General features: G+C 46.9%; 5 non-coding genes across 5 annotated transcripts; all 5 read left to right on the forward strand.

Annotated features, from left to right (window-relative positions):
- Positions 1-18,360: 18,360 nt before the first annotated feature.
- Positions 18,361-18,431, forward strand: TRNAG-GCC (transfer RNA glycine (anticodon GCC)). The gene has a single exon. It is a non-coding gene; the product is annotated as a tRNA-Gly (tRNA).
- Positions 18,432-18,693: 262 nt separating this feature from the next.
- TRNAG-GCC (transfer RNA glycine (anticodon GCC)) lies at positions 18,694-18,764 on the forward strand. The gene has a single exon. It is a non-coding gene; the product is annotated as a tRNA-Gly (tRNA).
- Positions 18,765-39,399: 20,635 nt separating this feature from the next.
- TRNAG-GCC (transfer RNA glycine (anticodon GCC)) lies at positions 39,400-39,470 on the forward strand. Its single transcript has one exon. It is a non-coding gene; the product is annotated as a tRNA-Gly (tRNA).
- Positions 39,471-39,734: 264 nt separating this feature from the next.
- Positions 39,735-39,805, forward strand: TRNAG-GCC (transfer RNA glycine (anticodon GCC)). The gene has a single exon. It is a non-coding gene; the product is annotated as a tRNA-Gly (tRNA).
- Positions 39,806-40,069: 264 nt separating this feature from the next.
- On the forward strand, positions 40,070-40,140 carry TRNAG-GCC (transfer RNA glycine (anticodon GCC)). Its single transcript has one exon. It is a non-coding gene; the product is annotated as a tRNA-Gly (tRNA).
- The last annotated feature ends 31,949 nt before the right edge of the window (positions 40,141-72,089 follow it).

Consider the following 72,089-nt stretch of genomic DNA (forward strand, 5'->3'; position numbering starts at 1 on the left):
CGACGAAATCGAGTCGTGTGTGTTGTCCATTTTGGCCTTGAAGTCGAACCAACTTGCCCAACAGCACAAGTCTCAATCGAACAGTATGAAGCATGAGCGCTCAAATCTCAAAGCAGTAGTACAAGTATAAGAGTAGAAACTTCAATTGATGACGCACATTTCGTGGCACCACCAAAGAACTATATGGATCTAGCGCCAGTGCAGTCAAACCAGACAGGCAGACGCTTTAAAACTCGGATCAACATTATGCTACTAGCCAGAGCCAAGTACTTGCGGGCAACACATGCGGCAACAGCCGTAGACACCCTATGGTAACAGCGGACCGCGTCCGTGAAAACCGCATACATTCAGAACATAAATATCTGTAGTGCATTTCCGTAAGCACAAGACAATTCACGAAAGCCAATAGTTTAAAATCCGGCTTAATGTGGAAGCAGACGGTGCCTGAAGTGGTCATCAGAAAACCAACATCTTCAGCACTATTGCTGGGAAAAAATGTGAACTTGCAGCGCAACTGTTTCCACACTCGTTTAAGGTTAATTTCAAAAGAAATGCTTTGCAAACCGGGAGGAGCAAAACAAACCTCTGAGATATATTGTATTTTGTGTTATGACGAGTAAACAAAATAATTTGTAATGTGTCTAAAGGCACATGATTGTATGTGAACAGTAGCAGTAGTCAGGCAGTCAATAGGTAGCAGCGTAGCAACACAACGCAATGCAACCACAGCGACATTAGCAGCATGGCGCATTGTGGCGCAGCATCATGCGCAGCACGGGAAGAAACTTGCACACGGTGGTTTTGAATTCAGACATCATCAAAGTGGAGCCATAGAGCTTTCATCATCAGGAACGTTGTAAACTTCGGCAGTGGATCATGGTTCGGACCAGCGGACGGAGACCCGAGGACGACGAGCAGCGTAGGCGCGGTGTGTTCCATGCAGTGAGAACTAAAAGATGACCCTTCGTTTAGGACTAGAACGCAGCTCAGGCCTTATTCCAAAGCACACGTCTCTGGCAAGGCTGTAAACAACCTAATATTTGAGACGGGGCCTGCTGTCCTAAAAAGACTAGCGTACTGCAGCTTTTTTCAGATGCCTGGGGCTGTTTCGTTGGTGATACTCTGACGATGCGCGAGTACTGCCATGGCTTTGTGAAAACTTTCAAAAGCTGCATTTCAAAATGCGCAAAATAAGAGAGCTAGATAATGCAACCATAGTACATGCTCTCTAGGTAAGTATGAACTTCATGCTGCAAACTGAATTATAACTCAATTATTCAGCAATCTTGATTCAAAGGTAATTGCGTGAAATGTAGGGACAAGGAAGAAATAATTAAGCCACCATCTTCCACAACTGCACAAATGTAACGAGCGCTCATATTTTGCACAGTTTTGCATAAAGTTCTCACAAGCAAGCTTCTTTCACCTCCCAGTTATAAGCATGCACTGTGTGCCCGTTATTGCTTCCAAAGCATTTTATAACACCAGTACAGTTAGTCATACCTTGCTAACAGGTACACATTGATTCTAGACTCAAACTGCCTCATAAAAAGTTTCCTGTTATCAGAAATCTTGATGAAACAAAGATTAAATGCAGTGTCAAGCCAAGTTTGTAGCAGTCAATTGTTCAGTTCTTTCATGTGCAATATCGTGGTTGACATTTCATGCAAATGATTTAACACCTTGACGTGCCTAGTGAGTTATGACAAAACATGGTATAGGCTACATTCTTATATCTTTACAGTGGAACTGTGTTTGTTAAATAAGTGTCTCGTCTCGCACATAATTGCTGTAGAATTGTTACTGAAAGGGCCCACGAAAAGCCATTTATTAAAACTAGAAAACGCGTGCAAGCAATCAGTACCTCTGCAATGCAAACATTTTCAAGGTACCTGCATTAGCACTGATCGTATCGGTGCAAAAAATTACTCTTGTCCCCATCAACTCAGCGCATGCCACCATGCCCTGTCCCGCCTGCCTGCCTGCATCACCTGGGAGTGTCCAGTTATTTTGTGCACCCAGCAGACCCCAATAACATCATTGGAAGAGTGAGCGCACGAGAGGCGTCACCTTATTTGATTGCGAGCAGTTGCCAGGAGCACTTTTTAAACATTATCTGCAAAGCTTTGAAATTTGACTTGAGTGCTCAGAAAGACCACCTCCGTGAACTTCTTGCATTAGAATATTACCATTGAAGCACTCATCAGCTCAGCATGTTTATCAGCTTCAAGCAGGTAGGACAACTTTATAGACTGTGACTGTACTAGCTTAATCAAGCAATTCTTGAAGCTTTGTGAGGGGTGCGACGATACCTCTGAGCATGTCCATCTGCTTCATTCTTTTGCTTGCCTGTGCCCGCAATGAACATGAATTCTTTCCTGCTGAATGATAGTCATAAAGGACCTATGAAAATGCCTTTCTGGGCTGTGTTAAATGCTTCACAAATTTTCCTGATTGTCGTTGCGTTTGCCACATGTCAAAACCTACTTTCTCAAGCACTGACGCACATTTACCCCCATTTTTCAATGATATGCTAGGTCTCCTAGGGCACCACTCACATCACACTTGTGTTCAACAGCACCACTTCCACACAGTATTAACATTACAGCGGGCCTGATATAACGGAGACAATGTTTAGTTCGGGGTCATTTCCTTCTTGCATTAACTGGAATAGTCCTTTCCGCTTGCAAAGGTAACAATTTCTTTTTCCAACGGATGCCAAGCGTTGCCCTTAAGTGGACTGATGAAGCTAAGACATTTGCAGGGGTCAAGTGGATTCAACTAGTGCAGGATCTGGTTAATTCGAGAAATATGGGAGAGACCTTTGTCCTACCTGGGCCTAGAAGCAGTGTGTCCTACTCAAGATCCAAGGGTCTTGGAGGGCTGGATTCCGATCTCACCCTCTTATCTCAAAGGCAAAGTCTGAGTTTGCAGCACTTGCCAAAGTGGCCATGCCGTATAGTCTTCTGCCATAAAGACAACCTGATACCCAGTAAGCGCCCGGCCATAACAGCTGCCAACTACTTTCTGACAAAGTTAAAGTGGAAAGACGGGCTAGTTGGTATTGGTATGATGACTGCGGGTACAAAAACACAGGATGAAGGAAGGAGACAGGCGCAGGATGAACGCTTCGTCCTGCATCCTTTGAAGCATTTGCCCTGCGTCTGTCTCCTTTCTTCTTCCTGTGTTTTTTGCACTGAGATGCATATTTTTTTCTGGCAATGGCATGTGATTTTTCACTCATGATGCTGACACATTCCATAACGCTGACAGCAAATTTTCTGCAAAACACTGCAAAAATTTTGTTATGTTAAAAGTTTTACAGGCTTCCCACGCAAATTCAGTTGAGTGGTACCTTCTCGTGAGCGCAGAATAAAGCTCGCTCGGTGGCCGATTGGCTGCTGTTGCCTTTTCGTCCTACCAAAATGTTTGCTCACCTATGCCAATGTCAAAATGACATTGCGGCAAAGCGAGCCAGTTCCAAATCAAACAGTTTCATGGTGTAGCGCCTTCCCCTGGCTGCGCAAAGACTGCGGCCAAAGCATGGCCGCTGGAAAAATGAAAAAGGACGCCGGCTGGCAGTGGCACTTGAAACCACAGTTGGCTGGTCTGTTCTAGTCTAGATCCTTATCAGCTGTCTTGTCCTTCGCTCCTGAGGTCTTCAGCCTACAATGTATTCGGCCCCTGTTCCTTTTTGCATAATGCCAGCCTTGCCTCGAGCCCAAGTAGCATTTAGCTTCTGCGGCATTGTTTTGATATGATAGCTTAAAGACTTCGTTTTCCAGAAAATCCAGCAACAGCAGCAATATTGATGTGAGCGAAAAATCATGGGCATGCCTCTGGCAGGTAGCAGTTGGCAGGTGAGAAGCCGTGCACTGACTGGTCAGCAGGTTGTCTGTCGCCACGAAGCCACAAGACATGGCCGACTTGGAACTCCTGACTCAAGCAGCTTCTTTGAGATGGAGGGGGAAATGAGAATCGGACCCACCGGAAGCCTTCTATACTGTAACAAGAATCTCCTATTGACAGCCATCGATCGGAGCAGCCAGCTGGGAGCCCCAACCGAGTGCCGTGCGCCGAGTGGAGTGGTTGGCAGCCATTGTCTCCCTCCTCACACAGAGCAGACAACTGACGTTACATGGCATCTCTTCTCTAGCTGCAACACAGCAGGCCCACACCTGTGTAGCCTAGACTAGTTGAACCTGTTATGCCCATTTAAAAACTGCTCGAGTAATTCATCCGTACTAAACAGTCATGAAACAGATAACGAGTCAAGCACATTACTCCTATGCCATGCAGGCACGTTCTTGGTTGAAGCAGGTCTTTTTAGCTATGGCTGTTGGTGTTTCACGTAATGTGGTAGCTCACGAGTATAAGCTAATGAGTAGATGTGGGATGATAGTGTAACAAATTCAGGAATTGGTGATTCAGCGAGTTGTAAAGTTATTAGGATCTGCAGGGGAAGCCATTAAAACTATCGCATTAGGGCTGATGTCTTCCAGATTTTTTCTCTTTTCTTGCGTTTTTTTTAAGGTTTTATTTTTTTTTATTTTTGAGGAAATATCCTAAAAGGAACCTATAAAGGTAATTATTGTCATTGTAATGCAGTACACTTCTAGGATTTTTTTTTGTTGGTATTCAAGTCAAATTTTAAATGTCTCTGCATAGCCCCTTTAATTTACAAATTTCTCAAAATTGCTTTTCGCAGTCTATTTGGACATCATCTCACGGCCTACTCTTAGCTGCCCCATACTGACATAAACCTGGCCATCTGGGACCAAATGATGCAGGCGAAGTGGGCCACAGTGGGGAATGGTTGTGACATTTTCTTTACTTTTCTCATCGGCATGTGTCGAGTTGAAGGGAAAGGAGGGGCATTATTTTTTACCTCCATCTGCGTTAGTAAAACCAGCTTAAAAATTTGTGTCGTGGAAATGAGTGATGAAATACTAATCGTTAGTGCACCTTTTCTAGCCACAGCAAATACCTTTTCATTGTTCCTTTAATCGAGCTGAACTAGTTCGTTCATTATCACAAAAATGTATGCAGCTTTGCTTTCATCTATTTGTTCCTTCTTTGTTGTGGTTTCCATGCAGCAGTTTTATAACAACTTCATTCCTTTCGTGCACAGACAAGGGTAGGAAAATGAATGGCTCGTGACGACATGCATATGAAAAAAGCCAAAAGTGATTGAAATCAAGTAAAGCATATGGAAATTTTTATTATTGTTGTTTCACAGGATATTCAATGGAAAATTATTACTTTAATCGTTTTTTACCTGAAATATTACGGTGGAAGTAGGAGAGACGGCAACTATATGAAAATAGAGAGATCCAAAGCTACAGCAGTGGCTGTTAAACCTTGTTCGTCCGAGTATACTAATTCGGTTGTGCATAGCCGAATATTGAGATTGCTCACAAGGGTCACCCCCAACCAATGCGGCAATAGGTCTAATACCACAAGTGCCACTTGGAATGCGATTGAGTGGTGAGAGTAGCAGCTGTACCAAAACCCTTTAGTCCTCCTCTAGGAGCACCAAAGGGTTCCAGCCAGAGCCACTGTTAAAGGTATACTGCAGGGAATTTGCAACTTTCTCTGAAATCGCTGAAATTGCATTCGGGAGATGCAGTTATCAAAAGCTGTTTTGTGCACTGCTTTGAGATTATTGTACTGGCAAGTTATATTTTGTAGAAGATGGCTGTAAAAGTGTGAACTTTCCTTAGAACTAGTGCTAGGTAGTTTTTAATGAGGAATTATATACAACTCTGAAAAGTTTTGTTAAGCAAAAGCTGTAAAGAACTGTATTAACACGATAAGTACAAACCATCTTCTCTTGGTCACGTGTCAGTATATGTTGTGCCTCCGAGGCTCCTGTATTGTGCTCTTTCTGTGATGGGTTCCTTGCGACATAGGCAAGTGGCTTTGCCTTATGAGTGACCTTAAAGCAACTCGCACTTCCTTTAGTTTTGCACTTGCACAATCAAGCACAAGAGACGAATTATAGGGTCATTCAGCACTACACATCTTGCATCTACAGTACACCTAATGTGGAAAGCCTGGGAGTGTTGCCAGCAATCTCTCTGTTATGCTTTTCTCACTCCGAATTTTTTTTTTATACTGTCCTCAACAGTTGAAAACGCAGCTGAGTTGATGCAGATAATTTTCTGATAATGATTGGGTTTGTCCGCACATTCACGAAGCATGCTTGGGTAGAAATACAGAAAAATACTGCGTTTTCACTATACACTAACTATCTTAAACGCAGTTGCGAACTGATTGTAATCTTCATTTATCGGAATTTGTTTTTGGCAGAATCACAAAGTGGCGGAAATATGTGTAGGTGGTTTCTTCACATTCACATTCAAGAGACTAACAGACCAAAATGTTTCACAAATTATGATGGAAATGGCAAGCTCTTGCCTTGTAATTGAGGACAGCAGTACAGGAAGCAAAAGGATTTATTTATCACTGAAAATCTTATCAAATGAGCTAGAGTCTTACATTGCTGTGAAACCTTGCCGTTACCGGTGCATCCCACCATATGGCCACATCTCGGTGAAGTATTAGAGTGCACATGATTTTTTCTTTTTCTTTCACGAGTGTTCATGTTCTATTTTAGTTTATGCACTCTCTGGCCATCACTCTGCTGATTTTTGAGAAGAACGCGAAATATATTGCTTAGTACGCGCATGCGCGCAACAGGCACATGTTTGCATGTTGCATTGGCACATGTGTTTTTTTATTTTTATAATATATATATATATTTTTTTTATCTCTCTCGTTATACCTGTTGCGCGCATGCGCGTACTAAGCAATATATTTCGCATTCTTCTCGGAAATAAACCAGTTATGAGTGCAGCGTTGGTCCTTGTGTACGTGTCTTCCTTCTGTGATTGTGTTTTTTTCGCTGCGGCTATGTCGAATGTAAGCTACCAACTCGCCCAAAAGCTTGTTTTACTGAACTCTGCTGATTATAAATGCTCCCTTCACTTCGCCAGTGAAGTGCGTCTAGCTTCTGTCACTCAGTGGAACCACAATGTTTTGCATTTCTTGGCTGCAATGGCGAACACGGTCATTTAATGCTTGCATAGACTTAGGCGTTTGTCAAAGTGCCATAACGGCTGGGTGCGGGAACTCATATATATAGTATTCTCTTCTGTAAAAAAAATGAATGTCTGGCAGCAGAGCTTTCTTTTTATATTAGCTTTCAATACATCCTTTTTGCCCGCCTGTGATTGACATTTTGCTCATTTATCATGGTTTCCAGCTTCTTCATACAAACAAAAGACATCAGTAACATCAACTGATGAAAATATTCTTGGTAAAAACTTTTCTACAGCATTTCTAACAAAAATTTCATGGAATGATTACCTTAGAAGTATGTTTTTTATTGTGCCGAAAAGATTAGGTGTTTAAACTTTTGTAAGGTGTGAGAAATGTACTCATTTTGCAAAGCCATTGTTGTTGCACGTTGCAGCCATAAAAAGTTTGCAATCTGCAGTTCTCGTAGGACGTAAATTCACCAAGGTGTAAACAAAAAAAATGAGAGATATAATTAGCTGAGGAGGAAAAACTCGAAAGCCCATCATATTCTCCACTGTAGCCATAGAAAAAAGTCTAGCTCTTCCGCACGATGACACAGCTAGGCAGCTCCGAATGGCTTTATTAACCACTGGCTGTTTGTGTCACAGGAACACTTTTGTTCCTAATACAGTGTGCATTAAAAAACGTTTTGCTTTTTGTCCTGTAACTCATTACATGATGGAACTGAAAGAATTTACATTTAAAATAACGCTTAGAAATGAGCTCAGTCCTATTTCACACGTTTTGATTCAGTTTTCACTGGTGGCAGCACGCTAACTGTGACTGGTGCATCTGTTGACTTAACTATCAGTGAACAGCAGTTGATTATTTAATTTATTCTAGGAAGCAGCTAGAAGTTCAATGGCACAAGGTTGGTACTGTGGGGGGCACGAGGTAAACCAGCAACTTTTGATGTACAGACTGATGTACAGACGTCAGCAAGTCTGCCCGGAGTGCTCAAACACCAACCTGTCGCACAAAGAAAATGAAATTTTTGAGCAGGGGCCCAATTCTAGGAACAATGATGGCGCTATACTGAAGGTGCATAGGCATACTACTTGCACTGACTACACTTTACCACTAATAGAGCAGCCCAGACAAAATTTCACTTTGTTCGCTCCGCAGCACACCTCTCCAGCATTGTAGACGTGCCGACGACTGCACTAGTGGTGAAAGTGTGTTGCTATTGCTAGGGGGAAGGACTATACAACCAAGGCACAGCAGAAGCCAAATATTATAGTGATTGTGTTCAGCCATTTCGATGCTAATATGTTATTATTATGCTATTATGAATCAAATCATATAAGAATACCCAAGTACAGATGCAGATCTGCTAAGCGAACTCCGAAGCAGATATCTCAATACCGGTAGCAACCCCAATGCTACCTATGAGTACAAAGGGGTTCCTAATGAAGACTTCGACAGAGAGATCGCGGAAGCGGAAATTTGGGCCGCAATTGGCCATTTACATACTACCTCTCAGCAATTAACGACTTAATGAATGAATATTGGAACAAAGGTGAACTTTCGCAGATGTGGAAACACGTGAAGGTTGTCTTTATTCCTAAACACACAAAGAAACTAAGCATAGAGAACTTAAGGCCCATCTCTCTTACGTCGTGCTTAGGTAAACTTATGGAACATGTTATTCTAAATAGGCTTTAGAACTACGCAGAAGAGAATGACCTTCTGCCCAGCTCAATGATTGGCTTCAAAACTCAACTCTCTACTCAAGACGTAATGCTTCAGTTGCATGCAGAAGTGATAGATCCCCCTAACAAAACCGGAACCAAAGCGATTTTTGCCTTGGATCTGGAAAAAGCCTTCGACAATGTCTCTCATGAAGCCATTCTCCAAACCCTCGCCAACATAAACGCAGGGAACAAAACCTTTAATTACATTCCTTCCTTTCTCTCGGGAAGGACTGCGGGCAGAGCTAAGTATTGCAGGACTTGCATCGGACAAAATAGCAATAGGAGACAGAGGAACCCCGCAAGGATCAGTCCTCTCTCCCTTCTTGTTCAACCTAGCAATGATAGGTCTGCCTCCCAAACTTGAAGAAATCCAAGATCTTCAACACTCCCTATATGCTGACGATGTCACCTTGTGGGTAGCAAAAGGTTCGGACGCTCACATAGAGGAAACGCTTCAAGAAGCAGTGAATGTAGTCCAGTCATACACTAACCAGATTGGGCTGAAATGCTCACAACATAAGTCTGAACTACTAGCAGTGAGAAGGAAAACGCAAGACAAAGTAGAGATAAAAGTCTGCCTGCACGGACTACCCATACCCACAGTCGATACTATTAGAGTGCTCGGGCTCTACATCCAGAGCAATAGGAAGAGCAATGTTACTATCAACAGGCTGCAAATGACTGTGCGATAAATCACTAGACTGATACACAGAGTAACGGCAAGAAAGAGGCTGACATTTGTCGTCTTATCCATGCCTTTGTACTAAGTCGATTCACATACTCTGTCCCTTATCTCCGCCTCATTCAATCTGACAAGGAGAAATTAGACACTCATTAGAAGCACCTACAAGGCTGGGCTAGGTCTACCCAGAAACACTGCAACCGAAAAACTTCTCTCACTTGGAATACACAACAATGTAGAGGAGCTGATTGTAGCTACAAAGAATAACAAACTCTAAAGCAGGCAGACAAATTCTCAACCGCATGAGAATTAATGCCGAACCACTAGCCAACCACCAGGACCACTACCAAGAGGAGCTGGCGACAAAATTATCTCCAAACCTGTGCCCAAAACCATGCATCCCTCCTTCCATGAAGGCAGGAGGAAAGCTAGAGCTAGGGCCCTAAACAGAAAATACCGAAATCACGATGGGGTGGTGTATACCGACACCTTGGATTACTATATGGCTGACGGTGCCGTTGCTATCTTTGTAATTAAGCAGTACAGTAAGTAAATGCGTATCAGCTGCTTCGGTCAAAGTCCGCTACTCAGACCAGGAGGAAGAAGCCGCAATCGCTTTAGCCATCGCTACAGCAGATGCGGACATAATTGTCACTGATTCAAAAACTGCCATACATAACTTCTCGCGTAGCAGAATATCAAATACTGCCAGAAACAACCTCGCGGATATCAAACTTGACAGAGAGATAGAACTCGTATGGACACCTGCCCACTCAGGGTACCGAGGCAATGAGGCTGCTCATCAGCACGCTCGAGGTTTTGTCGGCCGAGCGGTGAGACCTAATGCCGAGGAACTTGAAATGGAAGAATTGCTCACATACAGCGACCTACAGCGACATACCCCTGCCAGCATTTTAGTTCATCGGGACAGTTTGCCCATATGATAACAGTAGCAACTAGTGCAGCTCCCTCATGACTGCATGGACAGCAAGAGCGCAAGTATGCTGCAAGGGAATACACTCTCAAGGTTAAAACATGCCAAAGTTAATACTTTTCTTGCTTCGTGCACACTGACTACAAATGAATTACTTCTCCTCTATGTGAAAACAGTAATAGACTTTGTTTCATGCATTTTGCCTCGCTTAACTGATCAGTATTAGACACATACCTTCACCAGACATTGCACTTCGGGCTGGTAGCAGAAATAAATGGATTAATATATTGTACCAATAAATTATTATTAAACTTTTACCACTTTGTTCGCAAGAAAAAAAAAACATTCTTGCAAATGTGTGTAACATGCAAGGCTGATTTTGTTAATGCCCACATCACATTGACACAGATAAAGTAACATAGTGTGTACCAGTGAAAAAAGTGATTTCTAGTCTGTGTTTGTGCTAGGCTTTGTTTCTGCTGCTGTCTGCAATCAACAAACTACATTTCTAAGGATTGCATTTGCAAAAGAAAATAGTACTCATATTAAGACATGCTAGGCCGAGGACCTGGGTTCAGTTCCAGCCATAGTGGTCGTTCCATATCAATGAAGGTGAAATGCAAGACACACTTGCAATGTCAGTGCACACGAAGAACCTCAAATCAATGGCATTAATGCAGAGCTGTCCACTATGACGTCTCTTATAGGCAGTTTTTCTATATCACTTATGGAAGTTAAACACCATATACCACACCGAAGGAGGAACAACACTTTCTTTGCTGACCAAATAAGTGAAAAAGAAACGAAACTCGCGACTGCCCTGGCCTTTAACCCTGATGTTGAAGGAAAGAAAGTGTATTCAGAGGCAGCAGCTGGTGGTGGCAATTTCCACCTGAGCATGGATATTCAATGAATGCTTGTTTTAATCTGAAAGTAAATCTCTAGAAGGAAAATTGTTGATGAAGGGCGACATCTGCAGGTTTTGTTGATGCTATATTGCCATTTATGACACTGTGAGCACCCTTTCACTCTTATCTACTACCCTGCGAAACTAAGAAGCAAACAAGATAGCTTTGAACAGTGCCACATTGCTGCAATACCTAAGCAACAGCTGCACGAGCTGTTTAAAGCCACTTGCAAAATACACAAATCATTTTCACTACATGCACGGCGGAAGGTGTTTGCACGCAGTAGAGGCACTCAGAAAAGTAATGGATCAGCTTTTGGGGTTGAAGCACAGCTACGGACGGTCACCTTTTTTCTTTTTTTGATGCAGGCCTTTGCTTCACTGGACGGTTTAGGTGGGGTTCTCACCTCAATACAAGGCGTGCGATAGCATTTCGGAGCCGATTTGCATATATGTAACACAAACCTGCGTCTGAGCGCCACGACGGGTTTCATGACGCGGTCGTGCGCCAGCGATTGAATACATGGACAAATAAACCGCATTTAATTGATTCGTGGCAAGACTAGCCACTAGAATACTAGCTTCATGCAGTCTTTGGGGTAGTCTCGCGGCACATCACGCACGCACATCCAACGGCTAGCAGCAACGTTACTAGAACAAGCTCTAGCAATCAGCACAAGAGATCTTGCGGAAATACAAGGCTTGCGTTCCCTCATAAAATAGATCGCATTTCGGGGCCGATTTGCATGTAAGTGGTATGTAACAAACCTGCGTCTGAGCCACGAAGGGCTTCGTGGAGCGGCCGTGCGCCAGCGATTGAATCAATGCACAAATCACATTTAGTTCATCCGGGGCAAGACGAGACGACTAGCCTCATGCGGTCTTTGGAGAAGACTCGCGGCACAAGTATAGCACAAGAGCGCGCACACACATCCACGCAACAACGCGCATCGCACGCTGCCACAACAACACGAGCGCCGAGGCCCATGCTTTGAGTCGCTAGCGTGGAATGGGGGTGCCGGCCGCAGCTCGTAACAGCCAGCCGAAGGCCTCTTCTCCCTCTCCATCTTCGTTTTCCCCCTCGCGCCGCATCCGTTTGTTGGGATCGGATATACGCTTCCCGGCCGACGCATATTTATTTTGTAGAAAACACTGGTCCGAAGCAACGTGGTCATGCACTAAAATAAACTATGGAAATATATAATTATTGGTATCCCATTTTAAATGAGTTGGTGAGAAGTGTCACTTAGCTCCGCATGCATCGAGTGCTCAATATTTGTTTTACATAGATTATTTTCTCTACACAGTCAACATTACTCCCTTTGCTTTTTCCAGCAATCAACAAGTCTCCTCTTGCTTCCACTGTTAACCGGCTATTCCGCTGTGTATAAGCGCGTGGGTGGTTCAGTGGTAGAATACTCGCCTGCCACGCGGGTGGCCCGGGTTCGATTCCCGGCCGACGCATATTTATTTTGTAGAAAACACTGAGTCCGAAGCAACGTGGTCATGCAGTAAAATAAACTATGGAAATATATAATTATTAATAACCCATTTAAAATGATTTGATGAGAAGTTTCACTTAACTCCTCATGCATCGAGTGCTCAATGTTTGTTTTACATTGATTATTTTCTCTGCACAGTCAACACTACTCCTTTGGCCTTTGCCATCAATCCTCAAGTCTCCTCTTGCTTCCACTGTAAACCGGTTATTCCGCTGTGTATAAGCGCGTGGGTGGTTCAGTGGTGGATTCTGCTTCCGGCCACGCCAGTGAACGGACGCAGGATGCAGGGCTCCTCAGGAGCGGCTTCAGCGGCCATGTCAGGCCACGGTAACAGGACTGCTGAACAGGACAACACTTACCAGGTCGTTTTGCCTGCACTTCCAACAGGTCGGTTTGTTTTGAATACCGTTTTTTTGCACGCCGATATCAGGGCCCGCCCGTACCGGGTGGAAGATTTCCGGGATGCTTTAGCACAACACTCGCTAATCCCCGATGTTATCGCTATGGGGGCGTATCGGATGAGACACGTCTGGGCCGTCACTCTCAAGGATACTGAAGCCGTCAACAAGATTGTCAGTGTAGGTGAGCTCTCTGTGAAAAACGGTCGCTGCTTGGTGATTGACCCGGCGAACCAGGACGTGCGGCTCAAACTTCACTGGCTACTTCACAACGTGCCAGATGAAGATGTTCGTGCTGCATTTGCGCCGTACGGAAAGGTGTCAGACGTTTCCCGGGAGCGCTGGCGTGTTAAAGGTATGCTGGAAAAGGGCTCTACAACTAGACTCGTCACGCTGAAGCTGAAAGCTGGCATGAAGCTCGACGACCTGCCGCATCAGCTGAATGTTAGCGGTGAGCTCGCGCTCGTCATTGTGCCAGGCAGACCCCCGTTGTGCCTACGCTGCCGGAGTACGGGTCACATCCGCAAAGAGTGCCGGGTTCCTCGCTGCGGAACCTGCCGACGGTTCGGGCATGAAGACAACCAGTGTGCACGAACCTACGCTAGCATTGCCGGACCTGGGACCAGCGAAGACTCGTCCGAGTTAATTATGGACGAGGCGGATGCGGAGGAGGCTGCTGACATTAGAGGTCAGTCAACGGAACAGGACGCGCCTTCCATGACGGTTTTAACAAAGGATAAGGTGACGGCCTCAAATGAAAAGAATGAACCTCGGCATGTCTTGAACGCTCCATCCCAGGACCATGAAAGCGAGTCAAAGGAAGGGTCAGAAGACTTAACCAAATTTTCTGACGCTGAGGATCATCTCAGCACTGAGCCTTCCTGTACTGATGCCATGGAGGTTGGGCCGGAGACAGCAGCCTTAATTGCCGCGAAACGTCCGCATGAGGAAAGCGTCGAGGAGACTCAGCTGCCAGGCGGTGTTTGTGGTGAGCCGCCGCCGAGAACTTCTGGCATCCGAAGAGCCACGTTAAGACCGAAGCCGAACTTCTCGGCCGACACGCGGCAGGCGGCGAAGCCGCCTCCGTAGTTTTTGTGGTGACCTGAACGATTTGTGGGTCGGCTGCCTACCGACCAGCGTCACGAACCTTCTACAACCAAGTGGTGCGTGTGTTAGCAAAAATGAAACAATGGGCTTGGACTTCGTTTGAATGCTTCCCGACATTCTGCTGGAAGATCATTACATGCATGCATACGCCGCTCTTTGTCAAAAGCGGAGGCCACGCAACCATGAAGGTAGGCACCATGCCGGTACTGGCCTCTCTCTAGTACATGACTCTCAAGATTAATTCGCCGTTACACGTAGCTACTTTGAATGTTAGAGGACTGGGAGCGAGAAGGCGACAATGCCAGCTCAGTCGCCTCCTTGTGGATAATGATATAGATATAGCAGCTGCGCAAGAGTCAAAGATTGAGAGCCAAGAAAGCACTGACCGTATGGTGGCTTCTTTTCAAACAAATTTTTATGTGTGTGTATTTCATTCTGTTGGTGTATCGGGTGGATGCCTTTTATTTATACGTAACACGCTGGGAGTAAGCGTAGAGTCCGTTTTTGCCTGTCCAAGTGGTAGGCTTTTGGTTACCGATTTTACCTACTCTAATTTATGCTGGCGTGTTGTGTGTGTGTATGCTCCCAATTCAGGGCGTGAGCGTGAATTGTTTTTTCAGTCTATTGAGTTGTGGTTGAAGGTCGACAAAATCTTGCTTGTACTTGATGACTACAACTGTGTGTGCGCAGCTGTGGACCGAGCGGCCAAGTGTAAACCTCGAAGAGACAGAAGCTCCGTGCTGTTGAATGCACTTGTGCATGAGTATAGCCTTGAGGATGTTGGTAGTGTGTTCTCCACTGGAAACCAGCCAGAGTTCACGCACTTTCAGCGAGATAGCCATGCTAGATTGGACAGGGTGTATGCCTCGGTTGATCTTGTTTCCCTATGTACTGCATATGAGGTCAAACCTGTGTCTTTCAGTGATCATTGTCTCGTGAGTGCAGTGTTTGGTAGGAAAGGAAAGATATCGCGCTTTAACTAGCACCTATGGAAACTGAATGCCAAACTTCTTGCCGATGAAGAGTTCCTTACGGAAGTTAAGACCGAGTTTGAAAATCGTCTTGCTATGCGACCAGTAAGTTTTGCAGAGGAATGGGACAGCTTCAAAGAGTGGGTCAAATTGAAATCCATAGAAAACAGCAGTAAGGTGCGGCATAAAGAGAAATAAAAATAAAAAGAACTGAATGAACAACTCCACTTTCTTTTGAGCATGGAAAGTTCAGTGCCAGGGCATTTCGCCAGTAAAATACGAGAGATAAAAAGTGAGTTGGAAACAATCGACAGTGAAAGATACACAGCGGCTGTCATACGTGCAAGGGCTGAAAAACTTTGGGGTGGAGAAGTGCCGACAAAACGAGCCCTAGCAGACGAGAAAAAATACGCCTGCCAGAAAGAAATTAGGAGTATAAGGTATGGCGGCCATATCACAGAAGATGCTAAAGATATTCAGCATGCGTTAGCAGAGCACTTCGAAGAACTGCTTAGCGCTAAGCTTGAGACTGTAGGCGGCTTTCAAACAGACTTTCTAAGACTGATGCCTGCACTGGATGACGAAAGTAAAGCGCGCCTAGAAACACCGATAACGTTACAGGAGATAGAATCTGCAATAGATGACCTGTCACCTGGGAAAGCCCCTGGGCCCGATGGTCTGAGCGCTGTCTTCTATAAAACGTTTCAGCACTATGCGGCTCAGTTTATGCTCGATGTAATCACTGAAGCTTACGAACGTAATGCTGTTCCATTGTCTTTCTCTACATCGCACATTGTTCTAATAACCAAGACAGAGGATCCGGAGAAACGACAGTTGGTGGGGTCATATCGACCGATAAGCCTCACCAATGTTGACTACAAGGTGTACATGAAGGTTTTAGCAAAAAACTGCAAAGCGTAATAAAGGAATTGGTTGGGTCTCATCAAACGTGCGGCATCAAGGGTCGATCCATTGCCACGAATATACATGTCGCAAGAACCGTACTAGAATGTGTTGATGCACTCGGTGGTCAGATAGCCATGATGCAGTTAGATTTGGCGAAAGCCTTTGACCGTGTTTCCCACGAAATTCTTTTTTCCATTTTGGAGCATTCTAACCTTGGAAAAGTCATAGTGGAGGGTGTTAAAATGGCTTACGCGAACTGCACGACCCGTATTATAGTGAATGGTGAACTGACTGACAGCATCGCAGTACGTTCATCGGTAAGGCAGGGCTGCCCGCTCTCACCCCTGCTTTTTGCACTGTATTTAGAGCCACTTTGCTTGGCTATCATTGATAGCGATCGCATTTTAGGGTTCAAGCTGCAATCAGCACACGTGAAAATGCTAGCATATGCTGATGACATAGCAGTGTTTTGTGCAACTAGAAAGAGCATCTGTGAAGTTACGGGTGTCGTCCAAAGATTTTGTGATCAAACCGGATGCAAGATCAATTGGGAGAAAAGCTCTGGGTTTTGGCACGGTGATTGGGACGTGACACCTGATTTCTTCTGTAAGCTGCGATGGTCTGCTCTCCCAACGCGATATCTAGGCGTGCCTTTAGATTGTTATCGAGATCCCAACGTGCACTGGATGGAAGAAACATCCAGGGCGAAAGAAAAAGCGGATGCGTGGCAAGGAAGGCAACTCTCAATGTTTTCGCGCGCTTCTATTTGCAATGTTTTTCTTATTTCGAGGCTGTGGTACCTCATGAATGTGTTGTGTGTCTCACGAACCTCAATTCAGAAAATGCACCGCGTTTTTGCTGTTTTTATTTGGGCATCCACATGGGAAAAAACCGCCCGGACGAATTTGTTTATTTCTGTTAAAAGGGGCGGGCTTGGCCTTGTCCATTTGTTCTTGCGTCAAGTGGTTTCGCGATTTATATTCCTGCGTGAACAAAAAGATATATTTCTAAGAACTGTGATGCAAGTGCGATTGCAGAGGTTGCTCCCTGAATGGATAGTGTCATGTGAAAGCATGCCTGGTACTGTGACTGGCTACCTGCGCGAGGTTGTTTTTTCGTGCAGGTTGCTGGAAGTGCGGTTTTCTTTTGATTACCTTTTCAATGTTCCAAAAAAAAAAAAACTGTATAAAGATCTCATTGACGTGATGCTGCCGGTGACTTTTTACCGGGCATTACACTGTGGAGGCCCAGGGCAGGACGTTTTGAAAAGAGTCAAGAAGATGCCCTTGAGGCCATCTGCTAAAACGTTCCTTTTCAAACTTCACTCTAATACGCTCCCTGTTAAAACCTGGCTGAATGAAAAAAGGTATCTTCGTCCCATGGACAACGAATTTCCTGTTGTGCAAAAAACCGAAGACAATTGAACACGTCTTCTTACAGTGTTGGGATGCTGTCTTTCTATGGGACGTCCTTCAAAGGACAATTAAAAAGGAACTTCCCCTAACTCCGTACGGTATCAGATTCCTACCAGTGCAGAACCATGATGCACCTTATGATTTAATTATGCTTCTTGGCCTCCATAGTTTGTGGAAAACACGAATGCAGGTGCGTCACGCAGATATAAATACACGATCTGCGCGTGAAAACTTCATTGAAAGTGCGGTGTATATACGCGAATCTTTCAGGATGCAGCAGGATCCACCACAATGGCAATGTCTATTTGATGAGTTGGTGAACCTGAAAAGATTTTAGCCGCGTACGCGTTAGCTCAAGTGTAGTTGACGTGTTTTATCATGTGTATTTTGTTTTTGTGTTTCACGGCAATAAAGAAAAAAAAAAGAAAAAGTGGCTGGTTCAGTGGTAGAATACTCGCCTGCCACGCGGGTGGCCCGAGTTCGATTCCCGGCCGACGCATATTTATTTCGTAGAAAACACTGAGTCCGAAGCAACGTGGTCATGCACTAAAATAAACTATGGAAATATATAATTATTAGTATCCCATTTTAAATTAGTTGGTGAGAAGTGTCACTTCGCTCCTCATGCATCGAGTGCTCAATATTTGTTTTACATTGATTATTTTCTCTGCACAGTCAACACTACTCCCTTGGCCTTTGCCATCAATCCTCAAGTCTCCTCTTGTTTCCGCTGTTAACCGGCTATTCCGCTGTTTATAAGCGCGTCGGTGGTTCAGTGGTAGAATACTCGCCTGCCACGCGGGTGGCCCGGGTTCGATTCCCGGCCGACGCATATTTATTTTGTAGAAAGCACTGAGTCCGAAGCAACGTGGTTATGCTTGAAAATATACTATAGAAATATATAATTATTAGTATCCCATTTTAAATGAGTTGGTGAGAAGTGTCACTTGACTCCTCATGCATCGAGTGCTCAATATTTGTTTTACATTGATTATTTTCTCTGCACAGTCAACACTACTCCCTTGGCCTTTGCCATCAATCCTCAAGTCTCCTCTTGCTTCCGCTGTTAACCGGCTATTCCGCTGTTTATAAGCGCGTCGGTGGTTCAGTGGTAGAATACTCGCCTGCCACGCGGGTGGCCCGGGTTCGATTCCCGGCCGACGCATATTTATTTTGTAGAAAGCACTGAGTCCGAAGCAACGTGGTTATGCTTGAAAATATACTATAGAAATATATAATTATTAGTATCCCATTTTAAATGAGTTGGTGAGAAGTGTCACTTGACTCCTCATGCATCGAGTGCTCAATATTTGTTTTACATTGATTATTTTCTCTGCACAGTCAACACTACTCCCTTGGCCTTTGTCATCAATCCTCAAGTCTCCTCTTGCTTCCACTGTTAACCGGCTATTCCGCTGTGTATAAGCGCGTCGGTGGGGGATTCCACTTCCGGCCACCGAGCGTGACGGACGTGCTATTATGTGCGCCGCCGGAGCGGTGTTAGCGGCTCAGCCAAGCCGCGGAAACAGGATTGCCGTTCATGATAACGAGGAATACGAAGTGATGCTGCCCCACCTACCTACAGGTCGTATCGTGTTGAACACAGTATTTTTGCACGGCGACGTTCGGGCGCGGCCGTATAGGGTCGAGAACTACAGCGATGCCCTTGCCCGTTTGGATTTGCTCCCTGAGGTCGTAGCCCTGGGAGCATTCCAAATGAATCACGTATGGGCTGTTACGTTTAGGAGTTCAGAGGCCATGCAGAAAGTGCTCGCGGCGGAAAGCATTTCCGTCAAGGAACGTCGGTGCATCGTTATCGACCCCAACAAGCAGGAAATCCGAGTCAAGGTGCACTGGGTTCTCCACAATGTGACTGACGAAGATGTGCGGGTGGCCTTCCGGCCATATGGTGAAGTGACGGAGACGTCGAAAGAGAGGTGGCGTGTTCAGTGCGTCACCGAAAAGGGATCCACCACTAGAATGTTGAGCCTAAAACTGAAAACAGGCGTCTCCAGCTGAAGACATTACCCACCAAATTCGTATCGCAGGTGAGCCACCTCTTATAGTAGTCGCAGGGAGGCCCCCCTTTGTCTGCGATGTCAAGGGAAAGGCCACATTCGTAGCGAGTGTCGAGTGCCTAGGTGTTCGCGTTGTCGGCGATTTGGGCATGATGAGAGCCAGTGTGTTCCTACGTACGCCAGCATGACGGGCCGGCAAGGAACAGTGAGCTGGCTGAACATGTCATGGATGAGGTGGAGGCTGAGGAAGCGTCAAAGGAAGCAGGGGTTTTACCACCTGCTGCTGCAAAAGACCTGCAACCTTCAAGCGATGAGCACACAGTGGCGACGACGGCCTCGCAGGATGAACTGCCTCAACTCGAACAGGAGCAGAATAAAAATCAGGAGAAGACGCCTACTGTCGAAATGGAGGATACCTCAAGGAACGCACCTAGCACCCTACAAAATGTCAAAGATGCAACTATGGAAGACACCGCTGTTTCGGCCACAAAACGCTCTCATCTTCAAGCGGTACAAGGCGACCAGCTAAGTGACGGTGCAGCAGTGGAGGAGCCGCCCACCAAAGCGACACCGACGCGGCGAGCGCCTTTAAACCAAGGCCAGCTATTCCGCCTGATAGAAGAACAGCAGAAGCGACGCCGAAATAGCGCTGCTTCTGTGGTAACTTTGTCCTTTTCGGATGCCGGAGCAACGTGCGCGACACACTTGACTACGCATGGAGGACGACCCAGAAGAAGCGCGTCGAGCCTCTAGTAAAGGCTGGCACAGCGTGGACACAAGTGTTAATCCGCTGAGCACGGAAACCGCTGCCGCGACATGGTGCCCTGAGGTGAGCGCTGCACGATTTGTGTGTTCCTCCAGAGATAAGGGAATATTATTTCGTATGCCATTGCGCATAGCGATGTGGAATGTCAGGGAGCTGGCAGCGATCAAGCGTCAGCGTCAAGTCAGCCGAATTTTCCTAGAAAATGATTTGGACATTATCGCTTTGCAAGAAACCAAAATTGAGAGTGAGGAACATACAGATCGAATGGTTGCCAATTTTCGGTCGCGATACAATGTGTGTATATATCATGCTGTTGGAAGGTCGGGTGGTTGCGCCTTTTTTTTGAGAAACAGTCTGGGCATTGTGGAGGAAAATGTCGTAACATCCGAAGAAGGCCGGTTACTGGTTGTTGACTTTGTACTGTCTGGTAGTGCTTGGCGTGTTATATGTGTGTACGCACCTAACAATCAGACTGAGCGTGTTGCTTTTTTTGAGAAGGTTGAAGTGTTCCTAAATTGTGCGAAAAGTGTTATTCTTATAGGTGGCTTCAACTGTGTCTGCTTAACAGAAGATCGAGTACCCAAGTCCCCGATTCGCGATCAGAGCGCTCGATTGCTGAACTCACTAATTCAAGACTATAATATGGAAGATCTTGGCAGTGTACTGTCCCAAGGCTCACATCCCGGTTTTACGCATTTCCAACGCGGCAGTAATGCGAGACTAGACAGAGTGTACGCCATCTTGCATCTTGTCACAGCATGTGAGAAATACGATCTAAAGCATCTCTCGTTCAGCGATCATAGTCTTGTGATGGTTACGTTTGGTAACAAGCCCAAAAAGTCACGGTTTATTTGGGACCTCTGGAAGCTTAACGTAAAACTTCTAGAGGACGAAGAATTCATTGAGCGAATTAAAGAAGAGATAGCTAAAATGCCCTCGACTAGCTCATGGAGCTACGCAGCAAAGTGGGAGACATTTAAGAACGACGTCAAGGTGATCGCGATAGAACGAGGAACAATAGTTCATCAAAGATGTCGAAAAATGGAGAAAGAATTGAAGTGCAATTTGGATTTCATAATGTGTATGGAAACAGCAGCGCCTGGCATGTACATAAACAAAATCCTAGAATTAAAGAGCCAGTTAGAAGCTCTGGAGACAGAAAAGTACAGAGCGGCAGTGATAGGAGCGCGTGCAGAAAAGTTGTGGGCAGGTGAAGCACCGAACAAACGTGCGTTGTGCGATGAAAGGCGGTATGCAATGCAGAAAGAAATCCGGCAGATTCGGTACCGCAATGAGATTACCAGCGACAAGAAGGAAATTGAGCAGGCCTTTGTGGTATATTATACAGAACTGGTAGGGAGCAAAAGAACGAGGTGCGAACTGCATGATGAATTTTTATCGCTAGTGCCCAGATTAGATGAGCACACTGTTGCTCGCCTAGAACAACCTATCAGCATTGGTGAAGTTGAAAGCGCAATTGACGAGCTAGTCCTTGGGAAGACGCCAGGGCCCGACGGCCTCGGGGCCGCTTTTTATAAGACTTTTCGAGATGAAATTAGCCCAGCTTTACATGCGGTGATCACGGAAGCGTACAAAGAAAAACAAATGCCGTTGTCTTTTCGTACTGGTCACGTAGTGCTAATCCACAAAACGGATGACCAAAGGAAACTGCAGTCGGTAGGGTCTTATCGCCTGATTACGCTGATCAATACCGACTACAAGATATTCATGAAGGTTCTGGCCAAGCGCCTGCAAAGCGTGATCATGCAAATCGTTGGACCGCACCAAACGTGCGGAGTAAAAGGGCGCAGTATATGCACAAATGTTCATGTTGCGCGTAGTATTCTGGAATGTTGTGATGACTTTTCTGGTCGAGTAGCAATGATCCAACTGGACCTGGCAAAGGCATTCGATCGAGTATCGCATGAAGTTTTGTACAGCGTGCTCGAACATGCAAATGTAGGATGTCCCCGTGCGGTCTTCAGTAAGACAAGGTTGCCCACTCTCTCCTTTACTTTTCGCTCTGTACCTGGAGCCATTTTGTCTTAAACTGACAACTCCGAACTAATTAACGGTTTTCGTATTGAGTCGTCCCAGGTGAAAGTTCTTGCCAATGCGGATGATATTGCGGTGTTTTGTAGCGACCGAAAAAGTGTTCAAGAAACAATTTTCGTTGCCAAAAATTTTGTGAACAGACAGCCGCTGAAATTAACTGAGACAAAAGTGTCAGCTTCTGGCACGGAAATTGGGAAATTGCGCCGAGGTCTTTTGCGAACCTCCAGTGGACAACCGTTCCATCGAAGTACTTGGGAGTGCCGCTGCAATATTATAACAGGAGCGCCGATTATTGGAATGACGTGATACCCGAAGGGAAGGAGAAAGCAGGGGCATTTCAAGGTAGAGAATTATCCATGTTTGCGAGGCAATCCGTATGCAATATTTTTCTAATCTCCAAATTGTGGTATGTTTTGCAGTTTCTTTTATGTCACGCCTATATGTGCAAAAAATGCACAGAGTGTTTGCTGTAGTCATTTGGGCGTCCAACTGGGAAAGGACAAAACGAACCAATATATTTCGACCAGTTCGAGATGGTGGTGTCGGTCTCTCACATTTGTTTGTTCGGCAACTCGTCTCCCGTTTTATGTTTTTCAGGGATCAAAGTGAGCCCTTCTTACGTTCAATGTGCAAGTGCGCCTAGCAAATGCCCTTCCAGATGTTATTGTGTCTACTGTAGGGTGGCCAATATGCGTGTTGAAGGGATATTTAAAGGAGATGGTTGACTCTGCCTATATACTGAAGGTCCGATTCTCGATAGAATATCTAAGTCTGGTGAACAAGAAAAAAATTGTATAGTGACTTAATAGATGTCATGATGCCAGATCCCTTGTACCGAATGATAAACAATGGAGGCCGAGGGCATGATGTGTTACAAAGAGTTAAAAAGATGCCGATCAAAGCAAGTACGAAGTCGTTCTTTTTCAAACTGCACACTAGTACACTTCCCGTTAAGACCTGGCTAGCTGACAAAGAAATATTTGTACCCTGGACCACAAACTGCTTATTATGTAAAAAGCCTGAAAACATCGAGCACGTGTTCATTGAATGCTGGGACCCGGTATTTTATTGGGACATTCTCCAACGTATCAAAAAGAAGGATTTGCCCATAACACCTATAGGAATACGCTATCTACCAACCGACAATGATGACACAGGTATTCCCTACGACATGATAATGCTGCTCGGCCTCCATAGTTTACAGAAGACACGAATGGCAGTCAGGAATGCAGATGTCAATGTGCTGTCGGTGAGAGAAAACTTTGTTGAAAGTCTGTGCTATGTACGTGAAGTTTATCGAGCGCAGGTTGAGCCACCTTCATGGCTGAATGTATTGGATGAACTGATCCAGTTCAGGAAATTTTATTGTATCACTTCAGCCAAAGCAGGCTGAAGTGCTTTTTATTACAATGTATTTCCCTTGTCTCAATAAACAGTTAAATAAAAAAAAACAAAAATTCGGTGGTTCAGTGGTAGAATACTCGCCTGCCACGCGGGTGGCCCGGGTTCGATTCCCGGCCGACGCATTTTTATTTTCTAGAAAACACTATGGGTCCGAAGCAGGGTGGTCATGTAGTAAAATAAACTATAGAAATATATAATTATTAGTCTCCCATTTTAAATGAGTTGGTGAGCAGTGTCACCTAGCTCCTCATGCATCGAGTGCTCAATATTTGTTTTACATTGATTATTTTCTCTGCACTGTCAACACTACTCCCTCGGATTTTTCCAGCAATCCTCAAGTCACCTCTTGCTTCCACTGTTAACTGGCTATTCCGCTGTGTGAAATCGCGTCGATGGTTCAGCATTTTCTACTTCCGGCCACCGGCGTGTACGGACGGGGAATCATGAGCTCCGGCGGAGCAGCGATTGCGGCCCAGGCTGGCCGCGGTAACAGGCTTAACGGAAACGATGATAAGGAATATCAGATCATTTTGCCGCATCTGCCCACCGGACGTGTTGTTTTCAACACAGTTTTTTTGCACGGCGACGTACGAGTGCGACCCTATAGGGTTGAAGATTTCCGGGACTCCCTGGCCAAGACTGGTACGCTCCCAGACGTGGTGGCCTTGGGGGCTTACCAAATAAACAATGTCTGGGCGGTGACTTTGAGCAGTACTGAAGCAACCAAGCGGCTGGTAGCCTTCAAGGAGCTTCAAATGAAAGGTCGACGGTGCATCATCATTGACCCGGAGGATCAACAGGTGAAGCTACGGCTCCACTGGATGTTGCATGGCGTGGCGGATGAGGATATCCGAACTGCTTTTGCGGCTTTCGGTGAGGTGACCGAAGTGACCCGTGAGCGCGGTGGCGAGTCCAGGGCGTTCACGAAAAGGGCTCAACAACGAGAACCGTGCTCCTGAAGTTGAATCCCGGGATTAAGATAGAAGACCTACCTCACCAGATAAGAGTAGCAGGGGAGTTGGCCCTTGTTGGGGTGCCTGGGCGGCCAATGCAGTGCCTGCGCTGCCGCGGGACCGGTCATGTGCGCCGGGAATGTAAGATTCCGCGTTGCTCGACATGTAAGCGTTTTGGCCACGCCGAGGAAGATTGCGTACGAACGTATGCAGTGGCTACTGCACCAACAGCGAGGGCGGACATGACTGAGCACCAAATGGATGTCGCAGAGACAGAAGAGGCCGCAAAAGGGGTCGGAGAAGCTGAAAAGCTAGCAGCTACGACAGGCATGTTAGTGCCCCCGGGGGGCGTTGACGAGATACTCAGTAGGCCAGACAAGGAAGTCACCCTACCAAACAACGGACCGTCAGAAGAAGGAAGGGTGAGCGATGACGAGAGCTCAAAAATTGAACTTCCGGAGTCTGCGGGCAGACAGGAAACCCTCGAAATGAGCAGCGGCCGAGCGACCCACGTCCAAGGCCCTGCGAAGCGTGCCCACGACGAGAGCACAAGTGAGACAAGCAAGGCAGAGGCAGCTAGAAACGACGAGCCGCCGATAAAAACGCCAATAGGGAGGAGGGCGTCCTTCAAACCAAGACCGAATGTCTCGACGGACAGGGGAGCTGCCGAAAAGCCGTCCCTGTCACAAGGTCTGCCAGTCCAACCTCATGGCTCTGGCGTCCACGAAAGCGTCTAGCGCCATGCTAGACGTGAAAGGTAAGCACTATGCTCTTGGCCTCTTTTCACTCTAAGAAAATGGCTTATGTACTGTCACTAAAGATTGCGACCCTTAACGTGAGAGGTCTAGCAGCGAAAAGGAAACAGAGCCAAGTCCTGCGCCTTTTAAATGAAAATGACATCGATATACTTGGAGTTCAAGAGACAAAAGTCGAGGGTGAACAAGAGACCGAGAGCATGGTGCAACGTTTCACGTCGCGGTTTTACGCAGCTGTCAGCCATGCAGTCGGTACTTCTGCTGGATGCGTCCTGTTTGTGAAGAAGTTGTCGGGTCTTGTAGTGCAGTCGCATGCTTCTTTTCCGTCGGGTTGGGGTGTGGTCCTCTATTTTAGTTTTTGCTCGGCTGAGTGGCGTGCTGTTTGTATATATGCACCTACGGTAGTTGATGAGAGGGCTGGTTTGTTTGATATTGTTGAAGAGTATTTAAACACGGATATGTAACTTGTCTTTCTGGGAGTTTTCAATTGTGTACTGAGCTCCGGTGACAAAACTAGCCAGCGTACATTTAGGGATCGTAGCACAGAGGTACTTTCGCGCTTGATTGACGAGTTTGCACTGGAAGACGTTGCAGAGTGTCTCACGAGCGAGCGACGGGTTCAGTATACGCATTTTCAGGGTGCTAGCCACGCCCGCCTTGACAGAATTTATGTGTCCGCAGAACTGGCTCCAAAATGCCAGGATTATTTTGTTTTGGCGGTAACGTACTCAGACCACTGCATGGTTCAGTGTACAATTGGAACAAGAAAGGGAGGTAGCGGTTTTAATTGGGAATTGTGGAAGTTAAATAATAAACTGCTGAATGACGAGCAATTCACCAGACTTGTAGAAGAAGAAATTGGTGAGATTTGTCAGGAGGACACCCACGAACTGGGTCAAGAATGGGAACTGTGTAAGCAACAAATTAAAATCAAAGCTATAGAAAAGGCCAGCTGCATACGGTTTCAAGAAAAACAAAATGAAATGCATTTAAGATCTTTGCTAGATAAATTGTTAGCTCTGGAGTGTAACACGCCAGGGTTATACATGGACGACGTTAAAACAAAGACTTCAACTGTATGACGAAGACCGTTATCGCGGAGCACTGGTACGTGCGAGAGCGGAAAAATTGGCCATGGATGAGACGCCGACAAAACGATCGTTGGGAATAGAAAAAGCAAATGCAAGGCGAAATCACATGGCAGAGGTAGATTGGGCAAGACGCATAGAAACCGAAAACGAAGGAATCACGAAAGCTTTTCGGGAATATTATGAAGAGCTTTTTTCGTCCCGAGAGGTTTATTTGGACCGTTTTAAAGAATCCTTTCTTTACGCGATGCCAAAAATGGATGACGAACAAAAAGAAAGACTGGAGCGGCCAATAAGCGAAAAAGAAGTGCAGCAGGCAATAGAAAATTTAAACCCAGGGAAATCACCCGGGCCTGATGGCCTGAGTGCGGCTTTTTATAAAGCGTTCAAGGAACAGCTATCTCCTTTATTGTGTGCCTTATTTAATGGAGCATATGAACTGAAAGCACTGCCTGCGTCTTTCGGATCGTCGCACACAGTACTTATTCCGAAAACTGACATACCAGATAAGCTTAGGCAGTTGTCGTCTTACAGGCCCATTGCTCTGACAAACGCTGATTACAAGATTTATATGAAGGTGCTTGCTGGCAGACTACAAACGGTTATATGCGAACTAGTGGGCCCTCACCAAACGTGCGGTATCAAAGGGCGATCCATCTTTCAGAACATTCACAAAGCGAGAAGTGTGCTCGAATGCTGTGATGCAACTCATGCATGTGTTGCGTTACTGCAGTTGGACTTGGAGAAAGCTTCTGATTGTGTGGCACATACTATTCTGTTCAGTATATTAGACTATGTTAATGTCGGCTCTGTTATTCGAGAGGGAGTGGCCTTGGCGTACCGTAACTGCACTACGAGATTAATTGTCAATAAGTCATTGGGGGCCCCCATCAACGTACGACGTTCGGTGCGCCAAGGTTGTCCCCTTAGTTGTTCGGCATTTATATTGAAACATTGTGTTTAAGCATTCTACAAAACAGTGACGTTGATGGTTTTCGACTGCAGGAGACAGAAGTCAAATTACTGGCTTACGCAGACGACGTTGCGGTTTTTTGTGTAAATAAGGAGAGTATAAAGAGGACAGTGGATGTGGTAAAACATTTTAGCAAAGTCACAGGGAGTCAAGTTAACTGGGGTAAGTGCCTGGGATTCTGGCACGGAGAATGGCAGCTGACCTCCGACACTTTCGCTAATGTGTCGTGGGTTACAACGCCTGCAAAGTACTTGGGTGTGCCCTTGGAATTTTACAAGGAAAGCGAGCCATACTGGCTAGAGCAGGTCAAAGAAACCCGTGAAAAAGCGGAGAAATGGAAAAGTGCTCAATTATCAATATTTGCAAGAGCAGCAGTTTGCAACATCTTTTTAATTAGTAAGTTATGGTATGTAATGCAAGTGTTGCATTGCTCCCGTGTAAATGTGCAAAAATTGCATCGAGTTTTTGCGGTGTTTGTTTGGGCCTCGAGTTGGGAGAGGTGCAGTCGGACAAATTTGTTCCGGCAGGTAAAGCGTGGGGGGCTTGGTCTGGGTCATTAATTTGTGCAACAGATTGTCAACCGGTTTATTTTTTTTTAGGGATGCCAGCGATCCATTCCAGCGCAGAGTGTGTCAACAAAGACTCTGTCGAGCGTTGCCTGATTTCATAGTTTATACTCAATGTATGCCGGGCTCTCTTTTTGGATTCTTTAGGGAAATTGTTGTGAGCGTAAAATTCCTAAGCGCGCGTTTTTTGAAAGAGTATTTAAGTAATGTTAACAGGAGAACATTATACAAAGATGTTTGAAGTGGTGTTCCCGGTGCCCTTGTACAGAGCTTTATACTATGGAGGCACAGGAAGTAATATATTAAAGCGCGTAAAGAAAATGCAAGTTGCTACGGGAGCTAAAACGTTTTTCTTTATGCTACATACCGGTACTTTGTGTGTAAAATCATTCATGGAGGAAAAGGGTACGTTCCTACCGTGGGGGGCCCAATGTCTCATCTGCAAACAGCCAGAGACAATAGATCACGTGTTTTTGCATTGCTGGGAGGGGGTATATTTGTGGGATGTTCTGCAAAGGACAATAAAAAAACAGTTGCCACTTGATTCCCATGGCATTAGGTATTTGCCATTGGATAACCACGATGATATGCCACTAGACCAGGTTATGTTAATGTGCCTCCACAGTATATGGCGCGCACGAATGGCTGGTTATCACTGCGATCCAGATGCTCGGCCAGCCCGCATGTATTTCCGTGAAAGTGTGCAGCGATGGCTCGACGTGCTTAAATTGCAACCATGTGCTCCTGAGTGGCTGTAAAAGCTGGAACCTTTGACGGTGCTCAAGGAATTTTAACATGACAATGCATGCCCCTCAGTGGGTGTTAGGCAACGCGAACTAGCTTTGTGTACATATATTATTCCTTTGTTCCTGTTGTTTTGAGTTTCAGTGCGGCGTATTTGTGTCAAAGTCAGGCAGTAAAGAAAAAGAAAAGGTGGTTCAGTGGTGGAATACTCGCCTGCCACGCGGGTGGCCCGGGTTCGATTCCCGGCAGACGCATTTTTATTTTCTAGAAAACACTATGGGTCCGGAGCAGTGTGGTCATGTAGTAAAATAAACTATATAAATGTATAATTATTAGTCTCCTGTTTTATATGAGTTGGTGAGAAGTGCCACCTAGCTCCTCATGCAATGAGTGCTCAATATTTGTTTTACATTGATTATTTTCTCTGCACAGTCAACACTACTCCCTTGAATTTTTCCAGCAATCCTCAAGTTTCCTCTTGCTTCCACTGTTAACCGGCTATTCCGCTGTGTGAAAGCGCATCGGTGGTTCAGAGGGGATTCCACTTCCGGCCACCGAGCGTGACGGACGTGTTATGGCGAGCTCTGTTGGAGCGGCTACAGCGACCGTGTCGAGCCGCGGTGACAGGACTTTTGCATCGGGTGAAGAATACCAGGTCGTATTGCCTAGTTTGCCTACAGGACGATTCGTTCTAAAAACTGTTTTCTTGCACGGAGACATCAGGGTCCGCCCATACCGGGTGGAAGATTTCCGGGATGCGCTCGCTCCCCTATCGCTCCTGCCGGAAGTTATCACCCTTCGGGGCGTACCGCATGACCCACGTTTGGGCCTTTAAGGACGACGTGGGTGTAAAGAAGATTGTGCAAATGGGTGAGCTGAAAGTGAAATCTGCTCGATGCCTCTTGATTGACCCGGCGAACCGAGAGATCCGAATGAAGCTTCATTGGCTGCTGCCCAGCGTACCGGACGAGGACGTGCGGCTCGCTTTCGCACCGTTCGGCAAAGTGAGCGACATATATAAGGAGCGGTGGCGCGCACAGGGTGTGGCGGATAAGGGTTCGACCACGAGGCTGGTGACGTTGAAGTTGAATGCCGGCGTGAAGCTGGACGACCTGCCCCACCAGGTGAACGTCGCTGGAGAGCTAGCCCTTGTGGTCGTTGCGGGCAGGGCTCCCCTCTGTCTGCGGCGTCGAGGCACGGGCCACATTCGGCGTGACTGCCGCATTCCACGGTGCGGTTCCTGCCGTCGTTTCAGACATGACGGGACCCAGTGTTCTTGGACGTACGCCAGCGTCGCCGGGCCCGTGAGCAGCGCAGACGCTGTCGAACTGCTCATGAATAAACCGACGCGGAGGAGGCATCGAGAGCGGCTATTGTATCGTCGCTGCAAGAGACCATGGTGGGCACCCCACAGACGGAACAACCGGAGTGTCAACCTGTCGCAGGCGCAACGCCCGAGAAGTCTTCCCCAGAGTCTGCATCGGCCGTCGCCGTCGTGCCGAATGGTGCGGCTGTGACATTATCTGACTCTGGGGTTAGCGATACCCAGCCCATGGACGCTCTCGGTACAGCGGTCAGCCAAACGGTCGGAAAACGGCCGCACGAGCAACTCGCTCCGAATGTGCCCCAACTTGGTGCCAGTGGCGGAGACGAGCCGCCGACTAAATCATCAGGTATGAGGCGTTCGACCTTGAAGTCGCGTCCGAACATTCCTGTAAAATCGCGGTAGGCGGGTAAACCACCTCCGTAGTTTTGTGTAGTTCATGCCATACAGAGGTGGCATGGGGTTCCGGGGTTTGTCGTTTATGTAGACACCATGAGATAGGGTCCTTTCCTTTCTTCGACATGGCAATCAACCTCCCTGAAGCGCTACGTGTAGCTACAATAAACGTACGGGGCCTCGGAGCAAGAAGGCGACAGTGCCAGCTTAACCGCCTTTTCATTGAGAACGATCTGCACGTAGTAGCTCTTAAAGAAACCAAAATTGATAGCCAAGAAGCGACAGATCGAATGGTGTCCGCTTTCAGACTGCATTTCGACGTTTGTGTGTGTCATTCAGTTGGTTCCTCTGGCGGCTGTGCCCTTTTCATACGTAACAACGTAACAATGTTGGTATAAATGTGCAGTCGCTGTTTTCGTGTCAAAGTGGCCGGCTCCTGATTGTTGATTTTTCACATTACGATGTAAACTTCAGAGTTATGTGTGTGTATGCACCTAATATAGCTTCCGAGAAAAAAATGTTTTTTGAACGTTTCCGGACGTACCTGGATTGTGAAAAGGTCATAGTTTTGTTGGGGGATTTCAACTGTGTTTGTCGCGCTGAAGACCGTGTAAAATGCTTGAAAGTAAAGGACAAGAGTGCGGAGATCCTGAATTCAGTCATACACGGTCACAACATGGAAGATGTTGGAAGTGTGTTTGCAAATGCTACTCAACTGCACTTCACTCATTTTCAAGGCAGTAGCCACGCACGGTTGTATATATCGCTTGAATTAGTGCCGCTGTGTACATCGTATGAGGTTAGACCAGCGTGCTTTAGTGATCACAGTCTAGTGATTGCAAACTTCGGCAGAAATCAAAGCAAAAACAGCTTTAATTAGGACTTATGGAAACTCAACACGAAATTGTTGGAGGACGATGGTTATGTTAAGGACGTTGAGGAGGAGCTAAAAACGTTGCTCGCAGAGCAGCCGATAAGTGTTGCCGTGGGCTGGGAAGAATTTAAACAGGCAGTAAAACTGAAGGCAATTGGAAAAAGTAGTAAACTGCGATATGAACAGAAACAAAACGAAAAACACCTGTGTGAGCAACTAGAATTCCTTACTGGTATAGAATGCGCTCAACCAGGTACATTTTCCAAAGAACTAAGGAGCATCAAGATACAGTTGGAAAGATTAGATACAGATAAGTACAGAGCGGCGGTTATTCGCGCACGGTCTGAGAAGCTGTGGGCCGCCGAAGCACCTACAAAGCGTGCTTTATCGGACGAAAAGCGATACGCGAGCCGCAAGGAAATACGGAAAATACGAAGTGGGAATGATGTTTCGTCGGATGGCAGTGTTATCATACATGTAATTGCCGGTCATTCAAAGACCTACTTGGTCACCCGCGAAAAATGGTAGGGGATTTTGAAGCAGAATTTTTACCTCTAATGCCCAAGCTTGATGATGAAGAAAAGGAGCGACTAGAAATGCCAATTTGCGTTGACGAAATAGAGGACGCAATAGACGCTCTGCCAGCTGGTAAAGCACCGGGCCCTGACGGATTAGGGGCGTCCTTTTATAAAATGTTTCAGCCAATGATAGCTCACCTCCTCCTGAAGGTTATCAATGAAGCTTATGAGCAAAACCGTGTTCCAGTGTCCTTCAGAACTTCTCATATCACACTGATTCCGAAAACTGAGGAGCCGGAAAAGCGTTTGTTGGTGGGGTCTTATCGCCCGATAAGCCTCACCAACGTTGATTATAAAATATTTATGAAAGTGTTGGTAAGACGACTGCAGTGTGTGATAACAAAGCTGGTTGGCACGCATCAGACTTGTGGCATAAAGGGACGGAGCATCGCCACGAATATTCACGTAGCGCGAAGCGTACTAGAATGTTGTGACGCACTTGGTGACCGTGTGGCAATGATCCAACTGGATCTCGCAAGAGCATTTGACCGGGTGTCGCATGATGTGCTGTTTGCCATATTGGATCACTACAATGTTGGGGATTTAATAGCAGACGGCGTCAGAATGGCGTATGCCAACTGCACAACGCGAATTATAGTGAACGGAGAACTGACCGAAAGCCTGCAAGTGCGGTCGTCAGTTAGGCAGGGCTGTCCCATGTCGCCCCTGTTGTTTGCACTCTACCTTGAGCCTCTTTGCTTGGCTCTCCGAAATAATGAGAGCGTAACGGGCTTCAGGCTACAGTCAGCGCATGTTAAAATATTAGCCTATGCCGATGATATTGCGGTTTTCTGTTCAGATAAAGATAGCATCTGTGAAGCCACAAATGTAGTCCACAAATATTGTCAGTCCACGGGGACGTTATTAAGCTGGGAAAAGAGCTATGGCTTCTGGCACGGCAGTTGGGAAGACACGCCAGAGTACTACTCTCGACTACAGTGGTCAACGATTCCTACAATGTATCTAGGTGTACCTCTCCAAGCATACCGGGACCCTGATTCGTATTGGAGAGATGAAACTTTAAATGCAAATGAAAAGGCTGATGCGTGGCAAGGAAGGCAATTATCTGTATTTTCGCGGGCTACCATGTGCAATTTATTTCTCACTTCAAAAATATGGTATGTCATGAATGTGCTCAGTGCCTCTCGGATCAGCATTCAAAAATTGCACCGTGTTTTCGCCGTTTTTATTTGGGCATCGACGTGGGAAAGAACCAGTCGGACAAACTTGTTCCTGTCTGCAAAAAAAGGTGGGCTGGGCCTTGCGCATTTGTTTTTGAGGCAAGTCGTCTCACGATTTATGCTTCTGCGAAATCAAAATGCCATGTTCCTGCGCACAGCTGTGCAACTCCGACTGTGCAGACTCCTTCCAGGATATGTGGTATGCTCTTGTCATGCTATGGGTGGGGCTGTGAGAGGGTACCTACGCGAAGTGGTACTTGCATACGGGATGCTGCATGCGCGATTTTCGATGCAATACTTGAGTCATGTCACGCGGAAAAATTGTACTCAGATTTATTGGATGCAATGATTCCGGTTCCACTTTACCGTTTGCCATTATGTGGAGGCCCAGGAGGAGATGCTTTGCACAGAGTGAAGAGAATGGCGGTGTTACCCTCGGTCAAATCCTTTTTCTTTAAACTTCATACTAACACGTTATCAGCAAAAACATGGCTTCATGAAAAAGGTCTTTTTGTACCCTGGACAACTAACTGTTACCTATGTAAGAAAGCTGAAACCATAGAACACATATTCCTGGATTGTTGGGATCCCATCTTTTTCTGGGATGTGCTTCAAAGGACTTTGAAAAAAGAATTACCCCTAGATATGTACGGCATAAGATTCCTTCCGGTTGTAAACGCTGACAGTAGTCCACTGGATACGATTATGCTCCTCGGCCTCCACAGCTTGTGGAAAACGCGAATGCAGTTCAACAATGCAGATGTTGATGTGCGCCCTGTGCGGGAACATTTTATAGAAAGTGTTGTACGTTTGAGGGAAGTGTATCGAACACTCCCCGAACCACCAGAATGGATAGACCAGCTTAACAGCTTGGTAGAGATGAATAAATTTTAACGCGTCGTGTCCGCTAAAGGTTTGCTGACACGTTTTATCACTTTTGTGTGTTGTGTATTGTGTGTCGAAGCCGGCAATAAAGAAAAAAAGGCGTCGGTGGTTCAGTGGTAGAATACTCGCCTGCCACGCGGGTGGCCCGGGTTCGATTCCCGGCAGACGCATTTTTATTTTCTAGAAAACACTATGGGTCCGGAGCAGGGTGGTCATGTAGTAAAATAAACTATAGAAATAAATAATTAGTCTCCCATTTTAAATGAGTTGGTGAGAAGTGTCACCTTGCTCCTTATGCATCGAGTGCTCAATATTTGTTTTACATTGATTATTTTCTCTGCACAGTCAACACTACTTCCTTGGATTTTTCCAGCAATCCTAAAGTCTCCTCTTGCTTCCCCAGTTAACCGGCTATTGCGCCGTGTGAAAGCGCGTCGGTGGTTCAGAGATTGCACTTCCGGCCACCGATCGTGACGGACGTGTTATGACGAGCTCCGTTGGAGCGGCTACAGCGGCCCTGTCGAGCCGCGGTGACAGGATTTTTGCATCGGGTGAAGAATACCAGGTCGTATTGCCTAGTTTGCCTACAGGACGATTCGTTCTAAACACTGTTTTCTTGCACGGAGACATCAGGGTCCGCCCATACCGGGTGGAAGATTTCCGGGATGCGCTCGCTCCCCTATCGCTCCTGCCGGAAGTTATCGCCCTCGGGGCATACCGCATGACCCACGTTTGGGCCTTTAAGGACGACGTGGGTGTCAAGAAGATTGTGCAAATGGGTGAGCTGAAAGTGAAATCTGCTCGATGCCTCTTGATTGACCCGGCGAACCGAGAGATCCGAATGAAGCTTCATTGGCTGCTGCCCAGCGCACCGGACGAGGACGTGCGGCTCGCTTTCGCGCCGTTCGGCAAAGTGACCGACATATCTAAGGAGCGGTGGCGCGCACAGGGTGTGGAGGTCAAGGGTTCGACCACGAGGCCGGTGACGGTAAGTTGAATGCCGGCGTGAAGCTGGACTACCTGCCCCACCACGTGAACGTCGCTGGAGAGCTAGCCCTTGTGGTCGTTGCGGGCAGGGCTCCACTCTGTCTGCGGTGTCGAGGCACGGGCCACATTCGGCGTGACTGCCGCATTCCACGGTGCGGTTCCTGCCGTCGCTTCGGACATGACGAGACCCAGTGTTCTCGGACGTACGCCAGCGTTGCCGGGCCCGTGAGCAGCGTAGACGCTGCCGAACTGCTCATGGATGAAGCCGACGCGGAGGAGGCATCGAGAGCGGCTAATGTATCGCCGCTGCAAGAGACCACGGTGGGCGCCCCACAGACGGATTAACTGGAGTGTCAACCTGTCGCTTGCGTAACGCCCGAGAAGTCTTCCCCAGAGTCTGCATCAGCCGTCGCCGTCGTGCCGAATGGTGCGGCTATGACATTATCTGACTCTGTGGTTAGCGACACCCAGCCCGTGGACGTTCTCGGTACAGCGGTCAGCCAAACGGTCGGAAAACGGCCGCACGAGCAACTCGCTCCTAATGTGCCCCAACTTGGTGCCAGTGGCGGAGACGAGCCGCCGACTAAAACATCAGGTATAAGGCGTTCGACCTTGAAGCCGCGTCCGAACATTCCTGTAGAATCGCGGTAGGCGGGTAAAGCACCTCCGTAGTTTTGTGTAGTCCATGCCATACAGAGGTGGCATGGGGTTCCGGGGTTTGTCGTTTAGGTAGACACCATGAGATAGGGTCCTTTCCTTTCTTCGACATGGCAATCAACCTCCGTGAAGCGCTACGTGTAGCTACAATAAACGTACGGGGCCTCGGAGCAAGAAGGCGACAGTGCCAGCTTAACCGCCTTTTCATTGAGAACGATCTGCACGTAGTAGCTCTTAAAGAAACCAAAATTGATAGCCAAGAAGCGACAGATCGTATGGTGTCCGCTTTCCGACTGCATTTCAACGTTTGTGTGTGTCATTCAGTTAGTTCCTCTGGCGGCTGTGCCCGTTTCATACGTAACAATATTGGTATAAATGTGCAGTCACTGTTTTCGTGTCAAAGTGGCCGGCTCCTGATTGTTGATTTTTCACATTACGATGTAAACTTCAGAGTTATGTGTGTATGCACCTAATATAGCTTCCGAGAGAATAATGTTTTTTGAACGTTTCAGGACGTACCTGGATTGTGAAAAGGTCATAGTTTTGTTGGGGGATTTCAACTGTGTTTGTCGCGCTGAAGACCGTGTAAAATGCTTGACAGTGAAGGACAAGAGTGCGGAGATCCTGAATACACGGCCACAACTTGGAAGATGTTGGAAGTGTGTTTGCAAATGCTACTCAACTGCAATTCACTGATTTTCAAGGCAGTAGCCACGCACGACTTGATCGGTTGTATGTATCGCTTGAATTAGTGCCGCTGTGTACATCGTATGAGGTTAGACCAGTGTGCTTTAGTGATCACTGTCTAGTGATTGCAAACTTCGTCAGAAACCAAAGCAAAAACAGCTTTAATTGGGGCTTATGGAAACTCAACACGAAATTGTTGGAGGACGATGGTTATGTTAAGGACGTTGAGGAGGAGCTAAAAACGTTGCTCGCAGAGCAGCCGATAAGTGTTGCCGTGGGCTGGGAAGAATTTAAACAGGCAGTAAAACTGAAGGCAATTGGAAAAAGTAGTAAATGACGATATGAACAGAAACAAAACGAAAAACACCTGTGTGAGCAACTAGAATTCCTTACTGGTATAGAATGCGCTCAACCAGGTACATTTTCCAAAGAACTAAGGAGCATCAAGATACAGTTGGAAAGATTAGATACAGATAAGTAGAGAGCGGCGGTTATTCGCCCACGGTCTGAGAAGCTGTGGGCCGCTGAAGCACCTACAAAGCGTGCTTTATCGGACGAAAAGCGATACGCGAGCCGCAAGGAAATACGGAAAATACGAAGTGGGAATGTTGTTTCGTCGGACGGCAGTGTTATCATACATGTAATTGCCTGTCATTTCAAAGACCTACTTGGTCACGCGCGAAAAATGGTAGGGGATTTTGAAGCAGAATTTTTACCTCTAATGCCCAAGCTTGATGATGAAGAAAAGGAGCGACTAGAAATGCCAATTTGCGTTGAAGAAATAGAGGACGCAATAGACGCTCTGCCAGCTGGTAAAGCACCGGGCCCTGACGGATTTGGGGCGTCCTTTTATAAAATGTTTAAGGCAATGATAGCTCACCTCCTCCTGAAGGTTATCAGTGAAGCTTATGAGCAAAGCCGTGTTCCACTGTCCTTCATAACTTCTCATATCACACTGATTCCATAAACTGAGGAGCCGGAAAAGTGTTTGTTGTTGGGGTCTTATCGCCAGATAAGCCTCACCAACGTTGATTATAAAATATTTATGAAAGTGTTGGTAAGACGACTGCAATGTGTGATAACAAAGCTGGTTGGCACGCATCAGACTTGTGGCATAAAGGGACGGAGCATCGTAACGAATATTCACGTAGCGCGAAGCGTACTAGAATGTTGTGACGCACTTGGTGACCGTGTGGCAATGATCCAACTGGATCTCGCAAAAGCATTTGACCGGGTGTCGCATGATGTGCTGTTTGCCATATTGGATCACTACAATGTTGGGGATTTAATAGCAGACGGCGTCAGAATGGCGTATGCCAACTGCACAACGCGAATTATAGTGAACGGAGAACTGACCGAAAGCCTGCAAGTGCGGTCGTCAGTTAGGCAGGGCTGTCCCATGTCGCCCCTGTTGTTTGCACTCTACCTTGAGCCTCTTTGCTTGGCTCTCCGAAATAATGAGAGCGTAACGGGCTTCAGGCTACAGTCAGCGCATGTTAAAATATTAGCCTATGCCGATGATATTGCGGTTTTCTGTTCAGATAAAGATAGCATCTGTGAAGCCACAAATGTAGTCCACAAATATTGTCATTCTACGGGGGCGTTAATAAACTGGGAAAAGAGCTATGGCTTCTGGCACGGCAGTTGGGAAGACACGCCAGAGTACTACTCTCGACTGCTGTGGTCAACGATTCCTACAATGTATCTAGGTGTACCTCTCCAAGCATACCGGGATCCTGATTCGTATTGGAGAGATGAAACTTTAAATGCAAAAGAAAAGGCTGATGCGTGGCAAGGAAGGCAATTATCTGTATTTTCGCGGGCTACCGTGTGCAATTTATTTCTCACAGCAAAAATATGGTATGTCATGAATGTTCTCAGTGCCTTTCGGATCAGCATTCAAAAATTGCACCGTGTTTTCGCCGTTTTTATTTGGGCATCGACGTGGGAAAGAACCAGTCGGACAAACTTGTTCCTGTCTGCAAAAAAAGGTGGGCTGGGCCTTGCACATTTGTTTTTGAGGCAAGTCGTCTCACGATTTATGTTTCTGCGAAATCAAAATGCCATGTTCCTGCGCACAGCTGTGCAACTCCGACTGTGCAGACTCCTTCCAGGATAAGTGGTATGCTCTTGCCATGCTATGGGTGGGGCTGTGAGAGGGTACCTAAGCGAAGTGGTACTTGCATACGGGATGCTGCATGCGCGATTTTCGATGCAATACTTGAGTCATGTCACGCGGAAAAATTGTACTCAGATTTATTGGCTGCAATGATTCCGGTTACTCTTTACCGTTTGCCATTATGTGGAGGCCCAGGAGGAGATGTTTTGCACAGAGTGAAGAGAATGCCGGTGTTACCCTCGGTCAAATCCTTTTTCTTTAAACTTCATACTAACACGTTATCAGCAAAAACATGGCTTCATGAAAAAGGTCTTTTTGTACCCTGGACAACTGACTGTTACCTATGTAAGAAAGCTGAAACCATAGAACACGTATTCCTGGATTGTTGGGATCCCATCTTTTTCTGGGATGTGCTTCAAAGGACTTTGAAAAAAGAATTACCCCTAGATATGTACGGCATAAGATTCCTTTAGGTTGTAAACGCTGACAATAGTCCACTGGATACGATTATGCTCCTCGGCCTCCACAGCTTGTGGAAAACGCGAATGCAGTTCAACAATGCAGATGTTGATGTGCGCCCTGTGCGGGAACATTTTATAGAAACTGTTGTACGTTTGAGGGAAGTGTATCGAACACTCCCCGAACCACCAGAATGGATAGACCAGCTTAACAGCTTGGTAGAGATGAATAAATTTTAACGCGTCGTGTCCGCTAAAGGTTTGCTGACACGTTTTATCACTTTTGTATGTTGTGTATTGTGTGTCGAAGCCGGTAATCAAGAAACAAAAAAGCGTCGGTGGTTCAGTGGTAGAATACTCGCCTGCCACGCGGGTGGCCCGGGTTCGATTCCCGGCCGACGCATTTTTATTTTCTAGAAAACACTATGGGTCCGGAGCAGGGTGGTCATGTAGGAAAATACACTATAGAAATGTATAATTATTAGTATCCCATTTTAAATGAGTTGGTGAGAAGTGTCACCTAGCTCCTTATGCATCGAGTGCTCAATATTTGTTTTACATTGATTAGTTTCTCTGCACAGTCAACACTACTTCCTTGGATTTTTCCAGCAATCCTCAAGTCTCCTCTTGCTTCCACTGTTAACCGGCTATTCCGCTGTGTAAAAGGGCGTCGGTGGTTCAGTGGTAGAATACTCGCCTGCCACGCGGGTGGCCCGGGTTCGATTCCCGGCCGACGCATTTTTATTTTCTAGAAAACACTATGGGTCCGGAGCAGGGTGGTCATGTAGGAAAATACACTATAGAAATGTATAATTATTAGTCTCCCATTTTAAATGAGTTGGTGAGAAGTGTCACCTAGCTCCTCATGCATTGAGTGCTCAATATTTGTTTTACATTGATTATTTTCTCTGCACAGTCAACACTACTCCCTTGGATTTTTCCAGCAATCCTCAAGTCTCCTCTTGCTTCCACTGTTAACCGGCTATTCCGCTGTGTAAAAGGGCGTCGGTGGTTCAGTGGTAGAATACTCGCCTGCCACGCGGGTGGCCCGGGTTCGATTCCCGGCCGACGCATTTTTATTTTCTAGAAAACACTATGGGTCCGGAGCAGGGTGGTCATGTAGTAAAATAAACTATAGAAATGTATAATTATTAGTCTCCCATTTTAAATGAGTTGGTGAGAAGTGTCACCTAGCTCCTTATGCATCGAGTGCTCAATATTTGTTTTACACTGATTATTTTCTCTGCACAGTCAACACAACTTCCTTGGATTTTTCCAGCAATCCTAAAGTCTCCTCTTGCTTCCCCAGTTAACCGGCTAATCCGCTGTGTAAAAGGGCGTCGGTGGTTCAGTGGTAGAATACTCTGGTGGCCCGGGTTCGATTCCCGGATGACGCATTTTTATTTTCTAGAAAACACTATGGGTCCGGAGCAGGGTGGTCATGTAGTAAAATAAACTATAGAAATATATAATTATTAGTCTCCCATTTTAAATGAGTTGGTGAGAAGTGTCACCTAGCTCCTTATGCATCGAGTGCTCAATATTTGTTTTACATTTATTATATTCTCTGCACAGTCTACACTACTCCCTTGGATTTTCCAGCAATCATCAAGTCTCCTCTTGCTTCTACTCATCATCATCATCATCATCAGCCTGATTATACCCACTGCAGGGCGAAGGCCTCTCCCATATTTCTCCACTTAACCCGGTTCTGTGCTAGCTGCATCCACTTGACCCCTGCGAACTTCTTAATCTCATCCGCCCACCTAACTTTCTGCCTCCCCCTGCTACGCTTTCCTTCCCTTGGAATCCAGTTTGTTACCCTCAGCGACCATCGGTTATCCTCTCTTCGCACTACATGTCCTGCCCATGTCCATTTCTTCTTCTTAATTTCCACTAGAATGTCATTAACTTGAGTTATTTCTCTGACCCACTCTGCACGCTTTCTATCTCTTAATGTTACCCCTACCATTTTTCGTTCCATAGCCCTCTGGGTTGTCCTCAACTTAAGTAGAACTCTCTTGGTTAGCCTCCACGTTTCAGCCCCATAGGTGAGTACAGGCAAGATGCAACTGTTGTACACTTTCCTCTTGAGCGATACCGGTAAGCTGCTGGTCATAATCTGCGAGTGCTTGCCAAATGCGCTCCATCCCAATCTTATTCTTCTTGATATTTCCTTTTCATGGTCTGGATCTGCGGTTACTACCTGTCCTAAGTAGACATATTCGCCTACTATTTCCAGTATTTCGCTACCTAATGTAAACTGCTGTTCCTTCCCGAGGTTGTTGAACATTACTTTAGTCTTCTGCATATTGATTTTCAAGCCTACCATTCTACTTTTTCTGTCTAGGTCATCAATCATTATTTGCAGTTCATCCCCCGAGTTGCTTAGCAAGGCAATGTCATCAGCAAATCGCAGATTACTGAGGTATTCTCCATCTACCCTTATCCCTAACTGCTCCCATTCCAAGTCTCTGAATACTTCCTCTAAACAAGCTGTGAATAGTACTGGGGAGATTGTGTCTCCTTGCCTAACACCTTTCTTTATGGGAATTTTATTGCTTTCTTTATGTAGAACTATGGTTGCTGTGCAGCCACTATATATATCTTCCAGCACTTTCACGTACGGCTCGTCTACCCCCTGATTTCGCAATGCCTGCATCACCGCCGAGGTTTCAACTGAGTCAAATGCTTTTTCGTAATCAATGAATGCTATGTATAAGGGCTGGTTATATTCCGAGCATTTTTCTATCACCTGATTGATGGTATGGATATGATCGATAGTAGAGTACCGTTTCCGAAACCCTGCTTGATCCTTTGCTTGATTGCAGTCTAAGGTTGTCCTGATTCTATTGGCGATTACCTTAGTAAATACCTTATACGTAACAGACAGTAAGCTGATTGGTCTGTAATTTTTAAGGTCCTTAGAGTCCCCTTTCTTGTGAATGAGGATAATGTTTGCATTCTTCCATGCTTCCGGGACCGTCGATGACACCAGGCACTGCGTATACAGGGTGGCCAGTTTTTCTAGCACGATATCCCCCCCGTCCTTCAGCAAATCTGTAGTTATCTGATCCTCTCCAGCTGATTTCCCCCTTTTCATAGTTTCTAGTGCTTTCTTGACCTCGTCCTTCGTCACTGGTGGAACGTCTGACTGTTTTTCCCTACCGCCAATCTCACTACGGTCCTGACTACTTTGGCTACTGTAGAGATCTGTATAGAACTCCTCGGCTACTTTGACTATCTTGTCCATATTAGTGATGACGTTGCCCGCCTTGTCCCTTATCGCATACATCTGGTTTTTGCCTATGCCCAATTTCTTCTTTACCGCTTTAAGGCTTCCCCCGTTCTTTACAGCATGCTCAATTTTCTCCATGTTATACTTCCTTATATCGGCCACCTTGCGCTTATTGATTAGCTTTGATATCTCGGCCAATTCGATCTGGTCTGTTGGATTGGAAGCTTTCATACTCTGCCGTTTCTTAATCAAATCTTTCGTCTCCTTAGACAGCTTACCGGTATCCTCTTTAACTATCCTACCGCCTACTTCTACTGCGCACTCAGTAATGATATCTCTGAAATTATTGTTCATTGCCTCTAGGGTAATGTCGCCATCCTCCGTTAGAGATGAAAACCTATTCTGTAGCGAGATTCTGAACTCTTCTGCCCTCCCCCTCACCGCTAATTCGTTGATGGGTTTCTTTCTTACTAATCTATTGCGTTCCTTCTTCAGATTTAGGCTAATTCGGGACCTCACTATCCTATGGTCACTACATCGAACTTTCCCGATTACCTCTACATCCTGCACAATGGCGGGGGTTGAACACATTATGAAGTCGATTTCATTTTTAGTCTCTCCGTTAGGACTTTTCCATGTCCATTTCCGGTTCTTCCGTTTGCTGAAGAAGGTATTCATGATTCGTAAGTTATTACGCTCTGCAAACTCAACTAGTAACTCCCCCCTGCTATTCCTAGAACCAATGCCATAGTCACCTACTGCCTTGTCTCCTGCCTGTTTTTTCCCTACCTTGGCATTGAAGTCGCCCATTAGTACAGTATACTGCGTCTTTACTTTTCGCATTGCCGATTCTACATCTTCATAGAAGCTTTCAACTGCCTGGTCATCATAACTACATGTAGGTGCATAGGCCTGTACAACCTTCAGTTTATACCGCTTATTAAGCCTAATTACGATGCCTGCAACCCTCTCATTAATGCTATAGAATTCATCTATATTACCCGCTATATACTTATTGACAAGAAAACCTACCCCTAGTTGTCGCCTCTCTGGTAAACCTCGATAACACAGTACATGCCCATCCTTCAATACAGTATATGCCTCATTCGGCCTCCTAACCTCACTAAGCCCTATGACATCCCATTTCATGCCCTCTAGTTCCTCTAACAGCACTGCTAAACTAGCTTCACTAGCAAGGGTTCTAGCATTAAACGTTGCCAGGGTCAGTTTCCAATGGCGGCCTGTCCAGCGGAGCCAGGCTTTCTTAGCACCCCCTGCTGCGTCACAGGTCTGACCGCCGCCGTGGTCAGTTGTTCCGCAGCCGCTGGTGACTGAGGGCCGGGGTTTTATGGAGCTTATCATAGGAGGTTGTGGCCAATTACTGCACCAGGGTGGCCAACTCCTGTTCTGGTGAGGGAGTGCGTTGCCGGAGGTGTTCACCGGCATCAGGTCGCACCCCAAACCTGTATATGCAATTCCATTGACACGCGGATTTTTTTTTTTTTTCATCCGGTGGAGAATTGCGCGGCACCGGGATTTGAACCCCGGTCCTCTTGCATGCGAGGCGGATGTTCTACCGCTACGCCACCGCTGCACTTCTACGCCACCGCTGCACTTGCTTCTACTGTTAACCGGCTATTCCGCTGTGTATAAGCACGTCGGTGGTTCAGTGGTAGAAAACTCGCCTGCCACGCGGGTGGCCCGGGTCCGATTCCCGGCCGACGCATTTTTATTTTCTAGAAAACACTATGGGTCTGGAGCAGGGTGGTCATGTAGTAAAATAAACTATAGAAATATATAATTATTAGTCTCCCATTTTAAATGAGTTGGTGAGAAGTGTCACCTAGCTCCTTATGCATCGAGTGCTCAATATTTGTTTTACATTTATTATATTCTCTGCACAGTCTACACTACTCCCTTGGATTTTCCAGCAATCATCAAGTCTCCTCTTGCTTCTACTCTTAACCGGCTATTCCGCTGTGTATAAGCACGTCGGTGGTTCAGTGGTAGAAAACTCGCCTGCCACGCGGGTGGCCCGGGTCCGATTCCCGGCCGACGCATTTTTATTTTCTAGAAAACACTATGGGTCTGGAGCAGGGTGGTCATGTAGTAAAATAAACTATAGAAATATATAATTATTAGTATCCCATTTTAAATGAGTTGGTGAGAAATGTCACCTAGCTCCTCATGCATGGAGTGCTCAATATTTGTTTTACATTTACTGTTTTCTCTGCACGGTCAACACTACGTCCTTGGATTTTTCCAGCAATCCTCAAGTCTCCTCTTGCTTCCACTGTTAACCGGCTATTCCGCTGTGTGAAAGCGCGTCGGTGGGGGATCCCACTTCCGGCCGCCGAGCGTGACGGTCGTGTTATCATGAGCTCCGGTGGATCGGTGTCAGCGACCCGTGAGGGCCGCGGAAACAAGTTTTTTGCTGGCGATGCCCAGGATTATCAAGTTGTGCTGCCGCAATTGCCAACAGGTGCGTGCGTTTTGAATACCATCTTTCTTCACGGCGATTTGAAAGCCAGGCCATTTCGTGTGGAAGACTTTCGCGACACGCTGGTCCGTCTCGGAATGCTCCCTGAGGTGCTAGCTTTGGGGCCGTTCCAGATGAACCATGTGTGGGTGGTCATCTTTAAAGGCGTATAGACACGTACAATTTCTGTTGCGGTATTTTTGCTTTAATCGATCCACAGTGGTCCAAAACAGAGGGACTGCGACCTAAAAGACCCAGCACCGATCAAATAATTTGTTATCAGTGCATTTATCAGGGCCAGTTTCGGTTTCGATCTCTCAGGACACGAGCGCGCGATGACGTCAATGATACGGATGGATGGATGGAATATAGGAGCGTCCGCTTTGAAACGGGGTGATAGTGGTAGCTATCATGCTCATTTTCTCCCTATATCTTAATTATTGATTTAGAATGGTTAACTAAACAGCATTCTATTTATTAAATTTTGTTCCTACATTACTAATATTGTAACGTAACGTTACAGAGAAGGCTCTCTGGCACTCTGACACCGAAGAACACCAACAGCCAGTCAAGGCAGCACAAAAGCGCAGCACCGTATTGCTTCGTCGTCTTTTTTCGAATCGCCCGTTCCAATCTTCGTCGTCTATGAATGGCATGTGTCATTGCCCCCCTTCTTGGCAGCATCGCCTCGATGCTGCAAATGCTGCTTGATGCGATGAGCTGACATAGTATGCTAGTTTGGTATGGGGATACCACAGCACAAAACGGGGCGCCATCAGTCTGAAGATTAGTCAGCGGGGCGATCGTGGTAGGGTTTCATCCGGACGACGTGCACAACATCAGTGAACTGGCGTCGTCTGCGGCTTGAGGGATCTTGGGTCGCGGATTCAACTTCATAAGTAACGTCGCTGAGGCGGCGAAGGACACGGTATGGGCCGAAGTACCGACGCAGCAATTTTTCAGAGAGTCCACGATGACGAACGGGCGTCCAAATCCAGACATAGTCTCCAGGCTCGTAGGCAGCGAAGCGCCGTCCCTTGTTGTAACGGTCAGCGTCTAGTTGCTGTTGTAGGTATATGCCAGCTTGCCGCGCCAGCTGCCGCGCTTCTTCCGCACGCTGAGTAAAACTAGCAATGTCCAGGTCAAGCTCATGTTCGTCGTCAGTGTATACGGACAGCATTGTATCCAGTGGAGTGGTCACTCGACGGCCGAAGACAAGCTCGAAGGGTGTGAGCCGCGTCGTCTCCTGAAGTGCCGTATTATATGCGAACGTGGCATATGGGAGGATTTGATCCCAGGTCTTCTGCTCTATATCCACGTACATAGACAGCATGTCGGCCAGAGTTCTGTTTAGCCGTTCCACCAAGCCATTAGTTTGCGGGTGGTATGCCGTGGCCCGTCTATGGCTAGTATGTGTAAGGTTCAACACAGCCTTAGTCAGGCGGGCCGTAAAAGCTGCCCCGCGGTCGGTAATGATAACAGCCGGAGCGCCATGACGCAACACGATGTCGTGGACAAAAAACTCGGCTACTTCGGTGGCAGTTCCATTTGTGAGCGACGCGGTTTCAGCATATCGGGTCAAGTAGTCTGTCGCGACAACAATCCAACGCTTTCCATTAGTTGACTTCGGGAAAGGACCAAGAAGATCCATTCCCACTTGTTGGAATGGAGTTTGCGGTGGAGCGATCGGCTGAAGAAATCCAGCTGGTTTCACGGGTGGAGTCTTTCGGCGTTGACAGTCACGGCAGGTTTTAACGTAGGATCGTACTGAAGGTAATAATTTCGGCCAATAGTATTTATCCCGAATTCTTGCAAGCGTACGACTAACTCCCAAGTGGCCGGCGGACGGTTCGTCGTGACAAGCGCTCAAGATGTCAGGCCGTAGGTGTGTAGGTACTACGAGTAGAAATGTCTCTCTTGATCTTTCAAAATTGCGCTTGTAGAGAACTCCACTTCGTAAAGCGTATGACTGCAAGCCACGACGAAAAACAAGCGGTACTCTACCACCGCGTCCTTCCAGATAATCGATGAGCGGCGCCAGCTCCGGGTCCTTGCGTTGAAGGTCAGCCATATGGGATTGAGTAATGGCCCCAATAAAGAGAAACTCGTCGGCGTTTTCTACTGCGGTGGAGTCCAATGGCGCGCGTGACAAGCAATCCGCATCTTGGTGTTTATGTCCCGACTTATAGACAACAGTAACGTCATACTCTTGAAGACGGAGGCTCCAACGAGCTAAGCGTCCAGACGGGTCTTTAAGGCTTGCCAGCCAGCACAAGGAATGATCGTCGCTGACAACACGGAAGGGTCGTCCGTACAAATATGGTCGAAACTTGCTGATGGCCCAGATTACCGCAAGGCACTCCTTCTCCGTTGTCGAATAGTTCGCCTCTGACCGTGAGAGTGTTCGGCTCGCGTAGGCGATAACCCGTTCTACTCCGCCTTGCCACTGAATGAGTACCGCGCCGAGGCCAACGTTGCTGGCATCAGTATGTACGTCTGTGGCGGCGTCTTCATCGAAATGGGCGAGTATTGGGGGTTTGTGTAGGCGGCTTCTAAGCTCCTGGAAGGCTTGCTCTTGATCGTCTCCCCACAGGAAGGGTGTGTCATCTCTGGTTAGTGCTGTCAGTGGTTCAGCTATCTTAGAAAAATTTTGGACGAAGCGTCGATAGTACGAACAAAGACCTAGAAATCGTCGAAGTGCCTTTTTGTCGGTAGGGCGTGGAAAATTTGACACTGCGGTAGTCTTCTCGGGATCAGGGAGAACGCCCTGTGCACTGACAACATGGCCGAGGAAGCGTAGTTCTTTGAAAGCAAAGTGGCATTTCTCAGGCTTGATCGTTAGTTGCGCGCCTTTGAGTGCTTGAAGCACGATGCGCAACCTGTCCAAGTGTTGCTCGAAAGTAGGCGAGAAAATAACAACATCATCTAAGTACACCAAGCACGACTGCCACTTGAGACCTGATAAAACCGTGTCCATCATACGTTGGAACGTGGCCGGTGCAGAGCAAAGACCGAACGGAAGCACCTTAAACTCGTATAGGCCGTCGGGCGTCACAAATGCAGTCTTCTCTCTGTCTCTCTGATCCACTTCAATTTGCCAGTATCCGCTTTTGAGGTCTAATGAGGAGAAGTACCTGGCATGGCGTAGTCGGTCGAGGGCATCATCAATCCTGGGCAGCGGATAGACGTCCTTTTTGGTCACGTTATTTAACTTTCGGTAATCGACACAGAATCTCAAGGTGCCATCTTTCTTTTTGACAAGGACCACTGGCGACGCCCATGGGCTCGTCGAAGGCTGGATCACGTCGTCCGCAAGCATTTCATCCACTTGCGTTTTAATGGCGTCACGTTCCTTAGGAGAAACCCGGTACGGGCGCTGGCATACCGGTAACGTGGTCTCATCGGTGATGATGCGGTGCTTGGCGACAGGAGTACGACCGACCTTCGAGCCTGTGGCGAAGCAGTCTGCGAAATCGCTCAGAAGAGCCGAGAGAAGATTCCTTTGATCGGGCCTCAAGTCGGGGCTAGTTTTAACGGTTTGCAGAGCATGACAAGGTGCGGCCTCTTCTTTAGGGTTCGTTCCGGCGGTGCATAAATGAGGTAAGGCAGTAACATCGTGAAGGACGGCAACAGCCGTGTCCTTGGCGAGATGCCGCATCTCCTTAGCAAAATTTGTCAGGAGGACAGTAGCACAACTGTTCTGGAGTTGTACGAGTCCTCGAGCAACGGCTAATTCCTTCTCGAGTAGTAGCGGAAGGTGCCCATCCGCGATGCCCTCATAATCGTGGAACAAATCATGCTTTACAAGAACCAGCACACTAGAACGTGCCGGAACCCTCACGTCATCGTCAACTATACGCAAAACGTTCAGACCCGGATCTTCGTTTTCAATGCGCGCCATGGCTCGTTTCGTCGAAAAGGAAACACGCGCTTCTTTCAGGTCAATGACAGCGCCGTTGGTCTGCAGGAAGTCTAGACCAAGGATCAAGTCTTTCGAACACTCAGGAAGCACGATAAATTCTCCGACATATACAAAACCACGGATGCCGACCCGCGCTGTGCACTTGCCTGCAGGTTCAATCAAATGACTTCCCGCCATACGAATTTTCGGGCCGGACCAATTTGTCAAAACTTTCTTCAATTCTCGGGCGAGACCACGGCTCATTACAGAATAATCGGCACCAGTGTCGAGTAACGCGGTGACATCCACTCCATCAATCGTTACACACAAATCAGAGGTAGTATGCCGGATGCTGTCGCTACCTGACACAAGTGAAATCTCGTCGGGTCGGCCTGACGATGACGGAGGATCTTCACATTTCCCGACATCAGCGACCCTGCCTCCGAAGGCCGCTGGTATTAGTTTTCCCGACCAGGGCTGGGAGAGCGGCGTCGGGAAGAGTGGGGACTTGTCGAACGGTTGCTCGTCGGGGACGTAGACCGCCGCTCTTGGTAACCGGATGTGACGGGGTACTGTCGCGCTGCAAGGTCGCTTGCAATCTCAGTAGGCCGTTCTGCATTCCGAGGGTAGGGGCCCTCCGAGGCGAAACCCCGCATGTTGACGCGGCGGTACGAGCACGCCCGGTAAAGGTGACCGGCTTCACCGCAATGATAGCACAGGGGCCGACGATCCCGGGGCTGCCATACTTGACTTTTACGGGGTGGCTGGTAGATTGGCGGAGGGGAGTAGCGAGGCTGCATGCGGCTCCATGCGAGGTGCTCCATGCGGGGACCCTGCGGCTCCATTGCTGGAGCTGCAGCGTTGATACTATGGTCTGGCGGGGGAGCCTTACTCAGGACGGACGCGTAGGTGGGCCTCGCGTCAAACGTCTGGTGAGGAACGCGCTGCTGGGGAACAACGTCAGCAACTTGCTGAGCTGCCATACGCACCTCGTCCCGGACGACTTCAGCCAATGAAGGAAAAGATGCTGTGTTGCAAGGCATCCGGAGCGCTTGCAGTTCCTCCCGCACGACAGAACGGATGAGATTGCGTAGTGAGTCCATGTCACTGCCGACATGTACAGGGGGTGCGTCGGACCTAATGATGTTCACGTCACGGTTGTACTGACGGGCTCGGTGTTGCAGCGTTGTCTCCATGGTCGCTGCCTCGCTGAGAAACTCCGCCACAGTGCGTGGTGGACTGCGCACCAGTCCCGCGAAAAGTTCTTGTTTAACGCCCCGCATCAGGTGACGCAGTTTCTTATCTTCTGGCATTTGTGGGTCTGCACGGTTGAAAAGGCGTGTCATGTCCTCAAAGAACATACGCACGCTCTCGTTCTGGCGCTGAATGCGCGAGTGTAGCGCAGCTTCTGCTCGCTCCCGGCGGTCGGCGCTAGGAAACGTGGCTTTGAAATCACGACAGAAGGCTGCCCAGGATGGGAAGGAAGCCTCATGGTTTTCAAACCATGTCTGTGCAGACTCTTCAAGAGCGAAGTACACGTTGTGGAGCTTACGCTCATCAGTCCACCCGTTGTTACGAGCAACTCACTCGTAGTTCTCAAGCCAGTCCTCGCCGTCTTCGAACACGTCGCCATGAAAAGAGGGGGGTGTTCGCGGCTGATGACACAGAATGTGGGTGGGAAGCCCGCTTTCAGATGTAATTGCAGCAGGTTCTACGGCCGTCTGAGGGTGCGTCGTCCTGGTAGCGGCCGGAAGGGGTCCGAATTCAGGGGGCTCTCCACGTAGGCGGCGGCCGAGGCGTTGATGTACGGGGGTAAGCTCCGTATTGACCGGTTGATTATGCAGGACTGGATCGATACCTGGCCATTCCTCCACCAGATTTGTAACGTAACGTTACAGAGAAGGCTCTCTGGCACTCTGGCACCGAAGAACACCAACAGCCAGTCAAGGCAGCACAAAAGCGCAGCACCGTATTGCTTCGTCGTCTTTTTCGAATCGCCCGTTCCAATCTTCGTCGTCTATGAATGGCATGTGTCAATATTATGTCACTTCTCTGCTTTTAAGCCACCAATCCTCCAGTCGTTTTTTGCTAGTTTCCATCGCCGGTTTATTCACCCGGCCACTGTTATCTCGAAACCCCAGAGCTTCAGTGATTGCGCCGGCACCAACTTCCGGATGGATACCATTACATTCGAGTATAATATGGGCAATTGTTTCACTTTTTTACCTTCTGTGTTTTTCACCTGTTGCTTAATGTTCTTTATTTCTCCGTCCTTGTTACTAGCATACTTACTAGTTAGTTTCCTACTTCTTTTCCTCCATTGTGAGTCAACGCTTTTTAGGTATAGGTATTTAAATACTTTAGCTGCCCATCTGTTACTGACCAATTTCCTCAGGCGTTCCTCATATAATATTTTACTCTGAGCTTCCCGTACTTCGAAAGATGCCCAGCCCATATCTCCCTGTACCGACTCATTTGTAGTTTTGCCGTGGGCACCTAGTGCTAATCGTCCAACGGATCTCTGATTTGTTTCTAATGTAGACTGTACCTCTGATGTTAGGCACAAAACCGCATTTCCGAAAGTAAGTCCGGGCACCATAATTCCTTTCCAAATCACGCTCAAAACCTCATACCTATTGTATACCCACAATGCCTTATGCTTCATTATCCCAGCATTCCTTCGCCCTTTGGCCTTAAGTGATTGCTCATGCTTTCCAATGTATGCCAATCCTTCGTTTACCCATACCCCCAGATATTTATATTCTGCTACTCTAGGTATTTCAAGGCCTTGTATTTTAAGACCCTGATCAGTTGAGCCGTTGAAAATCACCAGACCCGACTTAACTGCTCTGAAACTGAAGCCTAGAGCGTCCCCTTCGTCTCCGCAATACTTAACTAGAGTTTGCAATTCTTCCAGACTCACAGCTAGCAGCACAAGGCATACATAAAACCGGGGAGGCGCTGCTCTACCGCCTTTCCCCCTAATCTATATGACAGGTTAAAACCTAGGTTACTGTCTTGTATCCTCCGTTCCAGGTTTATCATATAAAACATGAACAGCACCGGTGATAGAGGACAGCCTTGTCTTAATTCTTTGCATACTTTGACATCCTCCGTACTTCTTATCCCTTCCCACGTAATTTCTACTTTGTTATCCCGGTATATTTCCTGTAGGAACTCTATTATCTTATAACCTATACCTTCTTTTATTATGTTCCACATGAGTTCCCTGCTTACGTTGTCGTACGCCCCGTTTATGTACAGGAAGGCCAAATACAAAGGTCTATTTTCCACTCTAGATATTTCGATGCATTGGGTAAGCACGAACAGGCTATCATCTAAGCGCCTACCATTTCTAAAGCCGTTATGAAGGTCTCCGAGTATCTTGTTACTTTCTACCCATGCTTGCACCTTTAATTTCACCGCCTGCAAGGCTAACCTGTACATAACAGATGTTATGGTAATCGGCCTGTAGGATTTTATGTGCATCCTGTCTCCTTTCTCTTTATAAATCAAATTTATTTTACTCTGCCGCCAGCTGTCCGGAATTTGTTTATTCGTTATGACTTTCCAGAGCTTTTAACAACGTTTCCTTACTTTTTGGACCGAGTTCATTATTCAGCTTGATCGGAATTTCATCTATTCCTGTAGATGAGTTTTTAGGAATATTTTTTTCTGCCTTTTTCCAGTTTAGGTTGGTCAGTTCTAAGCTGCTTTGTATTCTGCTGCCTTGTGTTGCTTCCTGATTTGCGGAGATTACCCTATCGTCACCCTTAAATGACTCGGCTATAACTGATGCAATGTAGTTCACTGCGTTATCTCCCTTTAAACAATTTCCCTCGTTATCTTGAATCCGATCCTGCTTTCTTTGTTTCTTCTTCAATAGCCAGCTTATATGGTTCCAGAATTTTCTTGCTCCGCCTCTAGAGGCATCGTGTATATCAGCCATCCAGCGATCGGTGGACTGTCTTATTTTTCTTTGGACGAAGGCCTGCACCTGAAGTTCCTTTTGTCGATATGATTCCCATTTTTGGTCGATTTCCTCCTGAGATACATGTGCTTTCTTTGCCTTTCTGTGTTCCCTTGAAGCAGCCCGTCGTTGTTCAATAGCTTCCCTGATTTCCTTATTCCACCAGCTCCGTGGCTTCCTCTTTCCATTCCAGCGGTTTGCTACTTTAACCTCCTAAATTTTCCTCCTTATGAGTAGTTCTACCTGTTCATAATCCCAGTCTTCCATGGGGCTTTTCTCTATTGCTTCCTCTATGTCTGCTGCTATCTGCGCTATTTGATCGTCGTTTAAGTTTGCGTTTACGTTTTGTCTAAGTTCTATTTCTCTTTTCATCAAGGGCCCCATCTGCAGGCTAATACGGTTATGATCACTTCCCAGACTACACTCCCCTTCTTCGTGTATTTCCATTTTTGTGACCTTGCTATAAATTACCTGCGACATTAGACAATAGTCAATGGTCGTCTGCCTGTTGCGGAATTCCCACGTGATTTGTCCTTCACATTTTGTTTCTCTATTTACTATAACTAGATCGTGTCGCTCACAGAAATCTAGCATTAGCTTGCCGTTACAATCCGTGTATCCATCCAGATCGTCGATGTGGCCGTTCATGTCCCCCAGTAGAATAATATTGGCCCCGTTTCTAAAGTGGCTTATATCGTCACTGAGACATTCAATAAGTTCCCTGTTTTCTTGCCTGCAGTGATGCCCTGTTCCTAAATAAACTACCCCTAGCCATGTCCTTATGCCGGCAATTGTTCCTGAAACCCAGATATGCTCTTTACAAGATGATTTAATTCTTTGCCAATTTGTTCAATGGCGTATCAACATACCTACCCCTCCACCCTTTTTTTTCCTTCTCGTTCTGTTGCACCCTTCCCAGACGTAGCCTTCTATAAACGGCGGATCTTCTAGATCCCTGAGATGAGTCTCGCAAAGAGCGTACACACCTATTTTGTCATCCTTCAACTGCTGTTCTATCTCTAGCCATTTCGCTCTTTTTCTACCTCCTTGCATGTTTATTCAGCTGATCGTAGTGTTAAATTTCTTTTGTGTACTTTTCTTTCTCGGCCTACTCTTTGCCATTTTTGGGGCCTCAGTCTCCATTATTACACTTTCTTCTGCTTCACTTCTAACTACCCAAGTAGCACACATTACGTGACCCACCTGGGGCCCGTATCGGCAAGTTGGGCTAGGGTAACCACACTAACACCCATGAGGGCCCTCTTTCATATAGCCGCGGAAAGGGCTAACTGATTACATATTCCCACATCTGGCCCTCAAGGGCCCCGCTTGGGGAATTTTAGAGCCGATGCAAATAAAATTTGAGCTCTGTGTAGGAAAAGCCTTTGCTAATCTAACTGGGGCTGCCCACTTAAAAGCCGAATAGGTCCCTCATGGGTTGCGGCGGGGCTAAATACGGGTATGCCCGCACATTGCCTATATGGGACCCTTGAGGGGTACTTGAGGGAAGGTCAGACGAAAATGTGGAATTCATGCAGAAAATTTCTGGGCTGCCCCAAATAGGGCTGCCCACCAAAAACCTAGATAACTTCTGCATGGCCATTAGCGGGGCAGACAAGTACTCCTTCCCGCTTCTGCCCGCATCGGTCTCTTGCGGGGCAATTTAGGGCAGATGCGATGCAAATGTGGGCCTAAAGCAAATAGATGACGGGCTAGTCCGATTGGGGCTGCCCACGCAAAAACTGAATAGGTCCCACATGGTTTGCGGCCGGGCTGAATAGCGATCACACCGCCACGCTACCCACACGGGTATTTCTTGGGGTACTTGCTGAAAAATGCAACATATATTCATAGTCCATGCGGTAAAAATAAGGTCAGCTCAATTGGGGCGGCCCATGAAAGGCCGCAGTGGGCCCCAAATTGGCCGTAGGCGGGCATACCGCTCTGAAACGTCTCCACCCTATCTTTGGCACCATTTTATTTATGTAAATCATGTTATACCGGCCACTAATATCCTCTTCTGGAGGTTTCACATAACTGTCCTAAGTATATCTATGCAATGAATAAAGACTATCTATGTTTACTCTACAAACTACGTTAATTATGCAGTATCCACAGAAAATATGCAACAGTAACTGTTTCGCTTTACGAGTATGTACTGAACGACCTCCAAATGTTTTCTACGGCGTTACTATTCTGCACGCAGCACCGCAATAAATATTCAGACCAACATGTTGGGGTGATGTGGGCCAGCCCACATTATTGTAGTGTTGGGAAGTTATTTCTCTCATGTTACTGAGTGTAGCATACAAGCAAAAAAAATTGTGTTTAATGTTTCACACTTGATTATTGGAACTTGGGAGCCCTGAAAATGCCCGATTCAACCCATGAGGACAGCACGTGGGTCAGCCCGAAACTGACTGGCTTTCGCAAATCCCGCGCTTGTACAATTCGGTATTGGAGGAATTAATCGACTTAAAAATTAAAACCTTGATCCATGGATGTCACTGCCTGCACAAACGTGGGACCCATTAATGGTTCTGGTGTGCTGCCCACATTCGTCTACCTGGGCTGATGCGGGCATCCCCATTTGGGCTGCCCACGCGGGTACAGTTTGGGACCGATCGCGGCGAAATTTGGCAGCCAACGCGGGGCCCCTCTGGGTACGTGTTGCATATCCCGCATGGGGCCCGTATGGGCTGCCCTCACGGGCCCAACGCGGGGCCCCACGCCATAGCCCACTTTGTGCTACTTGGGTACCTCTGTGCACGGAGTCCTCGCGAACCCCCTAAAAAGCTACAGCCCTGCCTGCCAGGCGCCAGCCGATCTCTGCTCCCACCCTTCTGTTAAAATGAATGCCATCTCGCTGAAAAGCCCTAACAAAACCTGCTTTATGTACCTCCCTGTTTACCTCAACAACTTCGAAACGCTTCTCCAGGTTTAACTTTCTTATGTCTTGATTAACTGTCACCACGTCCTTTTCCATCTTTCCGTTCAATCCTAGCACCTCTGGTACTGTGCATACAACTATCTGCGTCTGCTGTGCTATCTCCCTGATCGCGTTAACTCCCTTAGCTAAACTTCCCACCACTCCTGCAGCGTCACCATTTAGGACATCGTTTAGCCCCGCGGCTACTATTACCATACTGCGCTCTGCGGAATTCTTCAGTAGCCTATTTTTACTCTCTTTTAGCACTGCCCTCATTGTTCTCTCTGGGAAGGCTCCAACCAACACTCTCTTATCACCCCTTGCACGTTCCAAGATATCTCGCTTGCACCTGTCCATGTTAGAATCTCCGGTGATAAGCACCTGGGCCTTCTCTCTCCCAACTGTTGGCTCCTGCTTTGGGTTATCTGTGTCCTTATCTCTGGGATTTTCATTCTTCCTTACTTCTTCCTTTTTTACCGGCGTCTTAGCTGCTTCTAAATAACTCTGACGGTTCGGATCCGCCTGACCTACTTTGCTTATGCCTTCCATGCCAGTGCTGGCTCCTGCCACGTGGCCCGCATTGGAATGTTCATCCTCGTTGGTTCCAAGGATAAAGTCGGCCCCTTTTTTTTTTCAATTTGAGGAAGCTGTCGAAGCAGTTTCTGATTTTCTGCTCTTAACAAACTTACTTCATTTTCTAAATCATCCACACGAGACACTAAACTGCCCCTTCCTTGATCAAATCTATCTAGACGCGCACTCAGTACGCAACACCGACACAAAAAGTCGCTGCCTTCCGCTTCACCTACAGAGTCAAAACACGTCTCCTTGAGATTAACCTGCGCCTCACACTTAGTGCACTTTACCTTCTTTTGATTGCACATCTTAAGCGCTCATCGACTGAACTATATCTATTACGAATTCTCAGAATATACAGATTGCCAAAAGAAGACACAAGAAACGACTAGCAAACACGCGTTAAAAACCAATTCTGCGAATGCCCATAGCCTAGAAAAAAAAATATTTATCTAAACAAGATAGCTAAATAATGAACGCCAAGAAAACCTAGCTGCCGGCACGAAAAACCAGGCCGCTAGTACCAAGAGCTAAAACCTATTCTTTTGGCTGCACCTAACCTAACTAGCTGAAAACGAAATAAAGTTAATAAAAGAAAGAACTCATCTATTTGACGCTTCCGAAGCTCCCGCTGTCGCCAGTCCGTCCGTTTCCGGTAGCCACGTGCAATCGGAGGAGCGATGGAACACGCGTCCGCACCACACGGCTGTCAACTGTCAAACTGCCTTCGATGGATGGATAGATGGATGGATGGATGGATGGATGGATGGATGGATGGATGGATGGATGGATGGATGGATGGATGGATGGATGGATGGATGGATGGATGGATGGATGGATGGATGGATGGATGGATGGATGGATGGATGGATGGATGGATGGATGGATGGATGGATGGATGGATGGATGGATGGATGGATGGATGGATGGATGGATGGATGGATGGATGGATGGATGGATGGATGGATGGATGGATGGATGGATGGATGGATGGATGGATGGATGGATGGATGGATGGATGGATGGATGGATGGATGGATGGATGGATGGATGGATGGATGGATGGATGGATGGATGGATGGATGGATGGATGGATGGATGGATGGATGGATGGATGGATGGATGGATGGATGGATGGATGGATGGATGGATGGATGGATGGATGGATGGATGGATGGATGGATGGATGGATGGATGGATGGATGGATGGATGGATGGATGGATGGATGGATGGATGGATGGATGGATGGATGGATGGATGGATGGATGGATGGATGGATGGATGGATGGATGGATGGATGTAATATAGGAGCGTCCCCTTTGAAACGGGGTGGTAGCAGTAGCTATCATGCTCATTTTTCTCCATATATCTTAATTATTGATTTAGAATGGTTACCTAAACCATCATTTTATTTATTAAATTTTTGTTCCTACATTACATTGCTTCGGATGGATGGGATGGAATATAGGAGCGTCCCCTTTGAAACGGGGTGGTAGCAGTAGCTATCATGCTCATTTTTCTCCCTATATCTTAATTATTGATTTAGAATGGTTAACTAAACCACCATTCTATTTATTAAGTTTTGTTCCTACATTACTAACATTATGTCACTTCTCTGCTTTTAAGCCACCAATCTTCCAGTCGTTTTTTGCTAGTTTCCACCGCCGGCTTATTCACCCGGCCACTGTTATCTCTAAAGCCTAGAGCTTCAGGAACAGTGATTGCGCCTGCACCAACTTCCGGATAGATAACATTACATTCGAGTATAATATGGTCAATTGTTTCACTGGAGTTTCCACATACAGCACATGCCTCATCTCCATTGTTAAATTTCTTTTTGTAGCTGCATGTTCTAAGGCACCCTGATCTAGCTTCAAAAAGTAGGGCACTGCCTCTTGAGTTATCAAAGAAATCTTCCTTCCTGATCTGCATTTTCCACTTTCGGTATAATTCCACACTCTGTTTCTTTTCCATCAAATTTACCCAATTTTTACCTTCTGTGTTTTTCACCTGTTGCTTAATGCTCTTTATTTCTCCGTCCTTGTTACTAGCATACTTACTAGTTAGTTTCCTAGTTCTTTTCCTCCAGTGTGAGTCAACGCTTTTTAGGTATAGGTATTTAAATACTTTAGCTGCCCATCTGTTACTGACCAATTTCCTCAGGCGTTCCTCATATAATATTTTACTCTGAGCTTCCCGTACTTCGAAAGATGCCCAGCCCATATCCCCCTGTATCGCCTCATTTGTAGTTTTGCCGTGGGCACCTAGTGCTAATCGTCCAACGGATCTCTGATTTGTTTCTAATGTCGACTGTACCTCTGATTTTAGGCACATAACCGCATTTCCGAAAGTAAGTCCGGGCACCATAATTCCTTTCCAAATAACCCTCAAAACCTCATACCTATTGTATCCCCACAATGCCTTATGCTTCATTATCCCGGCATTCCTTCGCCCTTTATCCTTAAAGGGACACTAAAGAGAGAAAGGAAGTGGGTTTGCATCGATAGAATGCCAGTTCCTGATTACAAAAAGACCATTCTTACTGAAAACAGAGCTGTTATAAGGTAGTAAAGAAGAATAACAGAAATACAGGTATCGCCACCACAGCCAAACGGCCGAGGCTCGCAACTACAAATCACGTGACGCGCTAGGGATCCCGGAGGCTGACAAATGCGAATTACGTTGCATGCTCGAATGCGGTAGTACGTTTTTTCTCAAACATGATAACACGCTTTTGTCATACGTAAACGACGGCGAAAAGACAACGTAAACGTTGCAAGGGAAATACAAAAATATACTTGGAGGCGCCGCAGGCGCCCACTTCAGTTTTGGTTATGTTTCGGCTCAGGCATTTCGTGCGCACTCGGATAGTTTGTTTGAACCTGCAGCGCCTGGATTACGAGCTTGGAGCAGCAGATGCGCCTTGATGGTTCCCATTTGAGCATTCGGAGGCACGAGCGAGCGAAATCCGCTACCGCCGACACTCTCCTTCGTTCACACTTCTGCGCCAACATATCGCCGCCGTTGCCGCTTCGACTGCGACCTGACCGCTTGACTGCATCTACGTGCGCCACGAAAAGCATACATATGCTAAGTACCGAAGGAAAAACGCATTATCATTCAATTTTTCACTAAATCATGGCTCATCTGACCAACATATACTGCGTCAACAAGACCTTCAACGTGCTATTTGCAGGCGCCGTAAACAAAAGGGGCATACTTGCCGCTCCAAGGAGAGCGTCGATATATTGCGCTCGTCGCCCGGCGAAAAAAAAGGGCCTCGGGTAAAAAGTAAAAACTAAAAATAAGGAAGCACCAGAAATACATTACAAAAGGTTAAAAAAAAAAAGATTTGTTAAAAAAAAAAACCGCGGTAAGACTCGAACTCGCTACTGCTTGCTCCGTAACGTCCGGCGCTAACCGCTCGGCTACGCAGCGCCACAAGAACCTTGGAAATATTTCTTGTTTTTATGTCATGGCCCCATTTACAATAAAGTGTTTCTGCTGCCGGTCTAAAACATTACAACTTCTTGATCATCGGCGCATGCTGCCTGCTCTCACGTCTTGCAACTAATGTTCTGGATGCCTATGCGCATTATATTGTGCACTTGATCCATTTTAACATGTGGAATTTCACAGCGCTGGCAAATGTAGTGGCGCCGGCACTTCGGTCATGTTCTACTACCGTGGACGTAATTTTCGCTGAACACGGAGCTGTAGCACAAACCTTGAAGGAAAAAAGTGCGCCGAAGCTTCAAAACTGACAAGCGCAGCAGTGAGGACACTATTTTGCTGGTAACTAAATTTTATTTGTATGTAAACATGTCAGGAAGCGTTGCGATGACCGAGGGCTCGGTTTGTTTATACACAGTGCAAGAAGGAGCGCAAAAGCTTGAGAAACATGTAAAGTATTGTGCATTACAAGCGCTCTATGTTTTTTTTTCTTCCTTTATGGGCCCATTGCTCGGTAAATTACTCTCTTCATCGTTTTATTTCGGCTGAGGCCGTCATTGCGAGTACGCTGTTGCCAAGTTGGCCCTTGAGAGATGCGACGCCGCGGGCCGCGCCAGATCGCTAGCTATCACGGAGTCTCCGCTTACGTCATAGTGTGCGTCACTCAACTCCAACTACGTAGTTGGAGGCCACAGTTTGAATTCGACCGGCGGGAACAAGAAAAAAACCTCCACTTCTCATCGCAATATCTCAGCAATTATTCGATTTTTTGCTGCCGGATATGCGGCGACAGTGTCACCAAATGTAGTTTATTAGGTTTTCATACCATCTTTGGCTGTCTTTAGTGTCCCTTTAAGTGATTGCTCATGCTTTCCAATGTATGCCAATCCTTCGTTTACCCATAGCCCCAGATATTTATATTCTGCTACTCTAGGTATTTCAAGGCCTTGTATTTTAAGACCCTGATCAGTTGAGCCGTTGAAAATCATCAGACCCGACTTAACGGCGCTGAAACTGAAGCCTAGAGCGTCCCCTTCGTCTCCGCAATACTTAACTAGAGTTTGCAATTCTTCCAGACTCTCAGCTAGCAGCACAATATCGTCTGCATACATCAAACCGGGGAGGCGCTGCTCTACCGCCTTTCCACCTAATCGATATGACAGGTTAAAACCTAGGTTACTGCCTTGTATCCTCCGTTCCAATTTTATCATATAAAGCATGAACAGCACCGGTGATAGAGGACAGCCTTGTCTTAATCCTTTGCATGCTTTGACATCCTCCGTACTTCTTATCCCTTCCCACGTAATTTCTACTTTTTTATCCCGGTATATTTCCTGTAAGAACTCTATTATCTTATAACCGATACCTTCTTTTAATATGTTCCACTTGAGTTCCCTGCTTACGTTGTCGTACGCCCGGTTTATGTCCAGGAAGGCCAAATACAAAGGTCTATTTTCCACTCTAGATATTTCGATGCATTGGGTAAGCACGAACAGGCTATCATCTAAACGCCTGCCATTTCTAAAGCCGTTCTGAAGGTCTCCGAGTATCTTGTAACTTTCTGCCCATGCTTGCACCTTTAATTTCACCGCCTGCATGGCTAACCTGTACATAACAGATGTTATGGTAATCGGCCTGTAGGATTTTATGTGCATCCTGTCTCCTTTCCCTTTATAAATCAAATTAATTTTACTCTGCCGCCAGCTGTCCGGAATTTGTTTATTCGTTATGACTGTTTCCAGAGCTTTTAACAACGTTTCCTTACTTTTTGGACCGAGTTCATTAATCAGCTTGATCGGAATTCCATCTATTCCTGTAGATGTGTTTTTAGGAATATTTTTTTCGGCCTTTTTCCAGTTTAGATGGGTCAGTTCTAAGCTGCTTTGTATTCTGCTACCTTGTGTTGCTTCCTGATTTGAGGAGATTACCCTATCGTCACTCTTAAATGACTCGGCTATAACAGATGTAATGTAGTTCACTGCGTTATCTCAATTTCACAACAATTTCCCGCGTTATCTTGAATCCGATCCTACTTTCTTTGATTCTTCTTCCCTAGCCAGCTTATATGGTTCCAGAATTTTCTTGCTCCGCCTCTTGAGGCATCGTGTATATCAGCCATCCAGCGATCGGTGGACTGTCTTATTTTACTTTGGACGAGGGCCTGCACTTGAAGTTTCTTTTGTCGATATGATTCCCATTTTTGGTCGATTTCCTCCTGAGATACCTGTGCTTTCTTTGCCATTCGGTGTTCCCTTGAAGCAGCCCGTCGTTGTTCAAGAGCTTCCTTGATTTCCTTATTCTACCAGCTCCGTGGCTTCCTCTTTCCATTCCAGCGGTTTGCTACTTTAACCTCCTGAATTTTCCTCCTTATGAGTAGTTCTATCTGTTCATAATTCCAGTCTTCCATGGGGCTTTTCTCTATTGCTTCCTCTATGTCTGCTGCTACCTGCGCTATTTGATCGTCGTTTAATTTTGTGTTTACGTTTTGTCTAAGTTCCATTTCTCTTTTCATCAAGGGCCCAATCTGCAGACTAATACGTTTATGATCACTTCCCAGACTACACTCCCCTTCTTCGTCTATTTCCATTTTTGTGACCTTGCTATAAATTTCCTGTGACATTAGACAATAGTCAATGGTCGTCTGCCTGTTGCGGAATTCCCACGTGATTTGGCCTTCACATTTTGTTTCTCTATTTACTATAACTAGATCGTGTCGCTCACAGAAATCTAGCATTAGCTTGCCGTTACAATCCGTGTATCCATCCAGATCGTCGATGTGGCCGTTCATTTCCCCCAGTAGAATAATATTGGCCCCATTTCCAAACTGGCTTATATCGTCACTGAGACATTCAACAAGATCCCTGTTTTCTTGCGTGCATTGATGTCCTGATCCCAAATAAACTACCCCTAGCCATGTCTTTATGCCGGCAATTGTTCCTGAAACCCAGATATGTTCTTTACAAGATGATTTAATTCTTTGCCAATTTGTTCCCTGGTGTATCAACATACCTACCCCTCCACCCTTTTTTTCCGTTCTCGTTCTGTTGCACCCTTCCCAGGCGTAGCCTGCTATAAACGGCAGATCTTCTAGATCCCTGAGATGAGTCTCGCAAAGTGCGTACACACCTATTTGGTCATCCTTCAACTGCTGTTCTATCTCTAGCCATTTCGTTCTTTTTCTACCTCCTTGCAAGTTTATGTAGCTGATCCTAGTGTTAAATTTTTTTTTTACTTTTCTTTCTCGACATACTCTTTGCCATTTTTGGGGGCTGAGCCTCCATTATTACACTTTCTTCTGCTTCACTTCTAACTACCTCTGTGCACGGAGTCCTCGCGGACCCCCTAAAAAAGCTACAGCCCTGCCTGCCAGGCGCCAGCCGATCTCTGCTCCCACCATTCTGTTAAAATGAACGCCATCTCGCTGAAAAGGCCTGCCAAAACTTGCTTATGCACCTCCCTGTTTACCTCAACCACTTCGAAACGCTTTTCCAAGCTTATTTTCGTTCATGTTCCCGGTCGACGTTCGCGCGATAACCTTCAAATCGCGCTCGACTGTACGTTCCCGGCGCGCCATCGACAGGCACCGTTGCCGTAAGCCCTGCACTTGTGCAGGCATGCTGTTGGGGCCTGAGTTTAGCAGGCAGTCTCCATACGTACACCGGCGAGGTAATTGTAACATGCACCAACGAAGAAGCCATCGAGTAAGGCGAGCAGAAGCGGAGTTCTTTCTCAGGGCACGGCCGGAAGCGGCGGCGGCGCTGTTCGATTCCGGCCATGTGTCGTCACTGCCCTTTGCTTTGCCGACTCCACGTCACAGTTGTTTGATGACGTCATGTTGTTTACCTATGTACACGTTTTCGTCACAGAGATGTCGATGCCAATGGGTTTTGAAAAACGGAGTACTTGCCTGGCTTGTTTTTAAAATCAAATTAAAATATCTTCGCGGAAACGTGCGAGGTTGGGATTGCTTGGGGAGCATCTCTGTATAACCAGGAAAGCAATCGTATTCCTTCCGACGCTTCAAAAAATGGTGTCTATACTCCTTTAACAGCCCAGAAGCGACAAGAAAAATTTTGGAAGCTAGCGATGTTCCAGTGAAAGGAAAGCGGTGCCATGTCATCGACCCGGCTAACCAGGATGTGCGGCTGAAGCTCTACTGGGTGCTTCATAACGTCCCTGACGAATATATTCGTGTGGCACTATCCCCATACGGCAAAGTAACTGACCTGCCTCGGGAGTGCTGGCGCGTTCAGGGTATGGCAGACAAAGGTTCCTCTACCCGCACTGTAGACCTCAAGATAAAGGCCGGTGTGGCACTGGAGGACTTGCCTCACCAAATACGCATTTCTGGAAGTACGGCACTACTAGTCGCACCGGGGCGCCCACCGTTATGTCTGAGATGCAATAGCCGAGGGCACATCAGGAGGGAGTGTAAAGTGCCTCGCTGTGCCATGTGCAAGCGATACGGCTATGAAGAAGCTATGTGCTCTAGGTCGTATGCCAATGTAGCAGGTATTAGAGCGGGCAACGAAGTCCAGGCAGAACATCTCATGGACCAAGTGGACGCAGAAGAAGCAGCTGGTGGAGGGAGCGTGCCACCTACTGCAGACAAGGATGCCGCACTTGCTGCTGAAACAGAAGGACCAGTTAACGCGCAAACAAGTATATCGGAAGCTTCTCCTGCGACGAAAAACGCTGCGGAAGAGAATGGGGGAAATAGGAGCGAAGCTACTTGTGCATCGCCTGGGAAAACTCAGGAAAGTGGAGACGTCGTGATGTCAACCACGCCTACAGCAACGAAACGACTTCACGCTGACAGTAGCAACGATGTGCACGGCAAAGGAAACGAAGCCAACGAGGAGCCACCAGTGAAAGCTCTGCCCAACCGAAGGCCGTTCTTGAGAGTAGCACCCAAAATTCCGCCCGAGCCGAGACCCGAGCGGAAACCGTCGGTGATGCCACCGACGTGATCCCCAGCCAAGTGAGTGTTGGAGCCGCCAACGAGGGTACGATGACTAAGGCAGGGACAGCTTCTCGCGGCTATTTAAAAAACGCCGTGTCTAAGAACTGTAAGCTGCAAAAGACTGTGCAAGGGGGAGAAAATGAGATGTCGATCGGGGGCTCCAAAGTCGAAGGTAACACTATGCGGTTCGGGAGCTCCTTGAGAAAAAAATGGCAGTGAACATAGAAACAAGTTTGCATGTTGCCACGCTGAATGTGCGCGGCTTGTCCACTCGGAGAAGGCAATATCAACTAAGTCGGCTTTTCATGGAAAACAACCTCGACGTCATTGCTATTCAAGAGACAAAAGTTGAAAGCGAGGAAGCAACAAACCGCATGGTGGAACCTTTCGGAGCACATTACAATGTGTGCATTTCGCACGCTATTGGCACAGCAGGTGGCTGTGGCCTTTTTGTTAAGAAGTCCTTGGAAGCAACCATTGAAAGAGTTTACACTTGTGGCAGTGGCCGTCTAATAGTGTGTGACTTTATACTGCAAAGTAACAAGTTTAGAGTCATTTGTTTATACGCTCCAAATAAGGAGGGTGAACGCAAAATATTTTTCGAGTCAGTTGAGCGCCACCTAAACACAGATGAAATGATCATCGTAATGATGGGTGATTTTAATTGTGTGTGCCGATCCGAAGACCGAACTAGGCAGGCGCCTGTGCGAGATGCGAGTTCGTTGTTTTTGAACGAGCTGGTTGACGACCGTGGACTAGAAGATGTAGGGTTATTTATGTCGAATTCAACATCACAAGGGTTTACCTATCACCAGCGAGGCAGCCTCGCCAGACTGGATCGAATTTATGTATCTGCAACAGTAGTACCTGTGTGCACCGAGTATGGTGTTAAAAACGTTTCTTTCAGTGACCACAGTTTAGTCATGGTGATGCTGGGTCCGAGAAAACCGCCCAAATTCAACTGGGGTCTGTGGAAATTCAACATACAGATTCTCGATGATGAATCATTTGTTTAAATAAATTCAAAGAAAAATTAACGAAGCTGCTAGGGTATGATATTAATGCCCTTCAGGATCTGGCAGAGCAGCAATTGCAAGCCCAGCGAGTCCGTCTCTCCACAACGGCGGCTGGCCGACAGATCCTGCAGGCATTAGGCTACAACGTTGACAATTTAGAGCCACTTTCGTATGCCGCCCCACCATGGAGTTGATTGACTTAGTAGATGGTATACCATTACCAAAGAATATGAGTTCGGCTAATCCTCAAAGGCGCAAAGCTGCCGCCAAACGTCATAGGAAGATGTCACACAAGCTAGCCCAGGAAGGGGCTATCCAACTATACACAGACGCCGCTCAGTTTCAACACTGCGCAGCTATAGCTTGTCACTACTCTGTGTCAGATACCTCGGTAGTTCAACGGCTTTCCGAGGAACACACTGTTACCAATCTCGAACTCATTGCCATACGACTTGCCATTACTCGAATAGTAGCAAGACAAGATCGGGCTCCGTGCACCTACCATGTTTACACAGATTCACAAGCAGCGTACACTGCATGCCGCGCAGGGGGAGCAGACTATGCCATTCTGAACACTATTCGAACACAAGCCCGTCGCCTGAGAGAGGAGGGCTACACCTTAATTATCAAATAGATTCCTGCACACGAAGGAATCACTGGAAACGAAAAGGCACACCAGGCAGCGCGCGCAGCAGCTCATTCCGCACCTTTGCCTGGATCCACATTCGTTTCCGCTTCGTGGCCTCCTGAGGACGTTACGCATCCGTCGTCGCCTCATATGGATAGGGCGGAGACATGGCATCGAGCACAACGCTACCGTCGAAGCATACTCCAGCACTTGGCCAACCCTGAGCAACTATATCGCCGCCCAGATAGCTCATTCCGGAGTGTGAAGGCAGTACTCCTTCGCCGAGCCCAGACAGGTCAGCTTCTGTCACCCGCGAAGCTGCACCTCATAAAACCGCAAGTATACCCTTCTCCTCAGTGCCCGACATGCCCGGCCAGAGGCACGGCCGAACATTTCCTGTGGAGCTGCCCTACTTTTGACCCAGTACGGGAGAGAGCACTCAAGTCCCTGGGCGGGCTTCGACCTGCAACCCTGCAGGCATGGGTCGATCCCCCATCGCACATCGGGCCATCAGACGCAACCCGGCTCTGGCGAACTTTTCTTTCTTACTTCAAGGAAGAAGAAGGACCAGGCCATTACTTCGCGGAGCCGACCTCGGGACGACCCTACCTCGAGGAAGAAGTGGACACCGGTCCCTCATATCTATCCCAACCTTCACCCCCATCCCCACCCATACCCTCACCCCCACCCTTAACCGCTCCCCCACCTCTACATCCATGAAGCAACTTAGTTCTGCCGCAAGGTAAACGCCTACGGTAAGCAGAAATAAAGACGTAATAAAAAAAATGGACGACTTGCTTGTTCGTAGGCAGGAAACCTACAGTGAGGCATGGGAATTGTTTAAACAAGAGGCGAAAATGATTGCGATCGAAAGTGCCGGTGTAATGAGTAAAAACAAAAGAAAGAAAGAAAATGAACTGCATACTAAGTTGGATTTTTATTTAAGCGCCGAAGCATCGTCGCCAGGCCGATTCAGTAAGGAAATCAGGGAAGTAAAGAGCGAATTAGAAATAATCGACGTAGACAGACACAGGGGAGCGGTAATCCGTGCGCGCGCAGAAACTCTGTACATGGGTGAAGCTCCAACAAAACGCTCCTTATCAGACGAAATAAGTTATGCTACGCACAACGAAATAAGAGCGGTAACGTTCGGGGACAAGGTTGTGCGAGATAACCAGGCGATACAACGCGCTTTTGTGGATTATTACTGTGAATTACTTGGTCGGGAGCAACAACTGGAAGAAGGGTTTGAAACGCAATTCTTAAGGCTCATGCCGCAAATAGAAGATGAGATGAAAGCAAGTTTGGAAGCGCCAATTACCGTTACAGAAGTAGTGAGTGCAATAGACGAATTAAACTCAGGCAAAGCGCCGGGACCTGACGGGTTCCCAATCGTGTGTTTTTCCTTCGCTCGTGTGTTTTTCCTTCTCTTTTTGTCCTTGTCTTCTTTGCGCTACGTTTTCCTAAAATGCGAACCTGACGGGTTCGGCGCCGAGTTTTTTAAAGCGTTTAAAGACGAGTTCGCTATAGTCCTACACCACGTAATAGAAGAAGCATACAGCATAAAGCAATTGCCTCCGTCTTTAAGGCACAGTCATATGGTGCTGTTTCCCAAATCGGACGATCCTCCTACGCTGTTGTCAGTACAAGCTTACCGGCCGATAACGCTTGCAAATACAGACTATAAGATCTTTGCGAAAATATTAGGCAAAAGACTCCAACGCTTAATACAGAGGTTGGTAGGGACACACCAAACGTGTGGTATCAGGGGGCGTTCTATTCAAACATCCACGTGACTAGAACTTTCCTAGAGTGTTGTGATGCGTACTGTGAGATGGTAGCAATGATACAGTTACACTTAGAGAAAGCGTTCGATAAAGTCGCTCACAAAGTCCTGTTCAGTATCTTGCAACATGTGAACGTCGGGAAGGTACTAATAGAAGGAATTAAGTGATGCTATACTAACATGTTCACCAGGATTGTAGTCAATAAGGCATTAACCACTCCATTTCAAGTAAAATCATCTGTTAAACAAGGGTGTCCCTTGTCGCCTTTACTATTTGCCTTGTTTTTGGAGCCCTTTTGTTTAAGCATTATAACCAACAGTGCTATCACCGGTTATCGATTTTCTTCAAGTGACGTTAAGCCTTTAGCATACGCGGACGACATAGCTGTTTTCTGCACTGATGAGACCAGTATCACTAACGCGGTAAGCGCAGCAACAAATATCTGCAGGATGACGGGAAGCAGCATTAACTGGGAAAAATCTATAGGAATCTGGCATGGGGAATGGGGCCCCATGCGAGTACGTTTTGAAAACATGAAATGGTCACGCTCGCCAACGAAGTATCTCGGTGTGCCCCTACAACACTATAAAGACACCTTGGAATATTAGAAACTGGAAGCAGAACAGCTCAAAGAAAAAACCGCGAAGTTTGGTGGGCGGGACCTATCCATCTTCGTGAGGTCAACTGTTTGTAACCTGTTTCTCGTCGCAAGAATTTGGTATGTTCTGCAAGTCATGTGAGCTTCGAGAGGGAGGATACAAAAGCTATATAGGGTGTTCGCAGTATTTATATGGAGGTCGACATGGGAGCGCACAAGCCGCACGAACCTTTTTCGTACAGTAAAAGGGGGCGGACTGGGTTTAGCTCACTTGTTCTTGAAATAAGTGGTTTCGAGGTTTCTGTTCGTGCGAGACAAAGGGGATGCTTTTTAATGGACCGTGATTCGATTGTGTGATCATGTGCCATCTTTTGTTGTGCCTTCAACTCGAGTTAAGGGATCAAATGTGCGCGGATTTCCTTGAGAGGTTATTGGGTCCTTTCAGTTTCCCCAAGCATGATTTTCAGTAAAATACCTGGGTGACGTAACCCGAAGGCAATTGTACAAGGATGTTGTTGATGTATGCATGCCACAGCCAATGTATCGCTTGATGTATCCAAAAGGTAAAGGTAAAGGTGTATTGAAGAGAGTAAAGGGGATGCCAGTCCGACCTTCGGTAAAAAGCTTCTTTTTTTTAAGTACACACCGCAACTCTACCAGTGAAACCATGGCTCGAGCAGAAAGGTATTTTTGTTCCGTGGACAGTAAACTGTTTCCATTGTAGAAGACGAGATACAATTGATCATATTTTTCTTGAATGTTCTGATGCTGTTTTTCTGTGGGACATACTACAACGCACTTTAAAAAGGACTTACCGCTAACACCATATGGCGTCTGCTTTCTCCCTACATCAAACGATGGAGGGGTGCCGCATGATATGATGATGGTACTATGCATGCACGGCATAGAATGGTTACCGGTGTTACCGGCGCTTATTTTCCTTATGTCTCACCAACTGGCCTACACATCCACCCTGCTAAGTTAGATGACCTTGTTAGCTTGAAGCGTTTTTAAACACAAGTGCTAGCCAAAGGTTGCCAAGCGCTTTTAATTACGATTGTGTGTATATGTAAACATGTATTGTATTGGCCGCAGATCAGGCAATAAAAAAAAAAGAAAAAAAAAGCGTCGGTGGTTAAGTGGTAGAATACTCTCCTGCCACGCGGGTGGCCCGGGTTCGATTCCCGGCCGACGCATATTTATTTTCTTGAAACACTGCGTCAGAAATAGAAAATAAACTATATAAATATATATTATTAGTATCCTCATTTAGATGAGTTAGTGAGGAGTGTCACCTAGCTCTTCATGCATCGAGTGCTCAATATGTTTTTACTTTGATTATTTTCTCTGCACAGTCAACACTACTCCCTTGGCTTTTTCCATCAATCCTCAAGTCTCCTCATGCTTCCACTGTTAACCGGCTATTCCGCTGTGTATAAGCGCGTCGGTGGTTTAGTGGTCATTCTACTTCCGGCCACCGGCGTGTACGGATGCAGAATCATGAGCTCCGGCGGAGCGGCGATTGCGGCCCAGGCTGGCCGCGGTAACAGGCTTAACGCAAACGATGATAAGGAATATCAGCTCATTTTGCCGCATCTGCCCACCGGTCGTGTTGTTTTCATCACAGTTTTTTTGCACGGAGACGTACGCGTGCGACCCTTCAGGGTTGAAGATTTCCGGGACGCCCTGGGCAAGAATGGTACGCTCCCAGACGTGGTGGCCTTGGGGGCTTACCAAATAAACCATGTCTGTGCGGTGACTTTGAGCAGCACTGAAGCAACCAAGTGGCTGGTAGCCTTCAAGGAGCTTCAAGTGAAAGGTCGACGGTGCATCATCATTGACCCGGAGGATCAACAGGTGAAGCTACGGCTCCACTGGATGTTGCATGGCGTGGCGGATGAGGACATCCGAACTGCTTTTGCGGCTTTCGGTGAGGTGACCGAAGTGACCCGTGAGCGGTGACGAGTCCAGGGCGTGCACGAAAAGGGCTCCACAACGCGAACCGTGCTCCTGAACTTGAAGCCCGGGATTAAGATAGATGACCTGCCTCACCAGATAAGAGTTGCAGGAGAGTTGGCCCTTGTTGTGGTGCCTGGGCGGCCAATGCAGTGCCTGCGCTGCCGCGGGACCGGTCATGTGCGCCGGGAATGTAAGATTCCGGCGTGCCACGCCGAGGAAGATTGCGTGCGCACGTATGCAGTCGCTACTGCACCAACAGCGAGGGCGGACATGACTGAGCACCACATGGATGTGGCAGAGACAGAAGAGGCCGCAAAAGGGGTCGGAGAAGCTGAAAAGCTAGCAGCAACGACAGGCATGTTAGTGCCCCCGGGGGGCGGTGACGAGATACTCAGCAGGCCAGTCAAGGAGGTCAAGCTACCGAACAACGGACCGTCAGAGGAAGAAAGGGTGAGCGATGCCGAGAGCTCAAAAACTGAACTTCCGGAGTCTGCGGGCAGACAGGAAACCCTTGAAAAGAGCAGCGGCCGAGCGACCAACGTCCAAGGCCCTGCGAAGCGTGCCCACGACGAGAGCACAAGTGAGACAAGCAAGGCAGAGGCAGCTAGCAACGACGAGCCGCCGATAAAAACGCCAATAGGGAGGAGGGCGACCTTCAAACCAAGACCGAATGTCTCAACGGACAGGAGAGCTGCCGAAAAGCCGCCCCTGTCACAAGGTCTGCCAGTCCAACCTCATGGCTCTGGCGTCAACGAAAGCGTCTAGCGCCATGCTAGGCGTGAAAGGTAAGCACCATGCTCTTGGCCTCTTTTCACTCTAAGAAAATGGCTTATGTACTGTCACTAAAGATTGCGACCCTTAACGTGAGAGGTCTAGCAGCGAAAAGGAAGCAGAGCCAAGTCCTGCGCCTTTTAAATGAAAATGACATCGATATACTTGGAGTTCAAGAGACAAAAGTCGAGGGTGAACAAGAGACCGAGAGCATGGTGCAGCGTTTCACGTCGCGGTTTTACGCAGTTGTCAGCCATGCAGTCGGTACTTCTGCTGGATGCGTCCTGTTTGTCAAGAAGTTGCCGGGTCTTGTAGTGCAGTCGCATGCTTCTTTTCCGTCGGGTCGGGGTGTGGTCCTCGATTTTAGTTTTTGCTCGGCGGAGTGGCGTGCTGTTTGTATATATGCACCTACGGTAGTTGATGAGAGGGCTGCTTTGTTTGATTTTGTTAAAGGGTATTTAAAAACGGATAAGCAACTTGTCTTCCTGGGAGATTTCAATTGTGTACTGAGCTCCGATGACAAAACTAGCCATCGTACATTTAGGGATCGTAGCACAGAGGTACTTTCGCGCTTGATTGACGAGTTTGCACTGGAAGACGTTGCAGAGTGTCTCACGAGCGAGCGACGGGTTCAGTATACTCATTTTCAGGGTGCTAGCCACGGCCGCCTTGACAGGATTTATGTGTCCGCAGAACTGGCCCCAAAATGCCAGGATTATTAATTTTTGGCGGTAATGTACTCAGATCACTGCA

Source organism: Amblyomma maculatum, chromosome 1, assembly GCF_055883805.1.
Source record: "Amblyomma maculatum isolate TAMU_Amacu chromosome 1, ASM5588380v1, whole genome shotgun sequence".
Taxonomy (NCBI): domain Eukaryota; kingdom Metazoa; phylum Arthropoda; class Arachnida; order Ixodida; family Ixodidae; genus Amblyomma; species Amblyomma maculatum.